Source organism: Nicotiana tabacum, chromosome 8 (genome assembly GCF_000715075.1).
Source record: "Nicotiana tabacum cultivar K326 chromosome 8, ASM71507v2, whole genome shotgun sequence".
NCBI classification, from domain to species: Eukaryota; Viridiplantae; Streptophyta; class Magnoliopsida; order Solanales; family Solanaceae; genus Nicotiana; species Nicotiana tabacum.
In genome coordinates, this window is record NC_134087.1 from 201,256,177 (window position 1) to 201,328,265 (window position 72,089).

At 36.4% G+C, this 72,089-nt stretch overlaps 2 protein-coding genes and 1 long non-coding RNA gene across 5 annotated transcripts; all 3 read right to left on the reverse strand.

Annotated features, from left to right (window-relative positions):
* Positions 1-5,787: 5,787 nt before the first annotated feature.
* LOC107781211 (protein arginine N-methyltransferase 1.1) lies at positions 5,788-12,511 on the reverse strand. The gene is made up of 9 exons (XM_075220037.1): positions 12,162-12,511; positions 11,237-11,247; positions 10,969-11,124; positions 9,347-9,410; positions 9,106-9,248; positions 7,477-7,564; positions 7,174-7,289; positions 6,923-7,073; positions 5,788-6,340 (listed from the first exon to the last, which is right to left on the reverse strand). The coding sequence occupies exons 1-9, from the start codon at positions 12,439-12,441 to the stop codon at positions 6,135-6,137; spliced, it is 1,215 nt and encodes a 404-aa protein (XP_075076138.1). The 5' UTR covers positions 12,442-12,511; the 3' UTR covers positions 5,788-6,134.
* Positions 12,512-13,945: 1,434 nt separating this feature from the next.
* LOC107781213 (splicing factor U2af large subunit B-like) lies at positions 13,946-23,684 on the reverse strand. 3 transcript variants are annotated; one of them, XM_075220039.1, is made up of 14 exons: positions 23,538-23,684; positions 22,675-22,824; positions 19,923-20,152; positions 19,530-19,778; positions 18,515-18,585; positions 17,852-17,922; positions 17,722-17,766; positions 17,304-17,363; positions 16,285-16,345; positions 16,090-16,202; positions 15,301-15,747; positions 15,004-15,139; positions 14,712-14,779; positions 13,946-14,415 (listed from the first exon to the last, which is right to left on the reverse strand). In XM_075220039.1, exons 2-14 carry the CDS (start codon positions 22,801-22,803, stop codon positions 14,278-14,280), a joined length of 1,818 nt encoding a protein of 605 aa, XP_075076140.1. In that variant the 5' UTR covers positions 22,804-22,824; positions 23,538-23,684; the 3' UTR covers positions 13,946-14,277. The 3 variants fall into 3 exon arrangements, with proteins under 3 accessions (XP_075076140.1, XP_075076139.1, XP_075076141.1); XM_075220038.1 differs by having other exon boundaries at positions 17,852-17,934; XM_075220040.1 differs by lacking the exons at positions 22,675-22,824; positions 23,538-23,684 and adding an exon at positions 21,208-21,224.
* Positions 23,685-33,588: 9,904 nt separating this feature from the next.
* LOC107781214 (uncharacterized) lies at positions 33,589-36,909 on the reverse strand. Its single transcript, XR_001646974.2, has 2 exons — positions 36,728-36,909; positions 33,589-34,322 (listed from the first exon to the last, which is right to left on the reverse strand). It is a non-coding gene; the product is annotated as an uncharacterized LOC107781214 (long non-coding RNA).
* Between the last annotated feature and the right edge of the window lie 35,180 nt (positions 36,910-72,089).

Below are 72,089 nucleotides of genomic sequence, written 5' to 3' on the forward strand. Positions count from 1 at the left end.
CTAAAATAATCGTTCGTCCTCGAACGGACAGAAGAAGGAAGTACCTGAGTCGGGGAAAAGATGGGGATAACGGCTCCGCATATCGGACTCGGACTCCCAAGTCGACGCCTCAGGAGGCTGAACTCTCCACTGAACACGAACAGAAGGAAAACTCTTCGATCTCAACTGACGAACATGCCGGTCTAGAATAGCTACCGGCTCCTCCTCATAAGACAAGTCCTTGTCCAACTGGACAGTGCTGAAATCTAACACGTGGAATGGATCACCGTGATATTTCCGAAGCATGGACACATGAAACACTGGATGCACGGCTGATAAGCTCGGCAACAATGCAAGTCTATAAGCCACCTTTCTCACTCGATCAAGAATCTCAAACGGGCCAATGAACCTAAGATTAAGCTTGCCCTTCTTCCCAAATCTCATCACGCCCTTCATAGGCGACACTCGAAGCAATACCCGCTCACCGACCATGAATGCTAAATCACGAACTTTGCGGTCGGCATAACTCTTTTGCCTAGACTGAGCAGTACTAAGCCTGTCCTGAATGATCCTGACCTTGTCCAAGGCATCCCGAACTAGATCTGTACCCAACAACCGAGCCTCTCCCGGCTCAAACCATCCAACCGGAGACCGACACCGCCTACTATATAAAGCCTTATAAGGAGTCATCTGAATACTCGAGTGGTAGTTGTTGTTGTAGGCAAACTCTGCTAAAGGCAAAAACTGATCCCACGAGCCTCCAAAGTCAATGACAAAATGCATATAGTTGAATATCTATTTTTTGTTTTGCAATAATTTAGATAAAAATGCATAACTTATTTTTATTTTTTCTTTAGCGTTTAGTCATGTAATTAATACTCCCTTATTAGTACTTTTAGATTATGTTTATTTTTATTATGGCTTTTTAATTAGTTATATTTATATTGCATAATTTATTGTCTTTATTGTTGAATATTTTAGGATAATACCATGACATATCTTATATTTTGTATTATTTTCTTGAAAAATACTTTATATAGTTGTATCTTACTAGGATTAAAGAAATATTTTGAGAACAATTTATATGTTTTGTTCTACAAAGATTTTACCGGAAAAAAACTCAAAAAAACTCGAATAACCCGAAAATCCGAGAAAATCCGAGAAAAACCGAGAGTGAAAACCCCGAGTTTTATTGGTTTAGTTTGGTCTTTAGATTTAATAATCTGACACAATTGATTTGGTTTGGTAATTATAAAATCCGAATCAACCCGACCTATGTACATCACTATTATAGACGATGGACAAAGATACAATTTATACAATAAGATATGATACAGTAAGAATGCATATGTAACAATCATTCAAACGAACTGTAACGACTTTTAAAATTACAACTTTCGCATCTTAAGGTGGTTTTCGTATAAATATTCTTTAGATAATATAAGAAGTTATTTACATTGACGATGTATATGATAATGACATGAAATTGATATGTAGGATTATAATAAAGATATTTTTTTATTTTAAATAATATAATATCTGTATTTTTAAAATACGTATTTCTATTTTACAATTTTATCTCACATAAATAATATAGAGATTCTTGCATAATTTAATATGTGCATTATTTAATACCGTCAGGCGTCAACTAGATATTATATTGAATTATGTGAAAGATTACTTTTGTGTTATGCGATCAGCTGCAAAAAAGCCCGTGCATTAGACCAAATTCAACTACACTTAATTTTGTACTAATACCAAATAGGATTTCAAAAGTGAAATTTTACCTCCTGTATCAAAGCTTTACACCTTATTTATTATAAATAAATATTCTTTTAAAGTATTATTTTATATAGCTACCTTTTAGGTTTTATAGTAAAATATGCATTTATGATCACTTCCTACCGTTTAACCATTAAATACGCTGGGTAATATTTTTCTCTCTCCTACTTTCTGTATACAACTTCAAAAACCATGATCTCTCTCCACCATCTCTCTCTTAGTCGTTTCTTCTCATGAATACAACCACAATTCTCAAGTTGATAGGTTTTCGCCGGTATCGGAATTGAATGGAAAAGACAAGACAAAACGAAACAGAAAAAGATAAAGAAGAAACAAAGATCCGGAGAAATACAAGTGGAGATCTCAAAATTTTCAAAGTAGAAATGAGAGATTCACTACCTGGATGACCCAGAGGGCGTCGGTACCGGCGGTGGCGCCCCACTTGGCGGCGGCCTGGATATCGGTGGATTGAGGACGGAGTTTGGGGCTGAGGAACTTGAAGAGTCTGTTACCTATATTTTCATTGTATTCAATGTATCTCGCTCCATGTATTTCATTGTATTCACTCTCTTTAGTTTTTTCTACTTTTCACTATATTCACTCCAGTATGTATTCAATGTATTGTAGAATGTATTCATATGTTTTTTTAATTAATATAATTTATGTATTCAGATGTATATATGTATTCAAATGTATCTGCAGTATGTATTCATATGTTTTTGCACTATTGATAACCTGCTATACTTCATGTATTCAATGTATTTTTATTTATTTACTTGTATTCAATGTAATTATATAATTTCAATATATAAATTTATTTGTAAAGATACCACTAAAAAATAGTTTAGTAAAGATACAGCTAAAAAAAGAAAGGATTGATTGAATCTCTGAAGTTTGCTCTATTTTTGGGGTGTTTTTTAGCCGAGAATCTTTTCTATAACTGGAAATACAAATTTTGTGTGTTATAATTGAGTTTGTTGAGTTATATTAGGAGTCTATCGCATTAATTGATTCACTTACCGTTTCTAAACAGCGGAAGACCTTTTTTTCGCAGATTTCTGTTACTGTATTCACGAATACAGCTCGCAAATACATACGAATACAATCTATGTTTAGCTGGACTTCCTTATTTTCCACCGAGTTTTGCTACTGTATTCATGAATACAGTAGCTTGAATACATTGAATACACTCTATAACAAGTAAAAACATAGCTATAGGACGTAATTAAGTAAATGGTAGCTATAGCAAATTAATAGCCACTAAACAATTATCATTTCTGAAAATTCCTCTTTAAAAAATAATAATCTTACTTTTACATTACCTGTACCTATTGATTCTATTCTTTCCAAAATATGTAGTACGAAATGTAAGAGAAAAACTTTACCATTTATATAATAAGTTATGGTGGAATTACTTTCTTCGTTAAAATGATTTGATTCCTTCTAATGGTTATATTTTAATTGTTTTTTTATATAATTTAATAGAAAATTGGCATATAATAAACTATGATAAGGAGAGGTTTTTCTTTTTCGCCAGCAAATATCCTTTACCTCCAATCGAAGGTCCAATAGTTCCATTGTGCGTATATTGGAAATAGATTTGATTTTAGTTAAATTTTGGAGAATTTATGAGTTTAATTTTGGAAGTAAATAATATATATAATGTTTGTTGAAAGAAAGATAAGATGATGTTTGGATTTGACAAAAGTTGATTTTGAAAAATATTTTGAAGAGCCGAATAGGAACTTTAAATTAAAACCGATTAAATATTTACTTGCAAAAAGGCATAATTTTGGATAATAAAAGAAGTGATTGAAAAAAAAAACATAAAAAAAACAAAAGGGTCAAAATTGTTTTTTTCCAGAACTAAAACATGTTTTCATTTTGGGAAAAGTGTTTCAGTTATGTAAACAAGGTGGTCCACCATTATTGTAGGTAAATACCTTCATTTTTAATCCGAGGTCTTATTATGTTTGATATTTTGGATGAAGTCGTCTCTAATAGAAATTATTGAAATTCAGGATGTACTGGCTAATTTCTAAATAGCACCCCTTTAGAATGGTTACTTGGTGTCATTTTTACAAAGTTGTGGCCAATCGGCCATAGTGCAGTTTGGGAGATAATTTTTCTGTTAGATAGTCGGCCAAAGTGATACTCACTCCGTTCTAATTTATATGGCAAAGTTCGGATTTTTAGAGACAAATGAATTTTTCATAGAAAAGTTTTTTGGGCTGGATCTTGCCCCCATAATCAGATTTCAGCACAAAATTTCCCTAGCAGCCTTACAGAGAACGCGTATGGATTTTGATTTAATTTCTTATGGACTATTAATTCGTGTGTTGATTCGAAACTGGATGTTATTTTTATACAAGGTTTATGTTATTTGATTTGGACATTAAGTCTACGAAATTGCATTCCTAATTGCTTTGGGATTGAATGTTAGGGCATTAGTCACAATTCCAAATCTGTTTTGATTTTGGTACGGAGCATTGATTTTTCATAATAAATAAGCTAGCTCTATCTCTCAATTACCTATTTTGTGCTCGAGAAGATCAGATAGTTCCTCGGCAGCAAGTGTACCATTAACCACATAGTAAAATATATCCACATTAAAAATTAGAAAGAAAAACAAAAAAGAATTTCTCAAGAATATTCAGAAAGGTAGATAGTCACATTAGGTGTTATATTGGATAAACAAACCCAAGCCTCCAAGCAGGAAAAACAAAAAAAAATCCAAAAGACATTAATGCATGGAACATTATTAACTAATAGTGTCCAGACAAGCTTATCATGAAAGAAAAATGAGTGTTGAAGCTGCCATCTTGAAGGTGAATGATGTCCCAGGCTTACACGACGAGCCATACAGATACATATAGAATATAGAATTCGCTTTGCATCCCGAAAACTTGGAAGCCAAAACAGAAATTGAACTATGCTGAGACAAGAACAAGACTTCATCTCCCAAACTGTCCAACCCGACAAATGTGGATTCTTGGGTTGACAATGTAGAAAAACCATGACTTACAGACAGGGCCAAAGCATAAGCAATCGGAGAAGGAAGGCAACTCTTGAAAAATCAAGTCAAGTACCAAATCCGAAAGCCCTGTCCAGTCTCTTAATCTTAACTTGTATTTATTTCAACAACGTAACAGAATTGACCAACTGCACCTTTTCAATTAAAGAGGAAGGACTTGTGTTTACGTTGGAGAAGGAAATTAAAGTAGGGGATCGCAATTGTTCCTTTTGTTTTAAAATTTTATTGTTTCTGTTGCCGTATATAGGGCCAAAATATTTGGGCAGGGAATCAAAATTCCTTGAAAATAGGAGATTCTCCAATCCCTGCTGGGAATTAAAATTCTTCGAAAATTGGACTCGAATTCTTTTACTATATTAATTATTAAACAACGCCATGCTGCCATGCAATCTTGCCAATCTATGGCCTGAGATTTATTCTGCAGCTAAAACAGATTCAATTATTTTCCTTTTCCCTGACATTAATTTAAAGAAAATATTATACTAGTAAGTTACTAGTATAATATTAAATATTATACTAGGTGTAATAATAAATTTAAATAGCTACTTTTATAATCGGTTTGGTTCGATTTTTTCGATTATTTCTTGATTAAAACCAAAACCAAACCAAACCTAAAAATATCTATTTTTTTGTCGGTTTGGTTCGGTTGCTTGTCCCTCGAAGCAAAGGTAAATGTAAACTTTTACCAATATTTTAAAATGTATTTTCATCATATTGATATGAGAAGAAATGCAACTTACAATACCTTTCATATAATTTTTTAATAACATTTTAATTTTAAAATATTGAGTTGCAAGAAATGTCACAATATTGAGACGGAGGGAGCAGTAAATTTTAGTGGAGTTATCCAAAACGTTAAGAGTTGCAATAATGTATTTTGACCAAAAACGAAAAGGAGTTGCAATAACATATACAGCAGACTGTTTAGGGGCGGAGGAATTCTGTCCAATTATATGACTGGAATTTATTCCAGAATGAATTGTACACCGGAATAAATACAAATAATCACTCTAGGATGCATTAACATTCACCAACAATAACACATAAAAAATTGTACTTAATCTAATAATACAACAAATCACCTTTATCCAAGGGAAAAATTACGTCGTACCTGGCACTTTGGTAAGTTTAACCAGCGTATCAGAAACATGAACGTCACTTTATAATGGTTGGTTACAATTGCCTCTTTGGCCTCAATCAGACAATGCAGCAAATGAATTTCTTGGTTGTGTAACTGAGCAAACAGAAAGGAAAATAACCCACAGTTTGGTGGGACAAACAATAAACAGAGAATATAAATAACTTTGATTCCTTTTGGAAGGAGCTTCAACTTTATGCATCATCGCATCCGATGATATTGAGTTCTTGAGACACGACAGTGCCGACCATTTACAGAGTATTTGAGCATTATATCAACATCTCGAGGATTTTTCTTGTTAGGAGCCACAGTAATGCTTCCAACTACAGCTTCCCCTTGGCAAATGGTTATCACATCTTCCAGGTAGAGAACTGTTTGCTTCCAATGTGTGCCCCGAGATTTTGGCCCTATATCATTAAGTTTTCATAGTTAGTAAAAAGGAATACACACATGGACAACCCCCTCCCCTTTTTTGGAGGGGGGTGGGGGGGGGGGGGGGTTAACTCGGGTTTTCTGAGATGTGATGCTCTAATATTCTATGGTGCCTCAGGTCTTTGCATGAACTCTTCGGAATACTACATACTTTTCAATAGTCATTTGAATCCTACATACTACAAAAATATGAGCTATCAATAGTCATTTGAATCCTACATACTACAAAAATATGAGCTATCAATAGTCATTTGAATCCTACATACTACAAAAATCATGAGCTGATACAAGAGAAGAAAGGGTTTCATCTACTGTAATCCTCAGAGCCATGTTTGTGGCATAAACTTTTCACTCCCCTCATACTCTCTCCCTCAAAACCCCAAGAAAATGTAAAAAAGAAAATTATGAAGTGACTAATCTAAGCACCAGACTCTCTGGAAAAGGAAATTGATAAAGCAGAAATGACTAATATATGGAAAAACTGCAAGGAGATTACTGCAAAGACTAATGTCATAGCTAAAAGCAACAAAAACAAATGCAAGGACAAAAGTACGAACCTGTTGAGAACCCCATCAACTTGTGGCACTTCGTGAAAGAGACATCGAAGTATGCTACAAGGGCATGGATGTAATCGTCACGTTCTGCAATGAGCTTAAAGAGGGCAGTGAAGGAAGCATCTCCAGAAGTCATCTTCGAAATGTCCATTGTCTGAAGGGAAGGATCCATTGTCAGTAAAGGGAAAAGGCAAGATTATACATTATACAGCTATTTCAATAAATCCCATGGCAACTAAACTTGACCTGATTACCTTGAGTAACTGGCAGTTTGTAACAATCTGATTCTGATCGACTGTGTCAACAAGAGGTTCCATCATAGCTTGCTTCCGGATGCAGCTCATATCAAAACCATACACCTCATTCCAAACTGCAGTAGCATAAGAAGGACCAAATTAACGCAAGCAAAAAATGGAATATAAGATGACAGTTAGCCCCACTAGTGGGAAAAAACTGATGCCGCTAGAAAAAATACATTCGAAGTGCATACTAAATAGAAAATACTATGGCAAATCATAATTCATCAAGTACAAAATGGGAAAGAGGAATAAGCTTACATTCGATCTTATCAGCCTTGTAGTCAGCATCTTCAATAGCTGTCAAATAGAGAGAAGCTTTATCCGGCAGAACAAGACCATCCTTTACCTGTAAGGGGAAAGAATGTAACTATAAATCATCAATCAAACTAGAAAACCTCCAAGACAAGTGAACACATCCAGTTTGACAATAGTTTGGCAAGCTAATCTAACCAAACTGCAATATCTCCCGAAAGCAACAATATGAAAGAGCTGGTTCAAGGGGAAACGCGTAACTTTTGTAGTGAAATCATTCATTCACCTCAAGTCCTCAATCAAGAGCAAGACGGACACCAACTATAAGTACTCATTCTCATTGCCTAAAGAAGCCCTATTTTCAAAGTCATCTTCCCAACAGTTGACTAAAATGATAAATCATTATAGCACATTCACCGTTCAACTTTCTTTTTAGTGTTCAATATGGTTTAGTAGGAAATCAATCACCAAAGAAGCACTCTAATAATGTCCAAGCACAAGCACAAGACAATCACATCTTTTCTCCTTTGCTTTTGTTGTCTTTTTTCCTTTTCCAGATTAGTCCATCTAAGGTGTTAGGGAGGAGGATCAGCAAGAAGGTTTGATCACTGCAAGTGAATGTGACGATAGCTGAAATATGTTTCACATGTGAGAACAAAATGTCGGGGCAAAATCTAGATTAGCATTCAATGGTAGAATGTAATCACGCCTTTCTTTTGAACCCGTGACCAAGCTTCAACAATAAGCATGGCCTAATTAATATAGAAGAGGTTGCGAATGTCACAGTATCATAGCTTGGAAAAGGACAGGGGCCCTCTTCCTCGTTCCACACATATTTCATTACTATCGACACTTTCTCCTGCTCAGACCTTTTACTTTGTGACATCATTTCCGTCTCCCCTCTTAAATCTCTCAAACCCACAACATATAGTTGATCTATCAAGTGTAATTCAGGACACGGCACCACGTGTACTGCAAAGCCTTATTTCATTGTTGCACAAAACAGCAAAAACACCACAAAGTAGGAAAATCCATCAAAAAGTTGAGAAAAAACTTTCACGGAATTCTCATCAATATCCAAAATCATTCAGGCAATTCAGACAATAGATAGTCAAATTAGCTTCTTAATTGGATAAACAAGTTTAAAAGATAAATTTGAAATATGGCATCTTTGGGGATGAGCACCCCGTAGTTTGTACTGGCTCGTGTCATTCACTGGAATTATTGATGAATGGACAGATGGAAACAATATTTCACACGCAGCTTTTTTCAGTTCAACCTGCAATCTTTTTAACTGCATTAAGGGGTTAACTCATTAAAGCACTAGGCCAACAGTCTTGGGTCTACTTCATGGTTTCTTCAAATTACTAAATATATTTTCTTCATAGATAAGTATCTGTTGTGCTACATACAATTTCTCTTCATCCATAAAAGTACTCAACCTAATATTGGTTCATGCTTTCTCTTCATCCATATAATTACTCAAAACATAATCTGTATATATTCATGAACAGGCAGTCACATCACTAGCACGGAAAACCTATCCTGAAGAGCTGACAAAATCTATCCTGAAGAGCTGACATCATCATTAATCCAAATGACAAGTTGTACATCATCACAAGCAGAGTAACTTACCAGCCACTTATCACGAGCATACAAAACTGTATCTAACATGTTCTCGTACAGCAGAAAGTATCCCATCCACTCAGAGATTATAATATCCACTTGTGGAACGGGTAAGTCAATTTCCTCTACCTTTCCCTTGATAACTGTTATAACTGAGATAGAAAGAGAACAGACTCAGTAAAGTAGCATCAGAATAAATACACCAGAATACATGTCACAAGGTAAATGATAGTGGTAACATCATTCTCACCATCGGAATATCCATTGAGTTTTACAATTTCTTGTGCCATGTCAGCCATACTGGAGCATTCAATCTGAAAATTAAATTGTAAAGGATTAGTCATGCCCATACCGCATTAGACTAGTTCATGTTGGCTTCTTCTAGCAGTTTTACATATGTAGTTTGACGATATTGCAAAGACAACTGCCTGTTTCACTTAGCTTTCCAATCAATTCGTAATCCAAAATCTATTGCAATATCTTCACAAGAACCAATGTAAAGCATCATAATGAGTGTGTTGGTTTTTTAAGAGTATAAACTGGTAAGGGAAGCAGTGAAGTTTGTCTAACTGCCAATGTTCAGAAAGACCTAGTAACTAATGAGATGGTTCTTGAAGGCAGAGCGCTGGTATTGGCAGATATGGGTATATGTGCTATTGATGAATTCAACAGGTTGGATGAGTCTGATAGAACAGCTATTCATGAAGTAATGACTGTTAGCATTGAAAAGGCTTGACCACTACATCTCTGAATGCAAGGACTGCAGTACTTGCTGCTGCTAATCCTGCCGGAGGAAGATATGATATGAGGACAACGTCAGCTGAAAATATTAATCTTCCTCCGGCTCTTATATCAAGGTTTGATCTTTTATGGCAAATCTTAGATCGAGCAACTATGGATGCCGATCTTGAAAAGGCTGACACATTGATTATGTGTTTGAGAAGCTGACATTTTGCTACCCCAGGATCACCCATCAAACATATATGTAAATCTCCTCTGATCTTCATACCATCCTTGAACTTCGGATAAGAAGAAGAAGAGGAGCTTTCCTGATATCCTCATGCCCAAAAATTTCAGAAAGGAACTGAGAACACTGATGGTTCTGATCCAAAACAAAAGATGCCTCCTGAGATCAAGCGATTCGATGAAGTGTACCTCAAAGCATCTCCAAAAGGTCAGCCATTTACAATTCAGGAAGACAAGGCTTCATATATTGGTCAGCTTGTCAGGATATCTGGTATTGTGACACGCTGTTCAGACGTCAATCCACTGATGCAGGTGGCTGTATATACATGTAAAGAATGTGGATTCGATATCTATCAGGAAGTAACTGCTAATTCTTCATGCCTTTGTTTGACTGTCCATCCTATTGCTGCAAGGTAAATAAAGCAAAAGGGAACCTCATCCTTCAACTTAGGGCATCAAAGTTTTTGAAGTTTCAAGAGGCCAAAATTCAAGAGTTGGCTGAACATGCTCCCAAAGGTCACATTCCCAGAAAAATGACTGCATTTCAGAGGAGATCTTACAAGGAAGGTATCTCCTGGTAATGTTGTGGAAATGTCAGGCATTTTACGGGGAATGTGACATTTGGAAACATATTCAGCCAACTCTCGAATTCTGGCCTCTTGAAACTTCAGAAATTTTGATGCCGTAAGTTGAAAGATGAAGTTCTTAGCTACATCTATTCCAATATACTTCTCTTAGCAATTCCTCTGTTATTTCCTTGTTTCTTATTTTTCAAAAACCAACATAGTGCACGGTGGGACAGCCACCACAAGATAGCCACCACGGAACAATCACAAAAGAACAAGAAATTACACAATATAGAAATGCAAGTATTAAATGAGAACAAGGAACAAGTGGAATGCATACCGCATAAACATGTTTGGCACCGACTTTTGCGCAAAAGAGTGACAGGATTCCTGTCCCAGCTCCCACATCAAGGACAACTTTGTCCTTGAAAAGAAAGGAATTTTTATAGATTACATTTTGGTAAGTCTTAGTTCTTACCACATCCTTCAACATCTCCTGTTAACAAGGCAAATTTACAATAGAACCATGTAAAAATCATCTTTAAGCAAAATTTTATCAACAAAAGATGCAAACTTGCACGAAAATGCAAAGAGAGATGGATACTTACTTCATGAATACCTGCAAAAACAACAATAAAACAAAGGAGGAAAAATTAGCCACTAAAAGTAATATCAGACCAAGCAAATATGCATAAATGTGTCAGCTGGTAATAAAAGTTGAGGGTCAAGTGGGGTATTATAGGTTACTGAAAAATTTGAGACATAAAAAAAGATACTTTAATCCACAAAGAATATTGAAAAACCAATGACTACGCGAAAAGATAGCTTATCTATGAGCAAGAAAGGTTTTCCTCCAACAACAACAAACCCAGTGAAATCACACAAGTGGGGTCTGGGTAAGGTAAAGTGTAGGCAGACCTTAGCCCTACCTTATTAGGGTAGAGAGGCTATTTCCGAAAGGTTTTCCTCCAACAACTGAATATTTTATAGCATTAACTACATTCCAAATACCTAGACCAAAAACTAGGAAGGAGAGACATAGGTTGAAGTATATTGAAGTTTAATTGCACCCAAGTATATAGCCTAGTGGTTAATAAAGTTGGTGGAGAACCATGAATTCTCAGGTTCAAATCCAAGTGGAGGCAAAAAAACTAGTTGATTTCTTCCCAAATTCCTAAGACTTGATAGGAGGTAGTAGAAAGCAAACTAGTCAGGAGACCACCATTATAAATAAAAAATTGTAGTCACAACAATTAAAGCAAAAAATAAGTGTAGTTTACATCAGTCAACCAGTTACCTCGAATTGCAAAAATCAAAAAGTAAAAAATATTCAAACTCAGTTTTCGCAAAAGCTGATTAAGTTTTCCTTAGCTCTTTTCTACTCCAAAGCTGCTTCTTTTTCTTTTTCTTTTTTTGGGTTGAACTTCCCAAAGAAAAAATGAGATTCTCAATACTTGTAGAAACTCAAATTCAGTACTAAATTAAGCTAAAACAAAGTAAATAACGAACTACAATGAATTAAACTGTACTGACCAAAATGAGAATACGAGTCGAAATAATAGTCGGCGCTGGTCTTATCGCCGTCGACAATTGAATCATCATCGGCGGCGGCGGCGGCGGCGGCGGCAGCGCGGTCACACATGGAAGTATCTTCGTCGATTTCAAGGTTTGAACTTTCCGTAACAGTTTCATCGCCTTGCTCTACTACCTGCTCGTCGTCCTCCTCGTACTGAAATTTGATTTTTGAGGGTTTTAAATCGTGAGTACTTGTACTTGCTGAATTTTGATTCTCATTGTTGCTTTGAGAATCCATTTGTTTTGATTTGATGAGATTTTGGAGTTGTGTGAATGTTGCGTTTAGGATTTAGGGTTTTAGAATAAATGGCTGGCTCCAAATTAGGGTTTATGGGGAGGAAATATCTGTGTGGACCCCACTGTTTACTGCTGAGTGCTGGACCCCGCTACTCAGTTTTTATTTTTCCTTGACACTATTCTTTTTATTTTAGCAGAATAGCCTAACACATACCTTTATTTGTTCGGGTTTGACATTCCGCTCCCCCTACTTACCGAGATTTCATCCAAACACTCCAACTTGATCAAACTAAATATTTTAAACTCTTCTGACACTTAATTAAGCTTATGTGGTATTTATTTTACTGAGTCAGAAATTTACGTGCTTACACGCTCTCAAAAGCGAGTCAATTCATCAAATTTGATGAAAATACTACAGTAAAATTTATTTTTTTTTAAAAAAAATGAAAAGAAAAGAAAAATTTGTATCTTCTATATATTATTAAAAGGAGTGGAAAAAGTACTCTCCATAAGCCAAGTGGTAGGATAGAAAAAACTCACATGTATAAGTAGTTAATAATTAGTTATTTAGTTAATAATTAATTATTAGTTATTATTTTTAATGATGGTAGACAAATAACTATTGAAGCTACAAATGTAGTATTTAAAGCAGTTTTTCGAAATTCAATCTACCAATTGTTGAGGAGGTACGTTTCTTCTGTTTAATTTTAAACTATTTAATTACTAAGATTTTCTTTTTGATGATAATGTCTTTTGTATGCATTGTTTTATTTAGCATGTTGAAAGAAACCATAATCCACTTGTGATGTTGGAAAGATAACTTCTAGAGCTACGGTATATACAAAAATAAGGTTAATATTCTTTGTAGATTTATATAGATATGTTTTTGAATTAAGTTCTGAATTTTAGATATCTGATTTTTGTTACTAAAAATTCATCTCTATGCAGATACTTTAAAACCATGCTATGTTGTTAGAAAGAAAACGTCTAAAACTACAATATCTACAAAAATCAGGTCCAAATTCTTTGTACATTCATACAGATATTCTTTAACCCAGTTATGAATTTCAACAATTTTGGTTTTTACAGCTTTGCACGCTCTAATTAAAAAAAATATATCTCTCCAATGGCAAGTTGAAATTACGATCTGCTTATGCTGTTGGAAAGAGGACTTCGGGAGCTACATATATTAAACAATTAGATATATATTCTTTGTAAATTTATACATATAGACTTTTAAATTCAGTAATAAATTTCTTGTATTCCGCTTTTCACTGTTACACTTGAAAAGAATACTATGTATTCATGTTGAAACCACTTTTTGCTTGTGCCATTGGAAAGAGAACGCATGAGCTAGTTTATTAAATATAGTTGAGCCTTATTATAAAGTTTTGTAAAACTCGGTGTTGATATCAGATCAAAAAATGCAAAACATATAAGTTAAACACTCTATGCAAATAAGTATTTACCAAATTACCTCCTATAACATAAAAATATAATGATAACATAAAAATTGAATCCAATGATTTATTAGTCCAAAGAAAACTAGGATGGTTAAATTTATGTTAAAAGTAATAATGCACAGACTACAAACATCACGCCACGCATACGCCAAGCGCGCGCCTCTTGACTAGGCATACAGGTTTCCTACTAGCTCTACAATAGCTGGGAATAAAAGCAGCAGCTAGGCTTATAGTTGGTCACATGGAATCTTCAGACCAAACAAACATTTCCGTTAAAGAAAGGAAACTAGAGTACAACTAAAGAATTCCAAGGGAGGCCGATAGCTATTTACTACATCGTTTTGGATGTCTGCGCCAAGACAGAGAGCAGATACCTAGCCCTCGTAGTCCCCCTCAGAGAACTTGTTCTCCGAATAAAAGACAGCAACAACTGGGTTTCCTCCGAATTTTCTGCCATTCAATCCTTGTTGAGCTCTCGAGGAACCCTCCACATCCGTGTACTCCAAAAAGACCTGAGGATAGCCAACAGCAAATATACTTAATAAACACGGAAACAAGGTTATAGCACAAGTCTTTCAGCGGTGGTCCAAAAGCATCAATTTGAGGATTTACTAACTGTTGAAATACTATAAGTTGCTGCTGATAAAACCAAGCGATTATGTCAAAACCTGTATAGCATCCTAAGAATGCTGGTAGTGTTTATATTTGCGTAGAATACTGGTGCACGGGTTTATATTTTTTTTAAAAGGTATATTGGTGCATAATTAAATTGTGCAGAAAGCATCATGGTGCATACTGAATTACTAACCTTTCCAACCCCTGGTGTCGGTTCACCATCAGGCCTTGGGCGTGGGATGACTAAACTCACTAAATTACCTGCAAATTGAAGAAAGAGAGTATAACTTTTCACATAAGAAGAATTGTGAAACCCAAAAATAAATTAAGCCAATTATATTTATGGCTAAAGCTCATGATATTAAAGACTTGCGAAGATTTATGCCACATAAAAACATAAAAGAGCTATTAAATATAAAGCTTGAGTATTCAAAAGGAAAGAACAAGACTAGCTTGATGCTTCTGAAGTAACTGAATGTATTTACCAAATTTCCCGCATTCAGTTCTCATATCTTCCACTATATCTTCATAGTCTTCATCATCTTTGAGCTCATCCGCGCTAACCACATTTGTTAGGCATAAGACTTTAGTAGGAGGTCCACCAGGTTGTAGCATGAGTCTCTGCAAATCAAAAGCCACAAGCAAGCCACAGGCCCAATGATCAGTCGACATTTCCCCTTAAGAAACAGTAAGAATTTGACAGCCTTGAATAAATTGTCCAAACAAGCAAAGGAAAGAAACAAAAAGCAACACAGATTGAATAACAAAAGGATAAACATTACCTGCAGTGCTATTTGTTGCTGAGCATGCATTAATATACTCTCCTGCTCTGGCTTAGGCTGTAAAGTACCTTGACTTGCACGTCTGACAGTAAGAGTTTTATCACCCATCTTAATCCCATTAAGAGCTGCACATGCAATATCTGTAACAGACACGTCAGAGTAAACACAAAAGGCATAGCCTTTCGAGTTTCCAGTTTCTTTATCTTTGACCAGATTAAACCCCCGAAGAGGGCCAAAGGACTCAAGCAACTCCCTAATCTGAGCTTCAGTGAAATAGTATGGCAGGCCTCCCACAAAAATACGGTCAGGACCTTCAAGCCCACCAGTGGATCCTGGTGATAATCCCACTGCAGCAAGGTTAAGGTTTGGATTTGGTTGGCTCGGACCAAGTGTTGCAGCCAGGGAGGGGTTATAATCAGTTGGTCTTCTAACTTTTACTTGTGTTCCCTACAGCGAGAAGAGACGATATTAGCACAAACTTGAGTTTCCTCCAATGTGAACTAAATATAGTCCAAGGCTGATAAATTATTATTCCCCAAAAATAGTACTTACAAAACAAGTCCTACATATGCAAAAGAATCAACCACTATAAAGTAAAGGGAACCAGCAGAAAAAGAACCAATACAAAGAAAAAACAATACAACCAGCATTAAATGCATGCCTCAGATGAAGGTAAGAATTTTAACAAATACCAGCCTATACGTGAATCCAGGCCAACCTTTCACATACCGTCTTTGCAAGTGATTCAGAAGCCAACAAACTGATCCCTAAACTAGAAAGGTAGATTACCTCAAAGATAATGCCATCTAAGGCCATGGCATTGCTGGCCTCCTCCACGGATCTCATCTCAACGAAAGCAAACTTTTTCTCATGGTTTATATAAACATTAACAACAGCATCTCCTGGAAAACACATTGAAAAATTAAAGCATTATAGGTACAGCATAGTTGCGTTAAGACCTGAAGACAGTTCAATTTGACTAACCTGGACCAGCAGTGTTTCCACCAATTGCCGACATAACATGATTAAAGTAGGTAGCCACTGACTGCACAACAATAAAATATTATCAGAAGACAATTATGTACAGCCCAAATAAGTAAAATACATCTCATTTGTAAGTTCAAAATTTATTGAACAAGTGGTTTACTAGTTCTAGAAATAATTCTTCTCTTTATAGAAGAAAAAAGAAGTCACAAAACCTTCAACATAAGAATAGACTAATGTTAGAAATAAGTCAAACCCAAACTTGAAGGACCCCATATAAAGTATAATTTCTACCATCTCTATAATTTTTTAATGTGTTTCCTCTCATCTTTTTCAAGATAAAAAAGGTTTCCTTTTCCTATAGCTAGTATATTCCTAGAGTATGCACCTATATATATTCCTTAGTTCATTTGCCTATACAAATGAGGCCCTTTGTGTTTGTTGGTGAACATTTTGGCACTGTAAAGATTCAATATTTCTCAGTAAATGACTTAAATGCATCTCTCAAGGCTCATTAAAAGGCTAGAAAGCATCACTTACTTTTATTTTCTAGGAAAAAATGGAGAAGTTAATAAAGTGCATGTGAGATGATGCTTATCCAGAGAATGCTTGAATCGTGATGTCAAGTTTCATGAATTTCTAATTCATTGTTTCAGCTGATAACTGAAGCAATTTCTCGAATTAGACACTGGTATCGTCTAGGGATAATATAGACAGAAAAGTTGAGCTAAAACTAAGCTGAAGCTACAAGAGAGATTTGAGTGAAAATGAAAGCAGGTCTGTAGCCCATGACATTCAAGCCACCCTCATCCATGCCAAGAAAATGATAGATTCAAATAAGTTATGAAGAGGGGATGACTAATGATGGAATTGAGTCAAAGATATACGAAAACCACCCGCAGACTAACAAACTAAGGTAACTCTTTGACTACCAAATTTTCTGAATATAGGGAACCCAAGCTAACTATATAAGTAAAATAATCAAAACATCTGAACTAAATAGGATGAAGAAAATTTACCTGTTCATTTGCACTCGGAGGAAGTCCACCCACATAAACTCGCCTTGCATGTCTAGTTGCCTGAGAAATAAGCACTCTCAGAAAACCACCAAATATTTTAAATAAGAATTCCACCAGAAATTCTGATACTAAAATATTTCCTCAAGTCTATTGAAATTACCCTTCCACCTCGAACTGTAGGCCAAATTTGAGAATTTAGAAAGCATGACATTATAATTTTTCTAAAGTTAGATAAGACAGAAGGAACAAGATTATGTTGCAGAGCATCCAGAAAAACTCAAGACAAATGCTGTAATTTCATCTTTTAAGTGACCATTTTGAAATCTCGTCATATTAATTAGATCATCTAATTGAAGCAGATGAAGAGCTACTAATGGAACATTGAACAAAATGAAGAGGTTGAGGAGACAACTAAGACCTGCTGAGTCATTGCCTGGACTGGCATAACAGGAATAGCTCCAAGCTGCCACAAGCAGAGATAAGTTTTTTAAAATCATTGAAAAAATAAGAACAAAATATTGTTCCCACTTCCAAAAGGGAGAAAATACCTGTGCAGATGCCAAAGGGAACATGTTAGGAAAAATTCCTGGAATAGCTGGGGCAGTGGCAGGAAGTTGACCTGCAGGAGCATCTTATAGGGATAAAATGAGGATATTTTCTTTGTTTATCAATGAGAAGGACCTTTAAACACATAGATCTGTTTACTTCGGCTGCTAAAATTAGAACAATTTTTAGGTTTCCTCAAAATAATCTTCGGTAAATATTACAAAAGTAATTCACAATATATTCAGGTATTGGAGAAATTACTTGAAAGCTACCAAATAACAAAAACCCTGGTTGAAGATGAGTGAGACCTTTTATTGTCTTCCTTGAACATAAAAGCTAGAGCGGTTGGCTCACGCCCATTGTCAGCACAGTGGGGCTACTAGCCCAACGTTGCCTTCTTAGAACATAAGATAAGACATACTAAACAAAAAAACAACACCAAAGACAACAAAAAACAAAAATCTTCTCAGTCTCAGTTATTTCACCAAGAAAACAATTGAAATAGAATATGAACAGTCAAACAATTGAAATAAATGTGAGCATCCAATCTAGCAACATACCAAAATGAAACCATGCATTTTGATAAGAACTTTCCACACTACATCCAAAAGAAAAAAAGTAACAGTTACCAAAATGTTGCCTATATAAAAGAAATCAGTAAGTACCTGTAACAGCAGGAGCACTAGGTAACAGAGCAGAAGTAGGAGGTGCCATGTCAAACCCGCTGATCCTTTTGCTGCAAGCATAATCAGTACGAACAGTTAGAGACATGCTAATACAAACCTTTCAATAAAGGAACCACAGTAACGGGCTCCCCCTCCCCCCTCCCCCCCCCCCCAAAAAAAAAAAAAAGAAGAAACCTATAGTATTACTAGTATTGTTAAAAAGAAAAAGAATGAACAATTAAATTATCTTCACCAACATAACTAGTAATGTTATATCTACAATTTCCGTTCCCAACTGAGTCTCTTTCAATTCATCCAAGCTACTAGGTACTAACTCATTTTTTCTAATGTGGGTGTCCGAGCTAGCTTGACGCACCTCCACTATTTAGGTACTTGCATTCTTCCAATAATATAGGTACCGGTAACTATGGCTAACATGGCTTAGATCGATGGAGAGAAATCAACAAAAAAAATTATCTGTTGACATTTGAACCCCAGTCATCCGTTGTCTTTGTTGCTCCAAGATCTTAGGTCATATAATTGTCCTTTTATAATAACTATTGTAACCAATCTCTTCTACCCTCACCACCCCTGACCAAAGGAAGTGTTCCATTTCTCAAACTAGTTACCTACCAGAAGAGTGAGGACATTTTAGCTCAACCTGCTGAGTAAAAAGATCGATGCTAATGAAGGAACTAATATTACATGCATGAAACTTATTATTCTACGGGAACCAGAATTGCACTCATAGCTGAAATCAGACAAACAATTTCCGGATTAACAGCTACTACTACTACTACTACTACTACTACTACTACTACTACTACTACTACTACTATGCCTCAATCCCAAACAAGTTGGGCTCGACTAAAAATAAAATGTCCTGGACCAGCATGAGTGCAATTCTGACATTCCTCAACATAACCAAAGAAAAAAAGTACCATAGTCTATGTAATAGAGAGCAAACCCAAAGGACTGCCAGTTATCAGTTTTTCATGGACAGCAGAGAACTTACCTTTTCGAGCGTGAACGAGATCGAGAACGTGATCTTGATCTATGACCAGATTTTCCCCTTGAGTGAGATCTGTGTCCACGCCTTTCCTCTCTATCTTTGTCATAGGATTTTGACCTGTGTCTATCTCTTTCCTCTCTATCCTTGTCGTACGATTTGGACCTGTGTCTATGACCTTCCTCTCGCTCTCTCTCATAAGATTTTGACCTATGTCTATGCCTCTCATCTCTATCTCTATCATAATCTTTCTGCCTGCACCAACAAATAAATCACAGACATGAATGCATGGCTTGTCCCCAACCAGAAGCAAGTGAAAAACAGAAGTGCAAAACAGCCAATGCGATGGCACATATATCAGCAATTCTACCACAACTGATTAAAATGAGCAATGATTACCAGTATTCCCGGCCCTCAGGACCTTCATCAGAAATGGTAGCATCATCATCTCTATCTCTAGTCCTACGCCTCTCACTTCGTTCTCTGTGGCGACGATCACGATCTTTTTCGCGATCACGATCCCTTTCCTTGTCTCTACTCCTATCTCTATCCTTATCACGTCCTTTGTCCCTCTCCCTGTCCCTGCTTCTTGACGACTCCCTTTCATTTTCATAATCATGGGAGCTGTGCTGAAAGATGTAAAATCACTGGAAATGTTAATCAAAAACAGAAGCAATAAAGGGGAGCAAGTAACAACCAGGTGTTAAACAATGAAAAGCATAATTTTGTAGCATCCAACTACACAACTCTGATTTATTTCTGCAGGAAATTATAAATTAACAACTCCACTTGAAAGAACAATCATAAAACGAAACCTACATATGCAAAGAAGATATTCTAGTGAATCCAATATTTCACTAAAATCAGAAGGAACCTGCAATGACTGACCTATATAAAACCCCACCTGATTTATTTCTGCAGGAAATTATAAATTAACAACTCCACCTGAAAGAACAATCATAAAACGAAACCTACATATGCAAAGAAGATATTCTAGTGAATCCAATATTTCACTAAAATCAGAAGGAACCTGCAATGACTAACCTATATAAAACCCCAATTCTTACATTTGCTCTGCAAAGTATTCATTTCCATAATGTGCTGTCTACTAAGGATAAAACCCATCAACCAGCGTTCACCTTACACCCATATCCAATATAAGATTGATAAAACTAACCAGGTTTCAAATGACTCACAGATACCAAACTGATTCGCCTCGTAGAACTGATAACATGACCAAAAGAACATTAATTTGCTGTCCCCTTCTGCATGATCTTGACCATAAACAAAAAAAAATGCCATTTTGAAGTCCAGGTGGGCCCACCAGGGGTGACGATAGGAGGAACTTCATCCTAGCTCCACATTGTCAAACTTAATTTTGAAAAAGAGATACTATAACACAAGGTCATCACAAGGTAAACAATTAATCACATGCTAAGGATAATTTTCTACTCAATTGTTAGCCTCTTCCTACATATAATCAAAAGAAGAAGCTTTAAAAAATATGTTGGAGCAAAATACACATTAAAGAAGTCGACAGACTAGAACCCAACCAAAATCAAATGTTCCTTCGACAAGCCTTGCCTAAGATTAAAATATACGCTAAATAAAAACAGTTCCAAAAGTTGCAATTTCATTAAAAGTAGACCATAATAGCATTGAATAGCCACAAATTTCATCATACCTTAGAGCTTGATCTTCTCCTCCATAAATATCTATAGAATATGACTAAAAATAACTACTACTGTTGTTCCGGTTTATGCAACATTATTTCTTTATTAGTATGTTCCAAATAGAATGATATATTTTTATATTAGAAAACAATCTAATCTTAAACCTCCATTCTATAATTAATGAGAAGTTTTATAACCACACAAATCTTATGGCATGTTGAAGATTGCAAGTTTCAAAAGTCTTCATTTCTTTCGTAAACTTCGTGCAAATCAAACTATTTACCTTTGCCGTCACGCTATTCTACAATCAACCATGCTAATTATGCTAAAGATAGCCCTTGATAGATCTCTACGACCTACCTCAACACAGTGTTATTAAAAGCGAGCGCTTCTGCGCTTTAAGCGAGAAGCAACCCTTGCGCTTTTCTGCCCTAAAGCGAGGCATGGGTTAAAAACCACACGCTTCGGGCCCAGAAGTGAGGAGAGCTAGAAAAGCGAAAAAAGCTCGCTTAAGCGAGGTCGACGACTGCCTAGGGTTTTATTTTAAAATTTTGCAAATACATTCTCACTTCTCTTCCAAAACATCTGTGTGGACTGTTGCAAGCCTTGCGACATCTCTTCCTCTTCTCTTGAGTGTTGCGACTTCTTTCAAGGTAAGTTTTCTCTTCCTCGTCTTCTTTTCCTCTTCTTCTTTTCTCTGCTTTACCTGTTTCCTCTCGACTCCTCTTCTCTTTTCTCTTTTTTCTCTTTCTTCTTTTCTATTTTTTCGATTCTTCGACTTGCAGCAGTTATTTTCTATGTTCTGCCCTTCTTTTTTCTTTGTTATGCTCTGGGTTTTTTTCTTCTCAAATGTGATGACACTTCAAGAGTTTGGAGATCTTGTAGATGAATAGTATGTTGCTCCCTTTGTGATTTGGTTTTGCATTTGCTTAATATGTTATAACTTATGAGGATTATTGACTATCTAGTCCTGGTATCTATTATTTACTTCTTAATTTAAGAATTGAAAATTTTGCTTAATGTGTTATTTTTATTGAGTTCTTGGCCATTTATCTATGCTTATTTAATGTATTTTATTTTTGTATTAGATTGCGTTTCACATGAAAAAAAACTCACTTTTTTCCGCTTCTCGATCTCCAAAACACTGCTTCAACATTAGAATTCAGAGATAACGGCTATTCAGTTAGCTGCTGAAATCTGTGTGGTGACTGATATTGATTCAACCATTGCTAGGCTGATGATGATACAAGATGTGTCCTACCTATCCGAGTCTCAAGGACAAAAGGTATAGCATAAATCTGTGTGGTGACTGATATTGATTCAACCATTGCTAGGCTGATGATGATACAAGATGTGTCCTACCTATCCGAGTCTCAAGGACAAAAGGTATAGCATTACTTTTAACAGACACGGGAAAGCTAGGTCTCTACTCCTACTTCACGAGACGGAGGGAGTAATTGTCAAAAAATTCATCATACCTTAGAGCTTGATCTTCTCCTCCTCAAATTATGTTCTTCTTCTTCTCCATTATCCACACCGGCTATTTCGTTCTCACCACCAGTACGACTAGGCGTGGGCTGACTGCGCCCATTTTCATGGGAGTCCATAGATGATTTAGGGTAGACCACCTGAAAATTAACTAAAATGTGTTAGGACCACAAACTTACCTAAGACTAACTAAAACACACATGGATTAATAGCACTTTTAGTCCCTCGATTATTGGTAAATTCTGATTTTGATCCTTGTGATATATGACTGAATCCATTTAACCTTCAATTAGTTAACAATGTGTGTTTTTGGTCCCTTTATGTGAAATATATGTTATATTTAGACTATTTTTAGAACTATATTACCCTCAAATATGAAGTAACAGTACTAACTTACTGTAACACATGAGTAATTAAATGGTGTAATGGTCACTAATTCTGGTAATTTGTGAATATTCACGAGCAAAAGGATGAAATGCGCACATTTCAATTAATTGAAGGTTACATGTGTTTTTAGTAAGATATAATACGGACTAAAATTATAACTTGACATTAATTGATGGAGCAAAAGTGCTCTTAACCCAATTTTCATCATGTCGCCACTTCTAAGCTCTATCCTGATAATTCAGTTGGTGCGAATTCAAAGGATACGAAATACTATACATTCTATCATCAAAGCAAATTTTGAGAATAAAATTTATCTTAAGAAAACATGTAAATTTCCCCTGATTAGGTAATTGCACTCTCCCAAGTCAACAGAACAGAACATTGCGCGTGTATCTATATGTGTATATGTAGAGAGAGATAATATATGTATGTATGTATATATACTGAGAGAGAGAATGCAACAAACCGGCGAACGGCTGCACTGCTCCGGTAAGGTGAACCGGGAAACTGCACGGCGATCGGCTAAACTAGTGCTAGGGTTTGTGAACGTGTAGGAGAAAGCAAAGTGAAGGGGAAAAAAATGTGAATTAAGCAATTCTATTATGGTTCTAGAAACTACGGCGTTTAAATGGGCCGTTGAGCTGTGTAAATGGGTCTCGAAATTGTGGATTGGACAGTTTGAGGCGCTAATCGCTATTATGTGCATTTGGGCTTACAAAAGGAGCATGCATACCGCTACTGGTGTAGAAATAGCGTGGGATAGCCACTTTTTAATATGGTATTTAGTTTTTATTCAGTGTTTTTAATGTTAAGCAAAAATAGTCATTACTCTATTAAAATTAATACAAAAATATATTTTTACCCTTTCTTCATGAGTGTTGTATAAATATTAAGGACATGGTGTCCTTAACATTTACATTGTTCATATGAAGTTAAGGACATGATGTCCTAAAATTTAACAACGGAAGGTGCAAATATAGGACATTGTTTCCTTAATATTTACATAACATTCATGAAGTTAAGGACAACATGCCCTTAATATTTACACAACACTCATAAAGTTAAGGACATTATGTCTTTAACATCTACACTTCACACGTGAAGTAAGGACACCATGTCTTTAACATATATACTACACATATGAAGTTAAGGACATGAGGTCCTAAAGTTTAACAACAGAAGGTGCAAATACAAGTTAAGGACATTACGTCCTTAAGATTTATACTGCACATATGAAGTTAAGGACGTTATGTCCTTAACATTTACACTGCACATATAAAGTCAAAGACATGATGTCCTAAAGTTTAACAACAGAAAGTACAAATACAGGACACTTTGTCCTTGATATTTACATAGCATTCATGAAGTTGAGGACACAGTGTCCTTAATATTTACACAACACTCATGTCTAGCACAAGGATATTTTCATTCGAGAGGGTAAAAATATATTAAGCACCAGCTAAAGAGTAAATACATTTTAAACAGTGGCTAAAGAGTAAAGAAATCTTTAATTAGTGGCTAACCATGCACTTCCTCCCGCTATTGTTTGCAAAATAGATTAAAAAATGGACACTTTCAGAAATGATTATTGTCTGGAGGCTTATTGCTGAGATTAGATATAATTTAGCTAATTATATTCCGTAGCTACTAATTGTTTTCCATGGAATGTATGTTGTTGTATTCAATTCGGTTGTATACACTATATTCAATTCGGTTGTATTCATTCTTAACTATTTTACATTGTATTCAATTCGATTATATTCAAACGACAAACAATCACTAAAAACATTGATATTTGGTTGTATTCATTCATAACTTCTTTTATACTATATTCAATTTACTAAATTTGATTTGGATGTATTCAAACAATAAAAATTAAAAAAAAAAACAGGGATCTGCCACAAAAAAAACTTCAAAATATATAAATACATGCAAAAATACAAAAAAATATATTGTATTTGCTTTAAAAAATTACAGAATACAGTCAAACTTTTCTATAACAGTCTCTTTTGTTCTGATATTTTTTGAGTGTTATAGTGAGTGTTGTTATAGAGGACATATATTATAACATAAGATAAAAATCGATTCTGAGAAAAACTTAATTTTTATATTCAACGGCTATTATATAGGGATGTTGTTGTAGAGAGGTGTGATTGTACACTCAAATTTGAGTATATTTTGTACAAAATGCAATGTATTTGTATCATTGTGTATAGCAAAGAAGAGAAGAAAGTTCACCGGAGATGATGTCTTCAGGCCAAGCAAAATATTGTATATATTATATTAAAACTAAAAAATGCAGATGAACAAAAATCCAGCCAGATCTAATAATACACTATCATATTGTATCTACCAAAATCCTGTTAGACAAACAAAAATGCAGCCATAATGTTTATCTCGTTTTATTTAATTCGGCCACCAAAAATAAAATATACTCAAATATGAGAAATACACTCAAATTTGAGAAAATACACTTAGATATGAGAAATCCGGTCGGTTGGCGGTGAAGGTAATGATGAGGCCGATCTGGATTGAAGAATTTGAGGTACTAAATTAAGAAATTTTCATAGCGGGTGCGAGAAGAGAAAGTACAAATGAGAGAAAAATTAATAAAAAGGAGGTCCGACAGCAGTGTTCCGCGGGTTAGGTCAGCGGTGGTTCTCCTACGAGATTGTAACACCAACAAGATAGAGAGTTTAAGGGAGATAAAGGGAGGCAACTAGGCGATAGTACGAAGATGAAAAGAGGAAGAGAGAAAAAAGTTACTTTAGGGTTAGAAATCTCTTAGAGATGGTATTTGCTATAAAACCCAATATGTAGCTATCTATTATAATTAGTTCAAAGTGTATTTATTTATGATAAATATAGTGTATAATTTAGTTATACCACGTAAAATTTTCTTAAAAAATAGTTATTTATCCATATTATCTACTAAAAATTGGTTGGATGATGAACTTTTAAAATTGGATCAAATATGGATAAGAAGCATATCTATATTATATTAAAAGGAGAGTAGTGAAGCATGAGGTTAAGCCAAGTGACAAGCTAAAAAAAAGTCACTTGGCAATTTTAAGACAACATTAAAAATTTGAATTATAAATGAAAACATAATTAATGAAAGTAGTAGTTCAATAAGAATTATTTTTAATTATGATACAAATCTCTATTAGTAGTATAATTTAGTTAACATTTTTTTTTTGTATAATTATGGTAGGTATGAAATAAATTATGGTAGAGACGAATTTTAATTAATTGATCAAGATTTGTAACTGACCTTATTTTGGTACAATATACATTACTGCACGTATCTTTAATTAAATTTTATGTATAATTCAGTTATGGTAGATATCCTTTTTTGAGAAAGAATCAATTAAATTTTTATTTTGTATCTTACATATTAATTTTAAGTTGAAATAATAATTCTTTATTTAGTACAAGCTTTGTATTTGACCTTATTTGGGTGCAATATACATTACTGTAAGTATCTTTTATTAAAATTTTGTGTATAATTCAATTATGGTAGGTATCCTTTTTTGAGAAAGAATTAATTAAATTTTTATTTTGTATCTTACACATTAATTTTAAGTTGGAATAATAATTTTTTATTTAGTACAAGCTCTGTATCTGGCCTTATATACGAACAATATACATTACTATATAATGAGGTTATATTAATGTTTACAATTCGGACAAATAAATATTTTATACATAAATAAATATTTCTTAAAATAATAGTGAAAATATTGCTGCAACAATTAGAGTTTTTACGATTAATATTTGAAGTAAGTATTGCTAAGTTAAGTTTGAAAGTATACGATGATTTTTGAAAATGTGGTCCAATGGAGAAAATAGAAGAATAAGATATATTTGAATTTGAGATGGAACTTTTTTTTAATATGATGAGAAAAATCATATTTAAGAATATGAGCAATAGAGTCAAAGCTACTATTGAAATAATTTTTATTTATTATTTATATTATATTAAAATGAATGTGATAAAAGTGGATATTAAATTCAAGCAAACTAATAAAAAGCACATGACAACGTTAATAATATTAAGTATTGAATATACAATAGCAAAATAAGAAACAAACAGAGAAAAAATTAAAATTTCTATCATAAAGAACAAAAAAGGATAAAACTTATTTAAATTTTATATAATTTTTTTAAGTATGATAAAAAAAGGTCATGATGTGGATAAGGCCATATAATTGAAGTTTAATAGATTAAAAAAATTAAAAAATATCAAAATATTAATAAATTAGAGATAATGCGAGGTTATTTATACTAAGAATTAGTTTAAAGAATAAAGTAAACATATAATGCTTAAAATATTATTAATGAATTTAAACTATTTAATAATTTTGAGTATTAATTGTAAATAAAATAAATATATTTTTCAATATTAAAAAATCATACATCGATTAATACAATAATATTAAAGGATATAAATAGATTATGATATTAAATAAAGAGGCATGTTAATGAAAGACACATAAGAAAATAAAATACTACATATTAGGTAACTTAATAGCAATAATAAAAAATTTAAGAATATTTAATATTAGAAATAGAAGAGAAAGACGATTTGAACTTGAGATTTAGATTAAAATTATGGTGAAAACGTTCAAACTATGGATAAGACTACAACATTAAAATTTTACTAGATAAAAACTAAAAATTGGATAACAAATTAAAACTAAGGAAATACAAAATAAATATTTCATGTGGGGTAATATTATGAACGAAAAATAAAGTCTAATTTGTATCCTAACGTTAAAAGAGAAAGAAAATTTAATTACACGTGATACAAAAAACAATTATAAGAAAATTTAATTGATTTAAAATATAATAAGAAAAAACTTATCTATTAATATTTTAAACTAATTCAAAGTCTTAAAATAAAACGTGATATTATATATTTTGTTTATTGGTAAACTATTAATGTAAAAAAACTAATTAAAAATTCATAGTAGGGAAGAGGATGTATAAATAGGAAAATAGAGATAGTGTGAGAATATTTATACTTTGAATTAATTAAGTATAAGGAAATTAAATAATTAAATAATACTCAAAAATATTATTGAAAGATTTAAATGAAAAAAGAGTTCCAAGTAAGAGGATAAAAGTATAAAAATAAATTAACTTTTAGGAATAAAAAAAATTATATTTATATATGTTTATCAAAAGGACAATAAGCAAGATATCAAGTCAATTGGTAAGCTAATAAAAGATTACATGAATATAACATTATTAAGTAATAGATAATGCAATAACTAGAAGCAAAGATTAAAGAAAGAGTTGGTTTGGGTGAAAATGTAGAAGGATAAGACTTATTCGAATTTGCGGTGAAATATTAAGTGGTAGTAAGAATTTTGTTAAACAATATGCTTAAACAAGACATATCACAAACGTGATATGTTTAGTATTATTTAATATTGACCACAAAATAAAATACAAGTACTAAATCAGGGAGTTGGATTGTTACAGATATAAAATATAAATATAAATAAAAAGAAACATGTTATCTCGAAGTTTTAACTTTTAAGGTAATTCCAATAACTCAAATTATAATTTGATATTTGTGTCCGCGAATCGCACAGGTACTAATACTAGTTATCCACTTAAAAATGGATAGCCAATGCATAATTAATGGATTTAACTTTTATCTATTTATATTATTATAAAAGCATTAATACAATACCGGTATACCAATATAGACTTAAAATATTAAACACAAAATATATAAAGAAAGCATATAATTGGAATAATACACGGATGTATCTTTGTAGTAGAATAGGGATCAAACGCCTAAAAGAATGGAAGGCAACGTTGCTGCAGCTTAGGATAAAGTAATATCCATTAGGATTTAGGATAAATAAGAAAATTCAACTCAATGCATGATAATCACCAAAAATATTATATAGCCACTTCATCCATGATAATCACCAAAAATATTATATAGCCTTTCTTAAATAATGATTAATCAAAAAATATGTAAATCATTATATATTACAAAATTATATTGTAGGGTAGTGTTGTTTAGAAGAATAAAAAAAACAGAACCAGGTCTTATATTTTAGGATCGTTTTCATGAATTCTGCTTTTTTCGATAAATTCTCCTCACGATGTTTTTCTTTTTTTTGCTGCAAATAAATAAATCTTTATTCGTATAGGTCTTTTTTTTTTTTTTTGTTGCTTTCTTTTCTTCTCAGTTTCTTTTTTCTCTTATCTTTTGTTCGTATATTTTTTTGTTACGCGATGTTCACTTAGATGCTTGTGCCATGAAATTATCTCCAAATTTTAGATTTAAATCAAACTCTTATTTTAGATATGAAAATAAAAATATTATATTATTATCAATGTTGGGTCACATCATTCTTTTATTTGAACTAGCTATCCGCATTTAGATAAAATTAAGTTAGTTGGTATTATAACTTTAACAAAAGGTATACATTACTATAAATTTTTCACGACCATAAACTCAAACCTATCGTGATGACGCCTATCAATAGAATTAGGTCAATCGACTATCATAATGCTACAATAATTCATCAAGGGTATGCCAAAAGACATTTTGCATAGCAAAATTTCATAAAGGAAATAAGAGTTGAACTCAAAAGAAATAGAAATGCGGAAAGTAAAGCCCCAAACATCGGGGATGCCACTGAGTCATGAGCCACAACTACAACTATTCTGATAACAACAGGACTAACATAGTCTGGGAAATAAGTCCGAAATACAACTACGGGGAAGATACAAAAGAAGAAAGCAGGGCTGCGTCGCCAAACAGCTACCTTACTATCTCCAGTGATCAACAACATAAAATAATCAGCAACCGCTACCGTGGCCAGAAATACCTAGATCTACACACAACGTGTAGGGGTAACATGAGTACACCAACTCAGTAAGTAACAAGTCCAAACTATAGATTGACAGGCAGTAACAAACTTAACCTCAACAGGTAAACAATAGTAAACTATATAAAAAAGTAAGCATGCTTTCAATTCAAATATTCAGCTCAAACAGTAAAGTAAATACAGATCTGGACAATGTGATATATATATATATATATAGTTCAGTTATCCTTTACGCGCCAATGCACAGAATGTATAAAATGCACGATGTAATTCCACTCTCAAGTGTTCAACCACTAGGTACTGTATATGGCGATCCGGCCTAGGGAAGATCCATCCCGAAATATATACACATCACTGACAACAGTCACTCAGTACCGAGGAAGGCTATTCCAACCCTGTGGAAAATATCCATCTCCAGGTATCAATACTTCGGACAAGATCCATGTCCAGGGAAGATCCATCCCTCAATAATATCATCCGCACCAACTGTGGGTGTGCAGACTCTGGAGGGGCTCCTAAGGCCCAAGCACTATCATAATCAATATAACTGTTGCAACGTGCAGCCCTACCCCATAACTGTCATTCATAATCAGGCTCTCGGCCTCGCTCAGTCATCACTCTTCAGTTTCACTCACGAGCTCACAATATCATGGAAACTAGTTCGAAAACAATGATATGTCAAGCTAATAATGACAATTGAGACTGAGATATGATATGAAATGCATGAACATGACTGAGTACAAAATAACAGTGAAATCAGTAAAATGAAATCAAGAAAACGACCATTAGGGGTCCCAAAAGTATCGGCATGAAACTCTAACATGATCTCTAGCATGTTTACAGCTCAATTACTTAATCATAATGGAAATACGGATATCAACAAGAAATAGTCATTAAACGGTGCCATGGAATGAATCAGGTCACGGTTCTCTCGGTGCACACTCCCACACCCGTCACTTGGAATGTGTGTCACCTTAATACTAATCATATAACACGTAATTCAGAGTTTCGAACCCTCATAACCAAGTTTGAAAGCGTTACTTATCTCAACCAAGCCAAGAATCCTACTCCGCGACGCCTTTGCCTCTCAAATCGGCCTCCAAACATCTCGAATCTGGCAACAAGCAATACAATACGATCAATATAGGCTAAATGAACCAATTCCACAAGAAAAATACCAAATTATAGGCTAAATCCCGAAATTCACTCAAACCCGACCCTTGGTCCCACGTCTCGAAATCCGATAAAAATCATAAAACTAGAAAACTCATTCACTCACGAGTCTACCCATACCAATTTCACCGAAATCCGATGTCAAATGGCCATCAAAATCCCTAAAATTTACTCTCCCATTCTCCTCCACGTTTTCCCCAAATTTTCACCCCAAATTCCCAATTTAGATGTTAAAAATCAAGACACAATCATGGAATCTAACCAAAATCAAGTGAAGAACACTTACCCCAATCACCTCTTTGAAATTGCCTTAAAAAATCACCTAATTTCGTGATCTCTAACTCAAAATATGAAAAATGGGCTCAAACCCTCGATTTGATATTTAACATTGATGCCCAGATATCCTTCATCGCGATCGCGAAGCACAAACAGACTGCCCCACATATTTGCTGTACGCGAACGCAAAAGTCAATACGCGTTCGCGAACCACTACCACACAAACCTACGCGATCGCATCCTACCTCACGCGATCACGTAGGGCAATCACCTCACCTCCTCTTCAGCTCTATTACTCCTACGTGAACGCGACACTGGTTATGCGTTCGTGAAGCACGACCTCACACACGTACGCGATCACGTCCTTAACTCTGCGATCACGTAGAAAAACCTCACCTCTGCCCCAAATAAGCTTACACAATTGCGAACATACTTATGCGATCGCGTATAAGGAAACCAGAAGAAAACACCAGCAGCTATCAGCCATCCTCCAAAAGTCACAAATGATCCGTTAACCACCTGAAACTCACCCGAGGCCCTCGGGACCTCAATCAAACATGCGAACACATCCCATAACATCATACGAACTTAGTTGAACCTTCGAATCGCTCAAAACAACATCAAAATACCAAATTACCTCTGTATCAAGCCTAAGAACTTCTAAACTTTTAAATTTCACAAACGACGCCGAAACCTATCAAATCACGTCCGAATGACCTCAAATTTTGCACACAAGTCAGAAATGATACCGCGAACCTACTCTAACTTCTGGAATTCTATTCTGACCCCGATATCACACTACTACAAATAAGACCTTTAGCGGCAATAGAAAATGGCTTTAGCGGCAATAGTAATAGCCGCTATATCTTTTACCGACCATTAGCCTTTTGCCGCTGAAACTGGGGTCGGCAAAGCCTTTAGCGGCTATTCTCGCAAAAGCTGGTAAACGGTATATTTTATTACCGCTAAAAGCTGGTAAACGGCAATTATAATGGCTACTAAATCCAATCCAAAACGGCTAATTATACTTCTTTAGCATCCACTATTATAGCCGCCACATTCAAATAATTGCCGCTAAAGTAATTGTTTGTGAAAATTATAATGGCTACTAAATCCAATCCAAACGGCTAATTATACTTCTTTAGCATCTATTTTTTATAGCCGCTAAATTAAAAATAATTGCCAATAAAAGTTTGCATCTTTAATGGCAATTATTTTGTGGCAATTAAAATGACCATAGTATCCCTTCTGAAAGCATCTTAGTTTGCCCTTTTATCTTCCATTCTAATGGCTAATATGTTTAACTAAATTTTCGCTAAAAGTCAATATCTTTAACAACATTTGTTTTACATCAATTATAAATAGTTTAGCCACAATTAATAACAATTACTACATTCGTACATAATATGACTCAAATAATGAAATATATTAATATTACTTAAAAAAAACATAATGTATCTCATTAATCTTAACAAACCAAAAGAGCGTCGATGCCCCATATAACAAAACTTCCTGCCATGTTTGAGCCATCTAAATTGAGTATTTATGTTACAAAAAGGGCAGGCAAACCGACCATAAGTGCACCATCCAGAGAGATTACCATATGCTGGAAAATCATTTATAGTCCACATGAGAGCAACTCGCATTTGAAATATCTCCTTAGTAGAGGCATCATATGTTTCTACCCCGACATCCCATAATTCATTTAACTCTTCGATTAAAGGTTGCAAAAAGACATCAATATTATTGTCAGGCGCTTTTGGTCAAGGAATAAGTAAAGACAGTATGAAGAACTCTTGTTTCATGCACATTCATGGTGGAAGATTATATGGCATTAAAATCACTGGCCATGTACTGTGAACAGTTCACATTGTGCCAAATGGATTAAATCCATCAAAAGCTAATCCTAGGCGCACATTGCGAGGAACTCCAGCAAATTCGGGATATTTACTATCCAAATTTTTCCAAGCTTCAGAATCTGCAGGATGTCGTAAAACTCCATCTTTGGTGCGCTCATCATGATGTCATTGCATTGCTTTAGAAGTTTCTGAAGACATAAACAATCTCTGTAACCTTGGTTTTAAAGGAAAATACCTTAAGACCTTGGCTGGAATTTTTCTGGCGTCATTTTTCCATCTAGAAGCCCCACATACTTTGCATTTATTGACATTCTTATTAGCAAACTCTTTCCTAAAAAGCATGCAATCGTTGGGACAAACATGGATTTTTTAATACTTTAAGCCCGAGCCTTCAACTATCTTTTTGGTCTCATAGAAAGAAGGAGGTAATTTTTCTCCTTCAGGCAGCGCATCTTTCAATAGTCCAAGCAAAGAATTAAAAGATTCATTTGACTACTTGAACATGCATTTTGTGCGATACAAATGCAGCAAAAAGAGAGTTTGCTAAACTTCTTACATCCAGGATATAATTCTTAATTTGCCTCCTTCATGAGCCGTTCAAACTTATCCACCTCTGGATGAGGTTGATTTCCAGATGGATGAGCAGTATTCTCTTGTAAGTCTTGCTCTATACCACCTAATTCACTAACGTCAGTATCCATGAACTGTGTAATACCTGCAAATGCATCATGTATCATTCCTCTCATATCATCGCCCCTTTGAGTTGACTGACTGCGATTATTTGCTTCAACATTGTTTGATCCCTTTAGAGACTCACCATGGCAAAACCAAGTATCATATGATGATATAATACCATTAACCATAAGATGATCACATGTTGTAGCCCGATTTACTTGATGGATAAGCACACACTCCGTACAAGGACATGCAATTTTTTCTCCATCTTGTTTTTCAGAAAAGGCATGATTTAAAAAATCCTCTACTCCATCCAAATATTCTTTACTAACTCTTTCACAATACATCCATCTTTTATTTGTAGGATTGTCCATGACGTTCAAGATAGTCTTTTCTTTTCTATAATTACTGAAAGAGCTAAAAATGTGTTAGTAAAAAGGTGGAATTAATGAAATGTAGTTAAAATAAAATAACCATCCTATTAGCAGGTTATTCCATGGCTCAAAATTATCATTTTAACAATTAAAACTATTAAACGGAAGTTTATTAAAACTATCATTTAAACAATTAAAACTATCAAACAGTTAAACTATCTCTAATTTCTTCTGTAGTTTTCACATATTGGTTCATTAAATTTTCTAGAATAGAATGATTAAACTTATAATTTATAGAAGAACCATATATCATATATTTTAAAACTTTCAAAACTTACTACTCCTATTTGTTGACTCTCAAGATATATAATTCATTTTTACCAATTTGTTTATAACTCTTTTGTTCATTAAGAATCAATTTATCTAGTTCTAGAGCTAAACGGAATATAAGTTAGTTTATATTATAAATAAAAATAGACACTGTAATTGCGATGAATAGCTATAAATATGGTTGTAATTGCGATGAATAGCTATAAAAAAGACAGTACACCAAGATTTCAACCTATTTTGCAAGCACTGCCAGCGATTATCATTTGGGAGCTGTGGAAAAGACGAAATAGCTATAAATATGGTGATGTGGTGACTATCAGTAGAGTCATATACCAAGTTTCCACTACTTTACAATCTCTTGTAAATTAAGGAAACCTTGCATCAAAAATATCCCCCACGAATGGCCAGATTTAATTCAAAAATTGAAGATGTACACTCCAGCTTTGAAGGTGACTAAGGTGACATGGGGGTTTCCTAGCCCAGGGTGGATCAAAGTAAACACAGATGGAACATCTCGAGGAAAACCAGGAAGAAGTTCCATAAGTTTTGTGTTGAGGGATGAAGAGGGAGATGTACATTATGCAAGAGGGAAGGAAATACATGAGACAACAAACAATGAGGCGGAGGCATTGGCTATCTTGAAGCCTTGATATTCTATGTTTAACACCAATATGTCCAGGTGATGCTACAAACTGGCTCGTTACTGTTGAAGAATGTACTGGAAGGACTATGGATTGCTCCTTGGAATATTGCTAATCATATGGAGGAGATCAAAAAAGTAATGCAGAGGTGTAATGTTAATATATCACATATATTGAGAGAAGGTACTACCCTAGACCCCTAGTCCCTAAACTAAGCATGAGCTCCTCTAATGTGAAGGTACAAATAAGGAATAATTATTCCTGTACATACACGCGAAGGCTGCCTAGATTTTGGTACGTGACATGTTCATATTTATGGCATCTAAAAATGGGAACAATGAAGGTATTGGGAAGTCATTACCCAGTGCACTTTGTTCATACTACATCCCAATAATGGTGCCACATAAAGTTTACATCAAGATCCTACTGGGGAACACTCGATCTTCATGGCAAACAGGACGTGATCACCTATTCGACTACGATTGCGGAATTTTGGACACAGCAGGGGAGAAATACGAGCTACATCTGCAATTAGGGACATACTTTCATGTATCTGCTGAGACATCAAGATTACAAGCAGAACATGTATACAAAACCGGAGGCCAAGTACTATACCTACAACAAATGCTATGTTAATAACTGCTTGTGCGAGTGCCTACATGATACCTGCTCTGCTTCTATGCCTTTTCCTTCAATATATGCAGCAGGGTAAATACACTATGGGACAGATCATGATCTACATTATGCACGGAAGACAGAGTTACTGGGAAATGAGTTATACAGATGCTATCATGGCATGCTTAGTGCTAGTTTTTATTCAAGAACCTTACTACATTATTATATTTCTTTATCATTGGTTAATTAGTTCAGAATGTACTATCAGGATTGAGTATTCCTTGCTCGGTTCTGGTAATAGGGGCTATGTAATTACCTTAGCATATGACTTTACATCTTGTAAGACACTACATTACTTTTGCTTGTTTTGCTTTAGAATAAACAGATTCTTACAAAGAATCATGTCCACTGACCAAAATAATTCAGATGAGTAGGAAGAGCAGGGTTCAAGAAAGATTAAAAAAGGCAGAAAATAGAGAGGCCACAACCCAGAATCTTATTAGCTTAGTTCCGCCTAGCAGTAGCCTTAGAAAAAATACAGAGGAACCAATTCAAAAACAAGAAAACAGAAATTGTAAACACAAAAAGGCAGCAAATATCACAAACAACTATCAATCAGAGCAAACAACAAAAATACAACAGACAAACAAACAACAATAGAGTAACAGAGGAATAATCAATTCAATCAATCGACTATCAATCTAACATCAAGTAGGGAGATATCACAAACAACTTAGCAAACACAAAAAATGTTATACTTTGACAGCGACGATTGAGCATATTCGAGCAGCATCAACCCAAAATCAATTGTAAATCGATTTCAAGAAACCTGCTGGGTAAGAATAGAATTTACCTGGGGATGGTCGGAGACCGTGGCAGGCGAACCGGCGGAGATTGTTGCCGCGTTATTTTAAGCACGTAGGTTTTGCTTGGCGTGCCTCATCTTCAAATTGGCGACTGGCTGCGTCTTTAATTTTGAAGAGAATATGTTTTCCTATTGTTTTCTACTCGGAGGGAATGGAATTTCTTGTCCAAAAAAATTAGAGGGAAATATTTTATTTTTGTACGAGGGAAAGTTAAAGTAATAAAAAAGTTGATTTCAATTAGTGTTTTTAGCGGTAATTTTTTTTATTATCGGTAAAGGGATATATTTTAGTGGCTATTGATCATGTGCCGCTAATATTTCAGCTTAAATAATTCATTAGCGACAATTACCTTATTGCCGCTAAATAATTGCCGCCAAAGACCTTTTTTGTAGTAGTGTCAAAATTTTCACTGCCGACCAAAATTGCCAAAATTCCAACTTTCGTCAATTCATGCCTAATTCTACCACTGACCTTCAAATCACATTCCGGACGCGCTCCTAAGTCCAATATCACCTAACGGAGCTAACAGAACCATCAAAATTCAAATTCGATATTGTTTACACATAAAGTCAATATCCGGTCAACTTTTAATTTAAAATTTCTTGTAAGAGACTAAGTGTCTCAATTTACTTCAATACCACTCCGGACCAGAACTAACTAACTCGGTAAGTCAAAATACAGCTAAAGAACACAAAAGAAGCAAGAAATAGGGAAACAGGTCTATAACTCTCGAAACGACCAGCCGGGTCATTATAAAATTCTTATTAAATTATCAAATATACGAATTCTAATAAATATCTTTACTTAGTATACTAATAAAAAAGACAAAATTTGCAAACTGTTATAGCATTGAATAATATCAAGCGAACCATATTGAATGAGTATTTCAAGACATGCTCAAAATATGATGAAGGACATATGCATTTAAACAAAGAATTTTCAGAGTATTATGTCTGGAACACTTAGTGAAGACATGGGCAAAAAGGAAACCAAATAAATCTTAATTTATCAAATTGAGACTTGAAAGGAATTTAACATTTTATCTAACGATTTTCTTATATCTTTTTATAAATTTTATTTATTGTTTTCTTGAATATGCAGCTAACCATAGAGAACGTGAGGCATTATTTGTGATTATTGTTGAATTATGTCAGACGATACTTTTCGTTGAAAAATTGTTAATGAAAGAGAATGCCAAACATTCAAGGAAGCTGTAAAATAAAGAAGGTTACTAGAATAATAGATACAGAGCATGGGCAAGAGTGATAAGAAATATGATTTATCTAAATTTGATCAGGGTCGAGATGATAATGTTGCATCAAAATGTAAAGAAACCATTGAACAAAAGACTATACAAATGCTTAAGGGAAGATTTCAACGCACAATTAAAGCTAAATCCTAAATAAGAACAAGCTTTCAAGATTATGCTGCAAAGAGTTAATCCGGTGGAGCGCTTGTTTTTTGTAGAAGGCCCTGGAGGAAGTAGAATATCATTCACATATCGTGTATTACTTGCAATTTTCAGATCAAAAGGAATATAGCGTTAAAAAAGTAACAAGTCGTGTCCTATAACTCACTCTTGATTCAACATATTTCTGCAAATAATTGAAACAACTCTCACAAATATGTCAAAGTAGAGTGGTGGCACAAAATTGATAAGAAAATAAAAGTTGGCAATTTGAGATAAAGTGCCTATGATCAAGTGTCAGACGATCGAACCCGCAGATATGTAAGAGATATCGACGAATCATTTAGTGAAAAAGTAATAATTTTTAAGGTGAATTCTAGATACTACCAATAGTTTCAAAATTGACGAGAGCAAATACTGTTATTGCAAGCTTGACAAAACCATACTTATGCTTTAAATAAAAAAAATTCAGCTAACAAGATATATGAGAGCAAGACATATCCAACATTTAGTGATTTCTTGCTTCATGTCAAAAAAAAAGAATATCACATAATAAAAGATGATTTGGTCCTTCTTCTAAAATAATTAGTTATCAAGCCCAATAATAATATTATTGGTGAAGACTGCTTAATAAGGATGATTAAAAAATAGATATCTTAGCTAGCAGTAATGAATATATTGATCAACTAAATGAGATGTTGATTCCGAAGTTCAATGGTAAAAGAAAAATATTTCTCAATTTCGGCTTAGTAGAAGATATTATCAACAACTACTACCAAGAAGAATACTTATATACTTGAACACCAAATGACCTTCCACCATACTGTATGTCGTGTTGTCAAGTTCATTATTTCTTATGTATGTTAGTGTCATGTATGTATATAATAGAGAAAGTTAAAATTGATCTTTCATTGCATACATATTGGTCTTGAAAAAGATGTGCCTACCATGCTACTAAGAAACTTAAATTTATCAAATGGCTTATGTAATGGTATAAGGATAGTATGTCGAGGTTTTAACAATAATATCATACATGCAAAAATTATGATGGTAAATGTACTTCCATGTATGCATTCTCTAGAATTCAACTTTTGCCTCCAGAAAACGAAGGATGTTCTTTTCAATTTGTCCGAAAATAAATAAAGCGCAAACGTAAACAATCCCAAGCGTTGGTCTGTATTTACCGCAACATATTTTTTTGCACAGAGAACTATATGCTGCACTTTCAAGAGAAACACCAACATCGACAATTAGAGTTCTGGTGCCGACGGAGCAATCAAAGCGTCAGAAGGGAACATACACAAAAAACATCAGCTATGAAAAAATCTTAGGTAATATATCATCATATTACGCATTATTAAAATATAACTACATAATGATATTATCCAATTATCATGACTAAATTGATCATTTTTGCAAATTAAGATAATTTCCAATCATTTCGAGTTCATAATGCTAATATAATGATATTTTTGGCATTTAAATGATTATTTTATTATACATATGTTTTTGGCTAAATCATTACGTACCATTATTAACGTGCAACGCACGTTCATGAAAATTAGTATTTGTAAAGACTCAAATTAGGGGTTTCTCAAGTTTGAAAGATTAGGAATTCTCCCAAAATTGATCATATTCAAGAAGGTATGTATATCCATATTATCCGTTGATTAACCCATTACTATATGTATCAATGTGACGACCCAACCAGTCGTTTTAAATATACAACCATGATTCCCCATTTACTGCTAAACTCATACTTTATAGTCATTATGTGACTTGCCGGGGTAAGTGGTTCGGGTCCGGTGATGTTTTGAAATAAATTGAGATACTTAGTCTCCAAGAAGAAAGCTAAAGTTGAACATATTGACCAGACGGTGAAAATATGTGTAAACGACCCCGGGATGAATTTTTTTTAATAATATATTAGCTCCGTATGGTAATTTCGGGCTTAGGAGTGTACCCGAATTTTTGTATTTGTTTTTATATATGAATAATTAATTGGTGAATGATCAACTAATAAGCTCGTATGGTTGCAAATTAAAGTACTTTTCTGACAATAGTCTAGTGCTTGGTGGGGAAATATGTTTTCCACTTATTTAAGTGGTAATAAGCTAGAATATCTAGCATGAAAGCCGGTGAAGTGTATGAATAATTAATTCAACTCATTTATTTTATGCACATGAAATTAGGACCCCACTTGGCAATATGGAAAAGAAAATATTTTTTTACTAAAGTGGAACATCAAGTTGGGTTGTGATGCACCATATGTCACGTAATAGTACTCCCAATTAGAGATGCTTTATATATTAAAGGAGAATATGATAATGATGGGAAAAGTTAAAGGGAACTTTTGAAAGTGGTATTCCAAAGGCCATTGAATCTATTACGAAGCTTTTCAACCTTGTTCTCTTGAGATTCAAGGCAAATTAAATGTCCTCCAGTTCGCGGTTTTCAGATGATGCAACAGTATGCCCAACAATCACAAACTACGATTGTAGTTAATTTTCATTCAAGGTATTAAACTATTTTATGACATAGTTATTATTCTTTTGACATGGGTATTCAAATATGAGATTTCTAATTGAAAAACGAGCTGGATTTTGATTTTTAAAAGAAAATTTTCACCTGTAGATTTATGATTTGAGACGTAGAACCTCGAGATATGCTCCTATATTTGAAATTGGTAGAGATTTTCGATACCTTAAATTTAAGATTTGGAGGTCGATTTGTTATTGGAATTTGGTAAAATTGGTATGGTTGGACTTGTAATTGAATGAGTTGTCAGATTTTATGACTTTTGTCGGATTCCGAGATGTGGACCCCACGAGCAATTTTTGAGTTAAATTTCGAATTCTGTTAGAAAATTAGTAATTTCATACGAAATTGATTCCTATACATTGTATTGACTAAAATAAATTAATTGTGACTAGATTCGGGACGTTCGGAAGCCAATTTGAGAGACAAAAGCATTTCAGAGTAGGATTTTGCTAGGATTGAGGTAAGTAACAATTATAAATTTGGTCCTGAGGGTATGAAACCTCAAACATTGTGTCGTATGACTATTTTGGAGGTGACAGGCGTATGGGCGTGCACCATTTGGGATTGTGATTTGGTCCGTCCCGTGAGACTGTGGAATCAATTGTCCTACTGTTCAATACATGTTCCCTATGTTTTCATGGAATTTACTGTACTTCATGTTAGAAACCATGATTAGGCCTTATGTGATCACTGTTGAGAACTGCGAGGTCGTGTACTTGCTGAATTAGCTTCTAATTGTTGTTTTGTACTCAATCATAGCTTTTTCTTGCTTATTATGCCTCCGTCTCTTGTTGTTCATTGTTGATACATGACATTATTTCTGTTTGGGCTGCTTATATGATCTCTGAAAGCTCGAGAGACTGGAAAGATTTATGACTAAGTGAGGCCAAGGGCCTGATTTTTATAAGGATATTTATGGGATCGGGCTGCACGCCGCATCATGTTATTACTGATTTATGATTGAGTGAGGCCGAAAGCCTGATTGATTTATGCCACGAGATGGCTTGTTATAGTGCTTGGGCTAAAGGAGCCCCTCCGGAGTTTATACACACCCCCAGTGAGCACATGTACCTAGTGAGTGCGAGTGGCAAGTGCTGAGCGACTAGGAGGAATGAGTGAATGTGAGGAATGAATGATTGTGATGTTGGAGTGAATGGGAGGACAGAGTAACTATTATTCTAAGAAAATACATTTACTCTATTACTATTGCATCGCAGATGTCATATCACCGTTTTGAAAATTATTGAAAGATATTATTTATTGCTCAGTCAAATTTGATATCTGGTTTATTGAGTACGTACTGATGTGACTTAAACTGTTAAATTGAAAGTATGACTACTCTTATTTGAAAGTTATTGAGATAACTGTATTTGCATAGCTCGTCACTACTTCTCAGTTCCTTATTTATTTCTATTACTTACTGAGTTGGTGTACTCACGTTACCTCCTGTACCTCGTGTACAGATCTAGATACTTCTGGTCACGATGGTTGCTGATTGAGGAGTCAGACTCAAGAGACTATTGAGGTAGCTGCATAGCGTTCGCTGACCTTGATTCTCCATTCCTTTCATGTTGTATTGTTCTATATTTCTAGACAGTGTTTTATTAGTCGGATGTTGTTATCATTTAGATGCTCATGTACTCAGTGACACCGGGTTTTGGGATGGATTGTTTAGTACTTTTGGAGTTATATTCTATTCTAAAAGGTTTTATTTAATATTAACTGCTTTCACCTTTATTTAAAAGTTCTACTGTGTTGAGATGTTGAGTTGAGGCTTGCCTTGTACCATGATAGGCGCCATCACGACATGTTAGATTTTGGGTCGTGACAAGTTGGTATCAGAGCCCTAGGTTACATAGGTCTCACGAGTCATGAGCAGGTTTAGTAGAGTCTTGCAGATCGGTACGGAGACATCTGTACTTATCTTCGAGAGGTTGTAGAGCCCTTAGGAAAAATTTCACCTTCTTGTGTTTTGTCGTTCGAACTTGTTAATTCCGGAAATTAAAATTTTTGTTATTCCATTCTCTCACAGATGGTGAGGACACGTACTTCCGGATCAGATGGACAACCATCAGTACGACCAGTTAGGGCCGCGAGGGGCCGGGGTCATGGTAGAGACCGGGGCCAAGGTGTGTCACATTCAATAATTGGGGCAGCACCTGTAGGACCACCAGTTGCTCCAGCTCATGAGGAGATTCCGGATATTGATGAGCTGAGCTGACAAGGCCAGCTCAAGAACCAGCTGAGCCTATTGTAATTCTAGGCCTTCAGGAGACTTTGGTCCAAATACTAAATGTTTGCACTGGTCTTGCCCAGGTGGTTTCGGCTCAGGCCGCACCTGCCACTACTCAGGCTGAGGGAGGTACTCGTACCCCTGTTGCTCGTACTCTAGATCAGGTGGTGCAGGGACTTCAGACACCGGGGGTACCACTAGCTCAGCCGGTTCCAGCTCCTCAGGACTATGTGGTTCATGCCATGCCTGATGATGAGCATCGTAGATTGGAGATGTTTGGTAGACTTCAGCCCCCGACTTTCAGCGGTGTAGAGGGCGAGGATGCCCAGGGTTTCTTGGATAAATGTCAGAGGATTCTTCGTACTGCTGGTATTTTGGAGACCAGTGGGGTCTCATTCACTACTTTTCAATTCTCTAGAGCTGCCTTCACTTGGTGGGAGGCTTATGAGAGGCGTAGGCTAGTTGGTGCAGTGCCCCTTACATGGAAGCAGTTCTTTGTTATCTTCTTGGAGAAGTATGTACCGCAGTCCCACAAAGAGGAGCTAAGAAGACAGTTCGAGCAGTTGCGTCAGGATAATATGACTGTGATGCAATATGAGATGAGATTTTCTGAATTAGCCCATCATGCTGTTTGGTTGGTTCCCACAGACAGAGAGAGAATTAGGAGGTTCATTGATGGCCTCGCATATCATCTGCGGATTCTTATGACTAGAGAGAGGGTGACTAGTGTTTCCTTTGAAGAGGTTGTTGATGTTGCTCGGGATATAGAGTCAGTTCGTCGCCAGGAACGAGTAGAGAGGGAGGCCAAGAGGCCTCGTGGGTCTAATAGATTTGGTGATGTTCCTTCTGGAGGCCGGTCTCACCACGACAGGGGTCATCATTTCATACATGCTCAGACGGCTCATTCAACTCACCGTGGTGCATCATCTAGCCATGGTTTTCATAGTTCTCAGTAGGGTCACTCATCTCTCAGTGCTCTTCCAGCTTAGAGTCTGTTCCGTGATCTATCGGTTTAGGGCTCATCTATGGCAGGTTCTTCGGCTAGTTATCCTAATGCTCGGGGTTCTCCTCAGTCCCCACCATTAATATCGGGGAGTTGCTTTGAGTGCGGTGAGTTTGGACATATGTGGAGGCAATGTCCTCGGCGCCAGGGAGTTCCAATGCAGTAGAGGAGTTAGACTATGACTCCAGCACTAGTTGCTTCACCACCCGCCCAGCCAGCTCGGGGTGGGGCCCAGTTAGCTAGAGGTCACCCTAGAGGGGGAGGCCGGTCAGGCAGCGGTCATGCCCAATTCTATGAGCTCCCTGCCAGACCAGATGCCATTGCTTCAAATGTAGTAATCATAGGTATTGTCTCAGTATGCCAAATGGAAGCTTCTATATTATTTAACCCCGGTTCCACGTATTCATATGTTTCATCATATTTTGCTCATTATCTAGATATGCCCCGTGAGTCCTTAACTTTAGTTGTTTGTGTATCTATACTGGTGGGTGATACTATTATTTTGGACCATATGTATCGGTCGTGTGTGGTAACTATTAGGGAACTAGAGACTAGAGTTGATCTCTTATTACTCAGTATGGTTGATTTCGATGTGATCTTGGGTATGAATTGGTTGTCTCCATATCATGCTATCCTGGACTGTCACTCAAAAATTGTGACGTTGGAGATACCGGGATTTCCTAAGGTCGAGTGGAAAGGTTATCTAGAATATGTACCCAGTTGAGTAATTTCTTACTTAAAGGCCCAACGAATGGTTGGGAAGGGGTATCTATCGTATTTGGCTTTTGTAAGAGATGTTAATGCAGACACTCTTACTATTGATTATGTACAGGTAGTGTGAGACTTCCCGGATGTGTTTTTTACAAATTTGTCAGGTATGCCACTAGACAGAGATATTGATTTCGGTATTGATTTGGAACCGGGCACTCAGCCAATTTCTATTCCACCATATCGGATGGCCCCGACAGAATTGAAGGAATTAAAGGAGCAATTGCAAGGGTTGCTTTACAAAGGCTTCATTCGGCCTAGTGTATCACCATGGGATGCTCCAGTCTTGTTTGTCAAGAAAAAGAATGGCTCCATGCACATGTGTATTGATTATCGACAGCTGAACAAGGTTACAGTGAAAAATATGTACCCATTGCCTCGTATTGATGACCTATTTGATCAACTACAGGGTGACAAGGTATTTTCAAAAATTGATTTGCAGTCTGGCTATCATCAATTGAAAATTCGGGATTCAGATATTCTAAAGATGGCATTCAGGACTCGTTATGGCCACTATGAATTTCTTGTGATGTCTTGCGGGTTGACTAACGCCCCAACAACATTTATGCACTTAATGAATAGTGTATTTCAGCCATATCTTGATTCATTTGGCGTGGTATTTATTGATAATATCCTGGTGTACTCACGTAGCCAGGAGCAGCATGCGCAACACTTGGGTATTGTATTACAAAGGCTGAGGGAGGAGGGACTTTATGCCAAATTCTCTAAGTGCGAGTTCTGACTTAGTTCAGTGGCATTCTTGGGACATGTAGTGTCCAGTGAAGGAATAAAGGTGGATCTAAAAAAGATATAGGCAGTTCAGAATTGGCCTAAGCCATCCTCAGCTACAGAGATTCGGAGTTTTCTTGGCTTGGCAAGGTATTATTGCAGATGCACCTATGACCAGATTGACCCAGAAGGGTGCTCCGTTTAGATGGTCCAAAGAGTGTGTGGAGAGCTTCCAAAAGCTCAAGACAACTTTGAATACTGCCCCAGTATTGGTGTTGCCCACAAGTACAAGATCTTATACGGTGTATTATGATGCATCACGTATTGGTCTTGGCGCGGTGTTAATGCAAGATGGTAGGGTGATTGCCTATGCGTCCAGATAGTTGAAGGTGCATAAGAAGAATTATCCTGTTCACGACCTTGAATTAGCAACTATTGTTCATGCCTTAACGATTTGGCGGCATTATTTGTACGACGTCCATTGTGAGGTCTATACTAACCATCGGAGTCTACAACATCTGTTCAAGCAGAAGGATCCCAATTTACACCAGCGGAGGTGGTTAGAGTTACTTAAAGATTATGATATCACCATTTTGTATCATCCAGGGAAGGCCAATATGGTGGCCGATGCATTGAGTCAAAAGGCAGAGAGTTTGGGTAGTTTAGCATATCTACTAGTGGTAGAGAGGCCATTAGCATTGGAAGTTCAGGCCTTGGCCAATCAGTTCGTGAGATTAGATATTTTGGAGCCCAGTCGGGTCCTAGCTTGTATGGTTTCTCGGTCTTCCTTATAATACCGCATCAGGGAACGCCAGTATGATGATCCCCATTTACTTGTCTTGAAGGACACAGTTCAACACGGTGATGCCAAGGATGTCACTATCGGAGATGACATGATGTAGAGGATGCAGGGACGAATTTCTATGCCAAATGTAGATGGGCTACGTGAATTGATTCTTGAAGAAGCCCACAGTTCGTGGTATTCTATTCACCTGAGTGCCACAAAGATGTACCAGGATTTGAGACATCATTATTAGTGGAGAAAAATGAAGAAAGACATAGTTGGGTTTGTAGCTCGGTGTTTAAATTGTCAGCAGGTAAAATATGAGCATTAGAGACCGGGCGTATTACTTCAGAGATTTGATATTCCGTAATGGAAGTGGGAGCGTATTATCATGGATTTTTGTAGTGGGGCTTCCATGGACTTCAAGGAAATTTGATGCCATTTGGGTGATTGTGGATAGGTTGACCAAGTCCGCACATTTTATTCCAGTTGGCACTACTTATTCTTTGGAGCGGTTAACAAGGATCTATATCCGCGAGATTGTTCACCTTCATGGGGTGCCCGTGTCCATTATTTCAGATAGGGGAACATAATTTACATCACAGTTTTGGAGGGCAGTGCAATGAAGAGCTAGGTACACAGGTACAGCTGAGTACATCATTTCACCCTCAAACGGACGGACAGTCTGAGCGCATTATTCAGATATTGGAGGATATGTTACGCGCTTGTGACATTGATTTTGGGGGTTCTTGGGATCAGTTCCTACCGCTAGCGGAGTTTGCTTATAATAACAGCTACCAATCGAGCATTCAGATGGCTCCATATGAGGCTTTATATGGGAGACGGTATCGGTCTCCAGTGGGTTGGTTTGAGCCAGATGAGGCTAGGCTATTAGGTGCTGACTTGGTTCAGGATGCCTTGAACAAGGCTAAATTGATTCAGGAGCAGCTTCGCACGGTGCAGTCTAGACATAAGAGTTATGCCGACAGGAAGGTCTGCGATATGTCTTACATGGTTGGGGAGAAGGTTCTACTAAAGGTTTCGCCTATGAAGGGCGTTATGATATTCGGGAAGAAAGGCAAGTTGAGTCCTAGGTACATTGGACCTTTTGAAATACTTAAAAGGATCTGAGAGGTGGCATATGAACTTGCTTTGCCACCTAGTCTATCGGGTGTTCATCCAGTGTTTCATGTATCTATGCTCCGGAAGTATATTGGGGATCCGTCACATGTGTTGGATTACAGTACAGTTAAGTTAGATGGTAATTTGACTTATGATGTAGAGCCAGTGGCAATTATAGGTCGACAGGATCGAAAGTTGAGATCAAAGAACATAGCTTCAGTGAAAGTGCAGTGGAGAGACCAGCCAGTCAGAGAAGCTACTTGGAAGACTGAATGGGAGATGCGGAGCAAATATCCACACTTATTTGAGACTCCAGGTATTTTTCTAAACTCGTTCGAGGATGAACGTTTGCTTAAGAGGGGGAGGATGTGACGATCCAACCGGTCGTTTTGAATAATACAATCCTCTTTCCCTATTTACTGCTAAACTCATACATTATAGTCGTTGTGTGACTTGCCGGGGTAAGTAGTTCGGGTCCGGTGAGGTTTTGAAATGAATTGAGACACTTAGTAAACGACTTCAGAATGGATTTTTTTAAATGATTCTATTAGCTCCGTATGGTATTTTTGGGCTTAGGAGTGTAGCCGAATTTTTGTATTTATTTTTATATATGAATAATTAATTGGTGAATGATCAGCTAATGGGCTTGTATGGTTGCAAATTAAAGTACTTTTCTGACAATAGCCTAGTGCTTGGTGGGGAAACATGTTTTTCACTCATTTAAGTGGTAATAAGCTAGAATATCTAGCATGAAAGCCGTTGAAGTGTATGAATAATTAATTCAACTCATTTGTTTTATGCACCTGAAATTAGGACCCCACTTGGCAATATGGAAAAGAAAATATTTTTTTACTAAAGTGGAATATCAAGTTGGGTTGTGATGCACCATATGTCACATAATAGTACTCCCAATTAGAGATGCTTTATATATTAAAGGAGAATATGATAATGATGGGAAAAGTTAAAGGGAGCTTTTGACAGTGGTATTCCAAAGGCCATTGAATCTATTACGAAGCTTTTCAACCTTGTTCTCTTTAGATTCAAGGCAAATTAAATGTCCTCCAGTTCAAGGTTTTCAGACGATGCAACAGTATGCCCAACAATCACAAACTAAGATTGTAGTTAATTTTCATTCAAGGTATTAAACTATTTTATGACATAGTTATTATTCTTTTGACATGGGTATTCAAATATGAGATTTCTAATTGAAAAACGAGTTGAATTTTGATTTTTAAAAGAAAATTTTCACCTATAGATTTTTGATTTGAGATGTAGAACCTCGAGATATGCTCCTATATTTGAAATTGGGTTGAAATTGGTAGAGATTTTCTATACCTTAAATTTAAGATTTGGAGGTCGATTTGTTATTGGAATTTGGTAAAATTGGTATGGTTGGACTCGTAATTGAATGAGTTGTCGAATTTTATGAGTTTTGTCGGATTCCGAGATGTGGGCCCCACGGGCAATTTTTGAGTTAAATTTTGAATTATGTTAGAAAATTAATAATTTCATACGGAATTAATTCCTATATATTATATTGACTAAAACAAATTAATTGTGACTAGATTCGGGACATTCGGAGGCCGATTTGAGAGGCAAAGGCATTTCAGAGTAGGATTTTTCTAGGATTGAGGTAAGTAACGGTTATAAATCTGGTCTTGAGGGTATGAAACCCCGGACATTGTTTCGTATGACTATTTTGGAGGTGACGCACATGTTAGGTGATGGGCGTGTGGGTGTGAACCATTTGGGATTGTGATTTGGTCCGTTCAGTGAGACTGTGGAATCAATTGGCCTACTGTTTAATACATGTTCCCTATGTTTTCATTGAATTTACTGTACTTCATGTTAGAAACCATGATGAGGCCTTATGTGATCACTGTTGAGAACTGCGAGTTCGTGTACTTGCATAATTAGCTGCTAATTGTTGTTTTGTACTCAAACATAACTTTTTCTTGCTTATTATGCCTTCGTCTCTTGCTGTTCATTGTTGATACTAAGGGTGTTAAACGGGTGGGCTGGGACGGGCTGGGATTTTTTGGACCCGTACGGGTTATGGTCCGGGCCAGTTACGGGTTGGGGCTTAACGGGTTTAACGGGTTCGGGTTTATCCGGGTAAAAATTGAACCATAAGGGTTACGGGTAGAGGGGGCCGAGCCGAGTTTAGTGTATTTTTTTTTTGTATTTTGTATAACTATTGTAAGTTATATTAATACAAAGTATTAACATAAAGAATACAAGAAAGATGGGGAAAAATTGCACTTATAAATTGCAAGTGCTACTTTTATTACAAAATTCAAACTTACAAATTGAAAGGTTTACATTTAACAAGTAAATTAACCAAAAAAGAGTAAATTCAAAGGTTTTGCATTGCCTTAGTAAGTTCTTCATAATCAATATGAACTGTGTGACCTTCTTTTGGAGTGTTAAATTCGGATGGGTTACCATGTGTTAATATATCTTCAAGTTCCTCATCTTCTGGGCTATCAACATCTTCACATCCTTGATTTCTTCGTTCCGATCTAATCCAATCTCTGAAACATACTAAAACTTTCAAAGCATTGCTTCCCAATGAGTGACGGGTGTCTCCAAGTTATTGTCTTGCTTGGCTAAATGCACTCTCCGATGCAACAGTAGAAATTGGCACATTCAGCACGTCCCGAGCCATAGCGAAAAGAACAGGAAATTGCTTTCCATTCTCATGCCACCATCCCAACGGTGAAAATTTCTTTGTGCGAAACTCTTTTTGCTTCTGCAAGTAGAATTGAAGTTCATCAATGTTCCTGGTACTGGTTTGAGTGTTAGCAAATGTAGAAAAAATATTAAAACTATCAAGAGCTTCTTCATCATCCACAGTAGCAGAAGTGGTACAGTGCATAGTGGGATTAACATTGCCTAGAGTACGAGCATCATCATCAATTACATTTGCATAATAATTATATAACTGTTGTAAATATTCATTTAGCTTGTTCATACAAACATATAAATCTTGGGTTTCAGTTGATCCAATCTCCATGTAAGTATATAAAGCATTCATTAATTGGTGACAATCATACATCTTAATATAAGGATTTAAAATAGCACCAATTAAGTAAATCGGAGGTATTGGAAAGAAATATTTTTTGAACTTTGCTTGCATTTTTTCAACAACATCCCTATATTTTTCTTTCTTCTTAAATTCAAAGAGTAGAAAAGAAATTTCAGCTATATGTACTAAAGCCATAGTAACAGTCGGGTAATATGCTCCAGAAAACTCAACAGTAGTTGTACAAAATTTATGTAAAAATTTAACAATATCATTAATTACCTCCCAAGTAGTAGTTGTTAACATACGGTTTGGATCAGTACAATGCGTATTAGCAACTTCAGTTATTGAGAATCTATATTTGTAGCAACATTTTAAAAATATATATGTATAATCATGAATCTAGGTTTAAGGTTATACTGGACACACTTATTCTTAAATTCCTTTATTCTAGATTGTCTATTATTTCCTTGAATAACACCAACTACTCTTCTAACATGAGTAATCTCAGTTGAAAATAAATCAAGGTCACTTTTAACAATTAAATTATAAACATGGCATGCACACCTAACATGAAAAATTTCATCAAGAAGTGGTTGCAAATGCAGTTTTAATATTGAAATTGCAACATTATTGTTAGAAGCATTATCAAAAGACCTACACAAAACTTTTTGCTTGAGATTATAAAATTCAACAACTTCACAAATAGTACTACTTATAAACGCAGCAGTATGACTCTGATCTTCATCATATCTAAAAGTGATAATACGTTTTTGCATACAAGTAGTATCATCTATCCAATGACATGTAATTGTCAAATAATCATTTCCATTAACAGCATGAACAATATCAGGAGTTAGAGAAACTCTACAAGGAAGGTGGCTAAACAAATAACGTATGTATGTTTGATATTGTCCATGAAGTCTAAAGATATAAGCTCTACAAGTACTTCTAGGGATACCTTTAAATAAAGGATTGTAAATCCTTTGAATATACATAATAAGATATGATGAAGAACCAAAAGAAAAAGGTAGACAACCCAAAGCAATCATTTTTTCTAACTCCGCACGATCCTTCATTTTATCATATTTCACAAGACCTCCAGTAGTAGGGTTAAGAGTTGTTTGATTTCCATCACTATCAGCGCCCCATTCTATGGGATGCTCAGTTCTCATATGTCTACTAAGAGTCTCAGTCCCCCCTAAATTTCCTCCAGTCAAATGTTTAAAATCGCATTTACAAAGTTTGCATTTAACTCTATTAGTACCTTCTATTATTTCAAAAATATTCCAAACCTTACTTCTTTTTCTATTATTAGTAGTCGGAGCCACATGTGGTCTACTACTAGTGCCACGACCACCACCCCTTATAGCAACTCCAACACTATTAGCTCCAGCACTAGTAGGTGTAGCTGGTATCTCATCTTTCATTCCTAATTCATTATCTTCTATTCCAAAATCTTTTTGTAATTGTTCATAATCTATATTATCATTAGGTGATGTTTCGGAAACATGTGTAAATGTTAATGAGGTATTACTATTACTACCAGATGCTGAAGGACTACCTCTTTTTTTATTTTCCCTATCAGTAACTTTTCTACACGCTCTTTTAGCAGCATTAAATATATTATAAAAATTAAAGTATAAGCTAAAATTAAATATGCAATTAAAATAGTAAATAAGAGAAAGAGTTGGAGGGAGTGCACCGAATTCAACAATAAATTGAGCACTTGATTGCGCAATTCCGATGTTACCACGAACGAACGTCAAGCAAGTATTTTAATTTTGAAGTTCAATTGTTCAAACTTCAAAATCCGAATGATAAAACACGATAAATTAAATTCAAGAAAAAAGAGCCAAATAAAATTAGAAGATGAATTGAAAACTTGAAGTCTTGAAAATTGGAGAATGAGAGAATGAGAGAAATTGAGATTGAGAAATGAGAGTTGAGTGAAGAAATGAAGAAGAGGGAGGTATATTTATAGTTTTAGAGAAGGTTAATTTTGTAAATTGAAAAAGGGTTAAAAATTTTAAAAAAAAGGCTATTTGTGCAATATTTCTGTTGGCCAACGGACCAAAACATGGTCTGACCGTTGCCAACGGTCTGTGGGGCCCACCAGTTCAAAAAATTAAAAAAAACAAAAAAAAGTTATAGCTGTTGTATCGGTCCGGGCCGGGCCGGTTAAACCGGTACACGGTACTGTTCACGTGGATCGGGTTTGACCGATCCGGTTAACCGTTACCAAAAAATAAATGGACCAACCTCCTCTACCCCTCTTACCCATCCCCACCCGGCCCCTATGTACCGGGCCGGTCCGGTTTCAATTTTTTCCGGTTTGGGCCGGTCCGGTTATGCGTCAACCTGACCCGTTTAACACCCTTAGTTGATACACGGCATTATTTCTGTTTGGGCTGCTTATATGATTTCTGAAAGCCCGAGAGACTGGGAAGATTTATGACTAAGTGATCGCCAAGGGCCTGATTTTTGTGAGGATATTTATGGGATCGGGCTGCATGCCGCAGCATGTTGTTACTGATTTATGATTGAGTGAGGCCGAGGGCCTGATTGATTTATGCCACGAGATGGCTTGTTATAGCGCTTGGGCTGAAGGAGCCCCTTCGGAGTCTGTACACACCCCCAATGAGTGCATGTACCTACTGAGTGCGAGTGTCGAGTGCTGAACAACTGAGAGGAATGAGTGAATGTGAGGAATGAGTGATTGTGAGGTTGGAGAGAATGGGAGGACAGAGTGACTGTTATTCTGAGAAAATACATTTACTTCATTACTGTTGCATCGCATATGTCATATCACTTTTTGAAAATTATTGAAAGATATTATTTACTGCTCAGTCAAATTTGATATCTAGTTTATTGAGTATGTACTGATGTGACTTAAACTGTTAAATTGAAAGTATGACTATTCTTATATTTGAAAGTTATTGAGATATCTGTATTTGCATAGCTCGTCACTACTTCTCAGTTCCTTATTTATTTCTGTTACTTACTGAGTTGGTGTACTCACGTTACCTCCTGTACCTCATGTACAGATCTAGACACTTCTGGTCACGGCGGATGCTGATTGAGGAGTCAGACTTAGGAGACTATTGAGGTAGCTGCATCACGTTCACTGATCTTGACTCTCCTTTCCTTTCATGTTGTACTGTTTTATATTTCCAGACAGTGTTTTATCAGTCGGATGCTGTTATCATTTAGATGCTCATGCACCCAGCGACACCGGGTTTTGGGATGGATTGTTTAGTACTTTTGGAGTTATATTCTGTTCTATAAGGTTTTATTTAATATTAACTGCTTCTGCCTTTATTTAAAAGTTTTACTGTGTTGAGATGTTGAGTTGACGCTTGCGTTGTACCACGATAGACGCCATCACGATAAGTCAAATTTTGGATCGTGACAATTAAATATGGATCAAATCAGATAATTTATCTTGGCTTGTACCACGATACTTTTGACCTCTAGGCAGGTCACCTGACAAATGATAAAACTTAAAGTTTAATAAGTTTTACCCATGGAAAACGCTTTTGACTTTTGACGTTGAAGGTTTGATCATTGGACATGTGATATGCCGCAAAGGCCAAAAAGTTGAAGACCACCTATTATGGTGTTATATATTACCATTTTCTGTGGTGTGTTATTCTTTATCGGTTCCATTTTATGACACTATAATAGGGTATTAAAATATTTCATCTATTTAATTTATGTGATGGCTTAGTCTTCGCGCTTCTTGCATGCTTTTTTATATACATAAAGTAAGGAGAAGGGAGGGTCACGAAAGATTAGTCCGCTCCAAAAAACTAAGTTTTTCAGCTCACCCTCCTATGTGGTCTGCCTCTTACCAATTTGCTTTCTTTCTCTTGATTGGAATATATCAATATCCGAGCTCGAAATAGTTTTATTGGAGTTTTTTTTTTACATTAGGTTTATTATTAAGAATTACTTATTATAATAGGTCAAGTTTAACTAAATGATGTAAACAAAATTATACACAATATCATCATGCATAATTTAAATTATTGTTCTTCAAAGAAAATAGCATGTAATTGAATGCACGTGTCTTGATTATTGAAGCCTACTTGTGCACGGGTATGAGGCTGCCATGGCAATCCCAAATTCCCATACCATGATTGAGTTGCTACTAATCATTTCTCTAGTTCCGATGCATTTTAAAAAATGATATTCATCTAATTATTTTGCTTTCAGCTTGCGCGGCTCTATCTCTCCCACATTAGCCGATTATGCATTTCCACGGTTGTCTAAATAATAATATGCGTCATACAACATTAAAAATTACACCAACAACAACAACTCAATAAAATTTTACAAATAGAGTCTGGGAAGGATAATGTGTACGCAGATTTTATCTCTACCCCGAGAGATCGGATTATTTTCAATAGACCCCCGGCTCAAGAAGACGAAAAGAGACAATAAATAAGTATCAAAGCAGAAAAATAATAACAACATCGTAAGAGTCCGAAAATAGATAAAAAAGCAATAATAGTAACCAGTAATTTATTAAAAATAAATGAAAAAACAATAACAATAATCATTAACAACTACATTAAAAAAATATTGATATTTTTTTAATATTAACTCGAAAATTTGATAGTCTTTCTAGATTTAGAGAAGGAAAATTTAAATGGTTACACTATTAAAAAACGCATTTTTCTTAGGGAAATAACCGACGAAACACCATAGGTAATAAGGAATTTCCAAAGGAAACAACGAAATGTGTTATGCCGAAAATATTAACATCAGCAATACTATTTTTCGCAGGCAAAAGCATTCAAAATTTTGTAACGACCCGACCGGTCATTTTGAACAATTGCACTTTGCTCGGTTGTTTGAGGGCATGAGTAGCTTCGTAGGAAGTATTCCGACTTATGTGAATCGTCGGTTTTGGTTTTCGAGTTATTCGAAATTAATTTGGAAGAATGATTCTCAGCTAGAAGCTTTAAATTTGAAAGGTTTGACCAAGTTTTGACTTTTTAGAATTTGACCTCGGATTGAATTTCTGATGGTTTTGTTAGCGCTGTTGGGTGATTGGGACTTAGAAGCGCGTTCGGATTGTAATTTGGAGGTCCGTAGTAGAATTTGGCTTGAAATAAGGAAAGTTGTAATTTTGGAAAGTTTGATAGGGAGTGGACTTTTTGATATCAGGGACGGATTTCGATTCCGGAAGTTGGAGCATGTCCATAATATCAAATGTGACTTGCGTACAAAATTTGAAGTCAATCAGACATGATTTGATAGGTTTCGGTATCGATTGTGGAAGTTTGAAGTTTCAAGTTCATTGATTTCGAATTGAGGTGTGATTCGTCGTTTCAATGTTGTTATGTGTGTTTTGAGGCCTCAAATAGGTCCGTGTTATGATATGAGACTTGTTGGTATGTTCAAACAGGGTCCCGACGGGCTCGGGTGAGTTTCGGATAGGTTTGGGTTGTGTTGCGCTCGTTTTTTATATTTTGACGTCGTTTTTCAAGCATAAATGGTACTACATTAAGCAAATGAGCTCCGATTTCTATTTTTATTGAATCATTAGGTCCGTATCGTAATTACGGAACCATAGCAAAAAGACTCGTCGAATTTGGACATCGTATGAGGATTTTATGGTCATTTTACTAAGAATTGGATTGCGAGATTATTTCAGATTAATTACGAAATTGCAACTGAATTCGTATTTAAAAATCTGCACTATTTTCAAATATTGAAACCAACATATCTCCTTCAATGTAAGGTCAAATGGAGTGATTCAAGAGCCTAACTTGACTAAAATTTCACAAAGAATCCATTGGAGGCATCAAAAATGGGTTTTGAGATTGTTTGGTACGAGAATCGTGGCAGAATAGCTGGCAAAAAAATATATAAAACAAGGGTTTGTTCATTTGGTCATATTTTGACTAGGGGAGGGCTCAGATTTGGGCGATTTTTTAGGGGATTTTCACCTTATACATTGGGGTAAGTGTTCTCTACTTACTTTTGGTTATATTTCATAAATTCATCTTCATTTTTGGCATTTGATTGATGATTTCAAAGTGAAATTTGGGAGTTTTTGTCTAAAGTTTCATAAAGTGAATTTTTAAGTTTTGAACATCGATTCGGAGTTGGAATTGGATGAAACTAGTATGGTTGGACTCATAATTGAATGTGTTGTCCCATTTTATGAGTTTTGTCGGGTTTCGAGATGCGGGCCCGGGTTGGGCTTTTTGGTCGATTTTGGGCTTTTAATTAAAGATTCGACCTTTTTCAATTAGGATTGATTGCTTTAGCATTGTTTGATGTATTTGAGGTATTTTTGGTTAGTTTCGAGCCGTTCGGAGGTCGGAACACGCAAGATGACATTTTTGGAGCACCGCTAGCTTGACTTGCTCGGTATTGGAATTAGCTTGTTTGAGGTAAGTAATGATTGTAAATCTAGTCGTGAGGGTATGAAACCCCGGATTCACATTGCTTTACTATTTATAGGTGATGCACATGCTAGATGACGGGCGTGTGGGCATACACCGTTGGGGATTGTAACTTGGTCCGTCCTGTAGCAACTATAAAGTTGCGTATTTGACTTAAATTATAAGATACTTATGTTCTTCAAAATGAATTTTCTATAAATTGGGCTGAATGTCATATTTGGGCCTTGTGCCAGAGCTGTTTGGACCTTTAGAGCTGTTTGAATGCCACGAGGTGGCTTGTTATATCGCTTGGGTTGTAGCAGCCCCTCCGGAGTCTGTACACCCCCAGTGAGCGCGAGTACCCTGAGTGAGTGATATGATTGCCCGAGGGGCTGTTCTTGATTCATATTGTGCCTGAGGGGCTGTTTACGAGCGATTGTAAGTTAATGCCCGATGGGCTGTATATGAGTGACTGTGAGTGTCACGACCCGGATTTTCCACCCTCGGGAGTCGTGATGGCGCCTACTAATGTGAGCTAGGCAAGCCGACTGTTTGAACAAATTACCTTTTTACCAATTTATATTCCTTAACAATTATAACTAAATAACGTGTAAACAGCGGAAATTACAATAAGTAGAAGAAAACAATAAATTATCTGAATATGTATCTAATACAATTGTTTGTACATCGACTACCTAGAACTGGTCTCACAGTTTCACAGATGATCTAAGAATACCACATACAAAGTCTGAAAGATAAAAGATACACTATTTCTGAACTAAAAAAATGAAACAGGAGTAAAGGAAAGATAGGAGGTGACGCCAAGGCCTGCGGACGCCTGCAGGACTACCTCGGGTTGCCTGATGAATAAGAAACAACAATCTCACTGCGGTCCGAAGTTTATAGCAATGGGATCTGCAAAAAAGATTGCATAGTGTAGTATCAGCACAACCGACCCCATGTGCTGGTAAGTGCCCAGCCTAACCTCGGCGAAGTAGTGACGAGGCTAGAACCAGACTACCAAATAAACCTGTGCCCATGTTGCGGGGAGTAACAGATAACAACAGAATATCAAGAGGAATATAAAGAACCCAAAATCCAATTACTAATAAGGATAAGGAAAACAAATGCAGAGTTCACTTTCATTTCACATCTTGTTGCAGACGTGCAACCTGATCCCATTTCATGTATCTCGTTGCAGACGTGCAACCCGATCCCATTTCATATATCTCGTTGCAGGCGTACAACCTGATACCATTTTATATATCTCATTGCAGGCATGCAACCCGCTCCCATTTAATATATCTCGTTGTAGGCATGCAACCCGCTCCTATTTTATATATCTCGTTGCAGGCGTGCAACCTGCTCCCATTTCATATATCTCGTTGCAGGCGTTCAACCCACCCCCATTTCTTATATCTCATTGCATGCGTGCAACCTGCTCCCATTTCACATATCTTGTTGCAGGCGTGCAACCCGCTCCCACTTCACATATCTTGTTGCAGGCGTGTAACCCGCTCCCATTTCATATATTTTTGTGGCAGCGTGCCACCCGTTCCCATTTACAAATCAACAACAATCACAAAAAAAAAATTGGCAAGGGAACAATTATATTTCAACAACATACCAGCAATGAAACAATAATATCAAGACAAACATCCCGGCAAGGGAACAACAATATGACAATAATATCCCGGCAAGGGAACAATAATGATAATAACATCCCGGCAAGGAAACAATAATGATAATAACATCCCGGCAAGGGAACAATAATGATAATAATATGTGAAGTGCAATAAACCACAACGGAGTCATAACAATTACAATACAAGACTCACGGGCATGCTTGACACCGATATATAGATACTCGTCACCATGCCTATACGTCGTACTCCAAAATTAACACGTAGCAAATAAGGCACGACTCCTAATCCCTCAAGCTAAGGTTAGACCAAACACTTACCTCGATGCCATGAACACAATTCAAGCCTCAACTATCGCTTTACTTCTCGATTCCACCATCAATTCGCTCGTATCTAGCCACAAGTTACTTAGTTACATCAATAAACGCTAAATGAATCAATAAAATAAGTTTTCCAAAGTTTTACCCAAAAAGTGAAAAAATCGCCCCCGGGCCTGCATGATCTAAACCCGAGGTTCGAACCGAAACCCGATTACCCATTCCCCACGAACCCAAATATATAATTTATTTTGAAATCATACCTCAAATCGAGGTCCAAATCCCCAATTTTTGAAAAACTTAGGTTCTACCCAAAATACTCAATTTTATTTCCTCCATGAAAATCATTTATTTTGAGTTGAAATCATGTGAAAAGATGTTAAAGATTAAAGAAAACTAGTTAGAAATAACTTGCAATCAATTAGGAAGAGAAGTTGCCCTAGGAAAATCGCCCTAGAGAGTTTATGTTTTGAGAAGATGTGAGAAATGGTTGAAAATGCGTCTAAGTTATGAACTTACAGGTTGCAGGTATCGCAATTGCGAATTGCGAACCCAGACTCTGCTAACATCGCATTTGTGAGGTCGCTTTTGCAATAAAACAGTCGCATTTGCGATGACTGGGCTACAACTGGGGGATCACATTTGCGATAATTTCCTCGCATTTGCGAGGTAGGCTGGCCTAGGCTATTTTCGCATTTGCGACATAGCCTTCGCATTTGCGAGCCGAGCTTCACAAATGCGAAGCCTGCAGCAGAACAACTGAAACTTGCAATTTTCCCAAGTCCAATTCTACTTCGTGGCCTATCCAAAACTCACCCGAGCCTTCGAGGCTCCAAACCAAACATGCACACCAACCTAAAAATATCATACAGACTCGCTCATGTATTCAAATCACTAAAATAACATCAATAACTATTAATTTAGCATCAAAATCATGAAATTTCTTAAGAACTTCAAATTTTCCAAATTTCTCAAATAAGGTCCGATTCACGTCATTTCAAGTTCGTTTCTTACCAATTTTCACACGCTCGACTCAAATCAAATATAAAACCTGTACCGGGCTCCGGAACCAAAATACGGCCCGATACCAATGGTTTCAAACATAAATTCTTTTCTTTACTTCATAATTAATTCAGTAAAACAATTTCTTTCAAAAATTCATTTCTCGGGCTTGGGACCTCGAAATTCGATTCTAGGCATATGCCTAAGTCCCATATTTTCCTACAGACCCTCCGGGACTGTCAAATCTCGGCTCCGGTTCCATTTACACAAAATGTTGACCGAAGTCAATTTAAATTTATTTTAAAGTCAAAATTCATCATTTTTCATAGATTTTCACATATTGGCTTTCCAGTTACGCGCCCGGACTGCACATGCAAATCGAGGTGATACAGAAAGAGGTTTTTAAGGCCTCAGAATGCAGAATTCATTTATAACACAAGTGATGATGTTTTGGGTCATCACATTCTCCACCTTTAAAATAACCGTTCGTCCTCGAACGGACATAAGAAGAAAGTATCTGAGTCGGGGAAAAGATGGGGATAACGGCTCCGCATATCGGACTCAGACTCCCAAGTCGATGCCTCAGCAGGCTGACCTCTCCACTGAACACGAACAGAAGGGAAACTCTTTCATCTCAACTGATGGATCTGCCGGTCTAGAATAGCTATCGGCTCCTCCTCATAAGACAAGTCCTTGTCCAACTGGACAGTGCTAAAATCTAACACGTGGGATGGATCGCCGTGATACTTCCGAAGCATGGACACATGAAACACTGGATGCACGGCTGATAAGCTCGACGGCAATGCAAGTCTATAAGCCACCTCTCCCACTCGATCGAGAATCTCAAACGGGCCAATAAACCTAGGGCTAAGCTTTCCCTTCTTCCCAAATCTCATCACGCCCTTCATAGGCAACACTCGAAGCAATACCCGCTCACCGACCATAAAAGCTAAATCACGAACCTTGCGGTTGGAATAACTCTTTTGCCTGGAGTGAGTTGTACGAAGCCTATCCTGAATAATCCTGACCTTGTCCAAGGCATCCTAAACAAGATTCTTACCCAACAACCGAGCCTCTCCCAGCTCAAACCATTCAACTGGCGACCGACACCTCCTACCATACAGAGCCTTATACGAAGCCATCTGGATACTTGACTGGTAGCTATTGTTATAGGCAAACTATGCTAAAGGCAAAAACTGATCTCACGAGCCTCCAAAGTCAATGACACAAGCTCGGAGCATATCCTCCAAAATACGAATAGTCCGCTCAGACTGCCCGTCCGTCTGAGGATGAAATGTTGTGTTCAACTCAACCCGTGTGTCCAACTCTCGTTGAATTGCTCTGCAGAAATGTGAGGTAAACTACGTACCTCGGTCCGAAATGATAGACACGAGCATACCATGAAGACGAACAATCTCCCGGATATAGATCTCAGCTAACCTCTCGGAGGAATAAGAGACTACCACAGGAATAAAATGTGCTAACTTGGTCAGCCTATCAATAATAACCCATACTGCATCAAACTTCCTCTGAGTCTGTGGGAGTCCAACAACGAAGTCCATAGTGATACACTCCCACTTCCACTCAGGAATCTCAATCTTCTGGAACAAACCACCAAGCCTCTGATGCTCGTACTTAACTTGCTGACAATTCAAACACCGAGCCACATATGCAACGATATCCTTCTTCATTCTTCTCCACCAATAATGCTGCCGCAAATCCTGATACATCTTAGCGGCGCTTGGATAAATAGAGTACCGGGAGTTGTGGGCCTCCTATAAAATCAACTCTCGAAGCCCATCCACATTAGGCACACAAACTTGACCCTGCAATCTCAAAACTCCATCATCTCCTAAGGTAACCTCTTTGGCACCTCCTTACTGCACCGTGTCTTGGAGGACACACAAATGAGGATCATCATACTGCTGATACTGGCTGACTTCCTACTCAAAGCATCGACCACCACATTGGCCTTTCCCGGATGATATAAGATGGTGATATCATAGTCCTTTAATAGCTCCAACCACCTTCTCTGCCTCAAATTTAGCTCCTTCTGCTTGAACAAATACTGCAGACTCTTGTGATCCGTGAACACCTCACATGCCATGTCATACAGATAATGCCTCCAAATCTTCAACGCGTGAACAATGGATGCCAACTCCAAATCATAAACCGGATAGTTCTTATCATGAATCTTAAACTGCCGCGAAGCATAAATAATGACCTTACCATCCTGCATCAACATCGTACCAAGTCCAATACGAGATGCATCTCAATAAACTGTATAAGGCCCTGAACCTGTGGGCAAAACCAACACTGGTGCCGTAGTCAAAGCTGTCTTGAGCTTCTGAAATCTCACCTCATACTCGTCCGACCATCTGAACTAGGCACCCTTCTGGGTCAACCTGGTCATCGGGGCTGCAATAGACGAAAACCCATCCACAAACCGACGATAGTAGCCTGCCAACCCAATGAAACTCCGGATCTCTATAGCTGATGCTGGTCTAGGCCAGTTCTTGACTGCCTCAATCTTCTTCGGATCAACCTGAATACCCTCTACTGATACAACATGACCCAATAATGCAACTGAACTCAACCAGAACTCACACTTCAAAAACTTGGCATACAACTGATTATCCCTCAGAGTCTGAAGAACCACTCTAAGATGCTGCTCGTGCTCTTCCCGGCTGCGGGAATAGATCAAAATATCATCAATGAAGACTATCACGAATGAATCCAAGTAAGGCCTGAACACTCAGTTCATCAAATCCATAAAAGTTATTGGGGCATTTGTCAACCCGAATGATATCACTAGGAATTCATAATGCCCGTACCGAGTGTGGAAAGCTGTCTTAGGGACATCGGATGCCCTAATCCTCAACTGATGCTAGCCAGATCTCAAGTTAATATTTGAAAATACCTTGGCACCCTGAAGTTGATCAAACAAATCATCAATTCTCGGCAATGGATACTTATTCTTGATTGTAACCTTGTTCAACTGCTGGTAGTCAATACGCATTCTCACAGATCCGTCCTTCTTCTTAACAAAACAACACCGGTGCACTCTAAAGCGAAACACTAGGTCTAATGAAACCTTTTTCAAGAAAGTCTTGCAACTTCTCTTTCAACTCTTTTAACTCAGGCGGGGCCATACGATACAGTAGGATAGAAATGGGCTGACTGCCCGGTGCCAAATTAATACAAAAGTCAATATCCCTGTCGGGTGGCATACCCAGTAGGTCTGGAGGAAATACCTAAGGAAACTCACGAACAACAAACACAGAATCAATAGAAGAAACCTCAGCACTAGAATTACGAACATAGGCCAAATAGGCCAAACATCCCTTCTCGACTATAAACCGAGCCTTTATATAAGAGATAACACTACGGGTAGAATGACCAAGAGTCCCTCTCCACTCTAAACAAGGCAAATCCAGCAAGGCTAAGGTCACAGTCTTGGCATGACAGTCCAAGATAGTGCGGTAACGTGATAACCAATCCATCCCCAATATGACATCGAAATCAACCATATCCAGAAGGAGAAAATCTACACGAGTCTCAAGACCCCTAATCACAACTATACATGAATGATGGACACGATCTACCACAATATAATTACCCACCGGCGTAGACACATAAACAGAAGCACTCAAAGAATCACTAGACATGACCAGATATGAAGCAAAATAAGATGACACATAGGAGCATGTAGATCCTGGATCAAATAAAACTGAAGCATCTCTGCTACAAACCAGAACAGTACCTGTGATAACTGCATCGGAAGCCTCAGCCTCGGGCCTGGATGGAAGAGCATAACATCAGGGTTGGGCCCCACCACCCTGAACTACATCTTTAGGACGGTCTGCTGCTGGCTGGCCTTCACCTCTAGTGGCCTGAGCTCCACTTCTAATACCTCTACCTCCATCTCTAGCACCTCTACCCCCACCTATAGCTGGCTGGGCGGGCTGTGGAACACTTAGTGCCTGAGCCATGGCATGGGAACCCTGACGCTGAGAGTTGCTCGATGCTCGAGGGTAATACCTAACAATGTACCCCGTGTCGTCACAAGTAAAACAAGCCATCGGCTGCTGGGGCTGATGACCCTGGAAACTCTGAAGAGGCTGTGCACTGATAGGAGCTGGTGGTGCACTATAGGACTGCTGATCAGAATACTGCATATGAGAACCACGACCACCTGAAGCACCGTAAGAAACCTGAAGTGCTGACTGAAAAGGCCTAGGAGGATGGCCTCTACCATATGAATTTCTGCCTCCAGACGAGGTACTACTAAATCTGCCTGAATGACGAGGTCTCTTGTCAGACCCCTAACCACCTCTCTGCGATAGAACCATCTCAACTCTCCTAGCCACATTGGCCGCCTCCCGAAAGGAAATCTCACTCCCGGTCTCCTTGGCCATCTGAAGTCGAATAGCCTGGATAAGTCCTTCAATGAACCTCCTCACCCTCTCTCTCTCTCTCTCTCTCTCGGTGGGAAGTATGATAAGATTATGACGAGCCAAGTCGATGAATCTGGTCTCATACCGAGTAACGATCATAGAACCCTGCTGGAGATGCTCAAACTGCCTCCGATAGGCTTCTCTCTGAGTGATGGGGAGAAACTTCTCTAGAAATAGCTGAGTAAACTGCTCCCAAGTCAAAGTTGGCGATCCGGCTGGTCTAGCCAAACAATAGTCTCTCCACCAAGTCTTGGCGGACCTAGATAAGCTAAAAGTAGCAAAATCGACCCCATTGGTCTCCACTATCCCCATGTTCCTGAGAACCTCATGACAGCTGTCTAGATAATCCTGGGGATCCTCAGAAGATGCACCGCTAAAAGTAGTAGTGAAGAACTTGGTGAACTTGTCCAATCTCCACAAAACGTCGACAGGCGTAGCTGTTCCATCAATGGTCTAAGCTACCATACCCGGCTGAACTACTCCAACTGGCTGAGCTGCTGGAGTTTGAAACTGGGGAGCCACCTGCTCCAGAGTGCGAGTAGCAGGAGTTTGGGCTCCTCCTCCAGCCTGAGAGACGGCTGGGGCTACAGGAAGCAAGCCTGCCCAGGTGACACTCTCCATAAGGCACACTAGACGGACCAGAGCATCCTGGAGTACTGGGGTAGCAATAAACCACTCTAGGACTTGAGCTGGGCCCACCGAAACTGTCGGGGCCGGAACCTCATTATCAAAGTCAACCTGAGGCTCCGCCACTGGTGCTGCTGCTCTGGGCTGAGCTCTGCCCCTACCTCGGCCTCTAGCACGGCCTCGCCTTCGCCCTCTGCCCCTCGTAGGAGCTGTTGTTGGGGGCTCGGGCTACCAAATAAACCTGCGCAGTTAAATCATATACAACGGAAATAGAAGCAGATAATTACAATTAAAATTGGGCGGGGGAAACATGCTGCGGGGAGTAACAGATAACAACAGAATATCAAGAGGAATATAAAGAACCCAAAAGCCAATTACTAACAAGGATAAGGAAAACAAATGCAGAGTTCACTTTCATTTCACATCTTGTTGCAGGCGTGCAACCCGATCCCATTTCATGTATCTCGTTGCAGGTGTACAACCCGATCTCATTTCATATATCTTGTTGCATGCGTGCAACCCGATCCCATTTCATATATCTCGTTGCAGGTATGCAACACGCTCCCATTTCATATATCTCGTTGCAGGCGTGCAACTCGCTCCCATTTCATATATCTCGTTGCAGGCGTGCAACCCGTTCCCATTTCATATATCTCGTTGCAGGCATGCAACCTGCTCCTATTTCATATATCTCGTTGCAGGCATGCAACCCGGTCCCATTTCACATATCTTGTTGTAGGCGTGCAACCCGCTCCTATTTCACATATCTTGTTGCAGGCGTGCAACCCGCTGCTATTTCATATATTTCTGTGGCGGCGTGCCACCCATTCCCATTTACAAATCAACAACATTCACAAAAAAATTTGGGCAAGGGAACAATTATATTTTAACAACATCCAGGCAATGGAACAATAATATCAAGACAAACATCCCGGCAAGGGAACAATAATATGACAATAACATCCCGGCAAGGAAACAATAATGATAATAACATCCCGGCAAGGGAACATTAATGATAATAACATCCCGACAAGGGAACAATAATGATAATAACATGTGAAGCGCAATAAACCACAACAGAGTCATAACAATTACAATACAAGACTCACGGGCATGCTTGACACCGACGTATAGATACTCGTCACCATACCTATACGTCGTACTCCACAATTAACACGTAGCAAATAAGATACGACTCCTAATCCCTCAAGCTAAAATTAGACCAAACATTTACCTCGATGCCACAAACATAATTCAAGCCTCAACTATCGCTTTACCTCTCGATTCCACCACCAATTCACTCGTATCTAGCCACAAGTTACTTAATTACATCAATAAATGCTAAATGAATCAATGCCAACGCATGGAAATAAGTTTTCCAAAGTTTTACCCAAAAAGTCAAAAATCGCCCTCGGGCCCACATGGTCAAAATCCGAGGTTCGAATCGAAACCCAATTACCCATTCCACCACGAACTCAAATATATAATTTGTTTTAAAATCGGACCTCAAATCGAGGTCCAAATCCCCAATTTTCGAAAAACCTAGGTTCTACCCAAAACACTTAATTTCCTCCATGAAAATCATTGATTTTGAGTTGAAATCATGTGAAAAGATGTTAAAGATTGAAGAAAACTAGTTAGAAATCACTTACAATCGATTAGGAAGAGAAGTTGCCTTTGAAAAATCGCCCTAGAAAGTTTATGTTTTGAGAAGATGTGAAAATGGTTGAAAATGCGTCTAAGTTATGAACTTACAGGTTGCAGGTATCGCAATTGTGACCAGGGTTCGCAATTTGCTAACATCGCATTTGCGAAGCGACCCTCAGATTTGCGATAAAACTTTAAATTTTCCAAATTTCTCAAATAAGGTCCGATTCACGTCATTTCAAGTCCGTTTCTTACCAATTTTCACAGGCTCGACTCAAATCATATATAAGACCTGTACCAGGCTCCGAAACCAAAATACGGCTCGATACCAATGGTTTCAAACATAAATTCTTTTCTTTACTTCATAATTAATTCAGCAAAATAATTTCTTTCAAAAATTCATTTCTCGGGCTTGGGACCTCGGAATTCGGTTCCGGGCATACGCTCAAGTCCCATATTTTCCTACGGACCCTCTGGGGCCGTTCAAATCACGGGTCCGGGTCCGTTTACCCAAAATGTTGACCAAAGTTAACTTAATTCATTTTAAAATCAAAATTCCTCATTTTTCACAGATTTTCACATATTGGCTTTCCGGCTACGCGTCCGGACTGCACACGCAAATCGAGGTGAGACAGAAAGAGGGTTTTAAAGCCTCGGAATGCATAATTTACTTTTACTTGTGATACCTTTCGGACTGATTAATGCTCCAGCGGCATTCATGGATTTATGTTGCCCGAGGGGCTATATACGAGTGAGTTTTGCCTGAGGGGTTGTTTATGTTTTCATCATTTTTTACTCACTTGAAAAATGTTGAAAGATGTTTTAAATGGTTTTACTGAAACTGAATTTAAATGAACTGAGTTGATTCAAAACCCTGATTTGAAAAGCCTGCTGTATTTTGCTGAGATTTCATGATATGAACTGTATATGTTGTATTGCTCGTCACTACTACTCAGTCTCTATTTACTTTTATTACTTACTGAGTTAGCGTACCCACATTACTCCCTGCACCTTGTGTGCATATCTAGGTATTTCTGAACCCGGTAGCGGGTGTTGATTACTCAGTGGCAGGTCCATCAGAGTTAGTAAGGTAGCTGCATGGCCATCACATCCCTGCTTTTCTCCCTCCTTATCCTCCCTTAGTTGTATTCAGTTATCTCTAAGCTATGTTAGTCTTGATGTTGTTAGAGGATTGTAGTAGATGCTCATGACTAGTGACACCCCGATGTCGGGCTTTCTTTTCGCAAAATTTTGTTGATTTAAACTCCTTATGGAGGTTTATTGTTAAATAGCTTTGATTTGTCTTAAAAATGAAAATATTGATTGATTTTGGTAGTGTGTCGGCTTGCCTAGTACCACGTTAGGCGCCATCACAACAGGATTAGTTTTAGGTCGTGACAAATTTAATATTCATCAAGACTATTAATGTAATAATAGGAACAAACTTTATTTTTGAGATATCTAATTATCAGCCAACGAAAAATTTCTCTGATATAATTACTAAAGATAATGCAAATAAGAAAGAACCCCTCAAAGCTCAGTTTTGTACTCCATATGACGTGAAAATAGACCAAATAAAGATGTACTAATATACTTACTAACAAAAACAAAATATATATTAATCTGCAAGAAATTTCAGTTATATATATAACATTCCATTGATTACTATAGTAATCTTGTTTTACAAGTCATAAATTTTGAAATTCACTTCATTTCACGTGCCAATATTTTACGGGGAAAAAGTATTCTAGATAGTTAATTTATTACGATTGAATATTATTAATGAATTAACTCAAGCATTTGATTATGAACCGACTTCTGGTTTGTATAATTTAATACAAGTGCGGTCATAGAAAATAGATTAAAGATAATGTATAAGAACAGAGGAAGACAGATGGGCACAGTTGGTGTATATTTGACAAAAAGGGAAGAAAAAGGCAAATTTTGGCACATTCATTTTTGTTTTTTTGGGAGTCACAATACATACTGTTGATTTTTATTATGTATTTTCAGTATGGCTTATTGTACATAATTTTTGGAAAATAATATTATCTCCACTAAGAAAATAATACTTATTATTTTTGCAAGATGGACTTTATTAAATCTCACATAGGGATGCATAATTTACGATTATTGTTAATTAAGAAATTTCTTAACAACTATGACTTTGATACACATATATGCAAGAACGGGTCATGTAGTTCAAGTAGGATGTTTCTTTGTCTATGCATGTGCCCTAGTTAGGGGTGCCTAAAGGGCGGATTGGGATTATTTTGGGCAGGTCAAAATGGATAATGGTTGAATTTGACTGATTTTGGACGGGTCAAAATATGTTGAGTCAATAAATGAAGGAATTATTGATCTCCCCAAAAATGACTTAGGCTGAGACAGACTGGATCAAGATGGGCTAAAATTTAGATCATAATCCAACCCATCCAACTTTCATCAAGCTTTAATAATGTGTGTTATTTTCTTATGAATTGTTGAATTATCAAATAAGACTTTTTTTTTTCTTTTGTATGGTCATATATAACATATCAAACAAAAAAGAATTATTTTTAAAATATTTTAGCAAAATTACTCATGGATCAATTTGGGCTAAAATCAGCCAACTTTAAGTAAGCGTTTGGCCATAGATTCCCAAATTTGTTTTGAAAATTCTAATTTGGGTGAAGTTTGGTTTGAAGATGAAAATGTGTTTGAACATAAGTTTTTAAAACATATTTCACTTTTTGTTTTGAAAAAACATGAAACATGACTTATACCCTCAAGTTCTAAAAACTATCATAAATACCTAACAGCTACCTTTATCAATAACATTCATTATCGCAAACCATAGTCCTAAACACAAATAAATTTGGTACAAAATTATCATTTTTATAATGAACTACATAATACACTATCAGATGACCGAGAAGACAAATCAAACATTATTACAAAATAATAAATGACGGGCTCTTGGAGCAATTTTTAAAAAATGTAATAGTGATATTTTGGGCCAAAACTAGCTCTTGAGCTAGTTTTGGGATTTGGGTTTTGGGTTTTGGGAATTTTCCAAAATGTTAATAAAATCTATGGCTAAATATGTATTTGCCAAAAAAAAAACTCAAATATATTTTGGCAAAATCTATGGTAACGGGTCCTAAATGAGTTGGGTCAACATGGGTCGAGTTCAACAAATGGACGGGTCAATGACTGACCCAACCTTCGGCAGATTAAATAGATTTGGGCTCAAATTGTCACCGCCTACCCTAGCTAGTTCTAGATAACTCGAAAGCATCAATATCAAATATGAATTTAAAATACGCTAGAAGGTGATCTTGAAAGGGGAAAAAAGAGATTGTAATTTTCTTGGTGTAACCATATGGTATTCCAAACGCATTAATCCAGATTCGTATTGTATAAGCCTCGTTCAAGAAAAAACATTCCTTTCTAGAGATTTCTTTATTCCACATACTCGAACCTGAAACCTCTAATTAAAGTTGAAGAGATCACATTCATTCCACTGCACTCCTTAGTGATAACGAGATTGGAGGTTTTTTACATCTTAAATTCAGAATCCCCTAATCTTGCTTCAATATCCTATACAAATTCTCCAAAAAAAGAAAGTGATGGAAATGAGAAGGAAACTCTTAAAAGGATTTTTAGTTCTTTTTTCTTAAGTCATTAGCTGCTTTCAAGTATAGTTGATTTCGTCACTAGATTCGCAAAGATGCTTTCGGCAAAAGGAAATTTCTCGATATCACTACATTATATGCAATATAATAACGAGCTCACCAAACACATTGCAAAACACTAAACAAAAAAGAAAGGAAAAGAGAGAAAGAAAAAAAAGATAAAACCGTGGAAATGTGTGTCCAACAAGTAGAACGAAAATTAAATTAAATTGTTTTCTATAGCATAAAATCTCTTGGAAAACATATTATAGTTGATGCGCATATTGACTCGGGAAGGCAAAACGGAACTTCTAAAGGTTGTGATGGAATGGTAAGTACTATTTTATTCTTAATTAGAGAAATTTCGGATTGAAATCTAAATATGAAATTAGTATTTGGACATAAAAATTGCGACTTTTGAAAAAAGATAGTAATAATTAGAGTTAAGTTGAAAAATTATTTTTGAAATCTGAGATGATGTTTGGATATACATTTAACTTGAAAAAATATTGAAATTTTGTGAATGAGAAAAACACTACTTTTTGGTTTCTGAATAACTCGTTTTTGAAAATTCTCCAAAAACTTATAAAATTTCATGGACAAACACGTTTTTGAAGAAAAAAACGTGTTTGTCCATGAAATTTCCCTTTTCCCTTTTTCCAAGAAAAAGGAAAACAATTATGGACAAATGGGTCCGAAGAAAAAAGGAAAAAAATTATGGACAAACGGGTCCGAAGTCGCCTGTCGTAGGGAGCGTTTTATCTCCTAAAGTGAAATTTCTTTATATAAATACGAATTAGTGGGACCCAGTGAAATTTCTTTATATAAATACGAATTAGTGGGACCCCAAAGCAGATACGAAATATCGGCTAGGAAAAAAGGAAAGGGAAAATGGAAGTATGCGGAGGAACAAAACAAAAACGTTAAACATGAAATCTCATGAGAACCTTTGTTCTAATATCTAACCAAAGTCAAGAAATTAGTATCTGATAAATATTCTCTGATTATAATCTTATCATCAATTCAATCAAATTAAGTTTTTCCAAGTGGCATAATATTGCTGGCCCTATATCTTCCAAGAAGATTCTTGCCATAACTTAAGGCTACAAATATTAGGGTTCCTTATATTTTTAACAAATTTCATTTTTTTCTTGTCTGCTTATAGGAGTATTTAGTTTTAATCTTGTGGTATTGGATGATTCCACATAAACCAATTATAGAAGATCTGAAGTTTGATTTGATAGTAATATCAACCATTATTTATTCTGTATAAGTTTATCTCGTACAAGCAATGGAATAATTATAATTCTGCAACAAGAAAAGTTTTTGAAATATTTTTTTTTTTTGTTTTTCAAGGTGACATCACACTAGAATTATTGGGTACTTTAGAAGTCTAATGTCAGTTAAGATGCAATTAGGTGGAGTACGTATTTTGCTGAAAATTCCACACTAATTGACTCTTTAATGATGTTCTTAAACAACCTTAGTTGAAAATCTTGGATCCCCTTTTGCATCATAGCATGAAATTAGGACATTCTTAGAAGTTGTCGTTAATAAAAAAGGCAGTCGAGTGCACCATGTTCCCGTTGTGTACGGGAAAAGGTCAGACCATATTAAGTCCATACAATGCAATTTCGGAGGCGAAACTAGAAATCATCCAAGGGTGTTAGAAAGAAGTGAAAAACATTCTCCGATAAAAATGTTCAATATATTATATTCTCTAAAACCTAATATTCCATCAGTATACATAGTGTAATAATTTTTCGGCTAAGTGCTTAATTAACCATCTTTTAAGACATGTAGCTTCTCCCTTGCAACTTCACTTTAAATTTCAACAAGAAGTTGTTTACACGATTTGAATTCGTGATATATCATAATCACTCTACGAGGACGACGACTCTTACCACGCTTAACATTGCACTAAAACTCCCCTTCAAAAGTTGTTATTAGTTGAATTCCTAAATTAAGAAAAGTTTCCTTCTTTGA

Excerpts from the sequence above, each read along its gene's own strand:
- LOC107781211 (XM_075220037.1), bottom strand. The coding sequence starts at position 12,441 with ATGGATTCTCAAAGCAACAATGAGAATCAAAATTCAGCAAGTACAAGT. Across the intron at positions 9,411-10,968 it reads GTGCCAAACATGTTTATGCG|ATTGAATGCTCCAGTATGGC; the intron begins GTATGCATTCCA and ends TTTAATTTTCAG. Across the intron at positions 7,074-7,173 it reads CAAACTGCCAGTTACTCAAG|ACAATGGACATTTCGAAGAT; the intron begins GTAATCAGGTCA and ends CCTTCCCTTCAG.
- LOC107781213 (XM_075220038.1), bottom strand. The coding sequence starts at position 22,803 with ATGGACTCCCATGAAAATGGGCGCAGTCAGCCCACGCCTAGTCGTACT. Across the intron at positions 17,364-17,721 it reads TCCAGGCAATGACTCAGCAG|GCAACTAGACATGCAAGGCG; the intron begins GTCTTAGTTGTC and ends CTTATTTCTCAG. Across the intron at positions 16,203-16,284 it reads TGGAAACACTGCTGGTCCAG|GAGATGCTGTTGTTAATGTT; the intron begins GTTAGTCAAATT and ends TGTGTTTTCCAG.